This window comes from Thalassophryne amazonica, chromosome 4 (assembly GCF_902500255.1).
Source record: "Thalassophryne amazonica chromosome 4, fThaAma1.1, whole genome shotgun sequence".
Lineage (NCBI taxonomy): Eukaryota > Metazoa > Chordata > Actinopteri > Batrachoidiformes > Batrachoididae > Thalassophryne > Thalassophryne amazonica.
Window position 1 is genome coordinate 55378946 of NC_047106.1, and position 72089 is coordinate 55451034.

Below are 72089 nucleotides of genomic sequence, written 5' to 3' on the forward strand. Positions count from 1 at the left end.
GATCAGCCTCAGGTAATCAGGGTGAGGTCCTGAAAACTCAGCCACACAGCCACTCAGTCCTAAACGCGTACCACCTGGAAGGAAAAACAAAAGACAGCACAGAAGACAGAAACAAAAGGCAGCCAGGCCCCCCAGCCTCACAACAGATCTGATGCAGAAGCAAACCGGAAGTGATGTTCCATGACCAGGTCCTCATGGCGGATGAAACAGATGGCGTGGTACATGTGACCATTCAAAATGCCAGTGCCCAAGGTTGTAGGGGTTCTCATGGAGGATGATACAGACAGCCAAGTTGTATTTATTTATTTATATATTTTATCATACCTTCAACCTCACTCGATGTTCGGTAGTATTTAACACGTAGCATTCCATCATAAATTCTGATATTTAGTAACTTTTCATTTTGCTATTTGAATTCTTATTTTAGCCATTTGTATTTATACATTGTCAAGATCAGAAGTTATTTCCATGATCAATTTTATCAAAAACATCTAAGATAGCCACCAACATGGCCACAAACTGTTCCTATGTGATAATATTTTGCAATGTAATGTCACAATTTCTTTACTACTCACTTTCAGGAACACATTGAGGTAGGATAGAATGATACAGTTTGGGACACCGACAAGTGCAGTCGAATCTCCTCCACTCTCCCTTATCTCTGTTCTTTTGCCTTTGACCTTCAAGTCCCTACTTCACCAGACTGTGAATTCCTCTGCGAGAAAAGAAACCGACAGGTTTATTTTTTTTAAAAACTATATGGATTTGAATCACGTGTGATTACATCAGCCAAGCTTGAACCCTCGTGCGCATGTGTGAGTTTTTTCACGCCTGTCGGTGACGTCATTTGCCTGTGAGCACGCCTTGTGGAAGGAGTGGTCCAGCCCTCTCGTCGGAATTCCTTTGTCTGAGAAGTTGCTGAGAGACTGGCGCTGTGCTTGATCAAAATTTTTTCAAAAACTGTGAGGCACATCCGAGTGGACACCATTCGAGAAATTCAGCTGGTTTTCGGTGAAAATTTTAACGGCAGATGAGAGATTTTGGATTGTTTCTATCGCTTTAAGGACTTCCCATGGAGCGGGACGTCACGCAGCGCTCCGAGGCGATGTCGTCATCCTGTTTCAAGCTGAAAACCTCCAAATTTAAGCCTCTGTTGACCCAGGATGTCGTGAGAGAACAGAGAACTTTCAGAAGAGGTCGGAATCAGCAGTTTATCCAGACATTCCACTGTTAAAGGAGATTTTTTAATGAAAGACATGTGGACGGATTGGCGCGTCGGCTCGCAGCCGGCGCGGCGTGCCCGCCACAGGAAAAACACCTCTGTGTTGATAACCATTTGTAAAATCCAGGCGGCTTTTAGTGGCTTTCAGTTGAGTGAGTATCTGAGAAATTGTTTAACAGCAGGGCATGTTCCAACTTGTCCTTAAGGCTTCCAACAGAGGTGTGTTTCCTGTGGCGGGCGCGCTGCGCCGGCTGCGAGCCGACGTGCCAATCCGTCCGCACGTCTTTCATTAAAAAAATCTCCTTTAACAGAGGAATGTCCGGATAAACTGCTGATTCCGACCTCTTCTGAAAGTTCTCTGTTCTCTCACGATGTCCTTGTTCAACAGAGGCTTAAATTTGGAGGTTTTCAGCTTGAAACAGGATGACGACATTGCCTCGGAGCGCTGCGCGATGTCCCACTCAGTGGGAAGTCCTTAAAGCGATAGAAACAATCCAAAATCTCTCATCAGCCGTTAAAATTTTCACCGAAAACCAGCTGAATTTCTCGAATGGTGTCCACTCGGATGTGCCTCACAGTTTTTGAAAAAATTTTGATCAAGCACAGCGCCAGTCTCTCAGCAACTTCTCAGACAAAGGAATTCCGACGAGGGGGCTGGACCACTCCTTCCACAAGGCGTGCTCACAGGTGAATGACATCACCAACAGGCGTGAAAAAACTCTCGCATGCCCACGAGGGTTCAAGCTAGGCTGATGTAATCACACGTGATTCAAATCCATATGGTTTTTAAAAAAAATAATAAGGTCGGATACTTTTCTCACAGACCTCGTATATTGGATTCTGGATCTATTGGACTACTACTGGATTAACCATGGAATTGATCAGCTGGTCTCTGAACGCTATTGACACCATTTTTTCTACAAGAAGGTCAGGACCAGGGGATCCTACCTGTCCAGATGGAATGTATCCTGCGGGCTATGTTTTCGACTCCTGGAGGTCCTGGCGTATGGCATGCTTGGCGCATTTCTCCATTGAGGACGTTGAGGATTTATTCATTTTTGGTCTCATGGTAGCAGGGATGGTACTTTGTGGCTTATGTGCTGCCCTGATCTACAGGAAAATTGGCAAGATGGCGGCATCAAGAACCACGGCCCCTCGCTTGTCCGTCATGATTAACGAGGTTGGAAAGGCAGTGCATTCTCAGACTGCGATGACTCTTGAACTGAGACGCAAATTGAATGACATCTTGGAGCAGATGCGTGTCTTGCAGTTGAAGTTGAAGATTTCAGAGGCCGGTGAATATTCTTAATTCATAATTAGGAATATTCTTAAAACATAATTGGGATTTGGTTGTGCAAGTGGAACTGTTAAAAAGTGTTTTTCACTGCTCAACCATAACATTACAGGCTTATCAAGCCTGAAGGTCAAATTGCCTGATTGTTTTTCCTCCAGAGGGATTTTTTTTGGCCTGGGGAACATTGGCTGTGTCTTATCTCATCTCACAAAGACAATAAACTGCTTTTCACAGGACTGAAGCATGCTCCATTCATTCCCCCCACCCCTTCTTTCCCCCATCCCCCCCCCCCCCCCCTTTTCCGGCACCTGCTAAACATCACTCCTTCCCCCTTCGGCGGGGGCGGTGCAGTTTTTGCTGCAGCCCCTGTTACTCCCCCCAAGCTGACGGTGGCGCATCTCAGGGTTGCTGCATGACCTTCACCCACTTGCCTCAATTTGGATAATGGACTTCTTCAAACGTAGTGCTCATAAACAATGTCAAATGTGTATGTGTTGTCTTTAATTCTGATGTGTGCCATTATTACGGTAAACAAGTAATAATTGTGGACTAATTGCTGTCTGAGGTAACTGGAGTGTAAACAGAATTTCTCTGCTGTGAGATCAAAACAGTATATCTAATCTAATCTAATCTAATCTAATATCTTGCAGGCTCTTGTGGAACCCATCTTCCTACTAGGTTATGTGATTCTTTTATGTGATTTGAGTCTTTTTAATAGGTTTTCAGTAGCAGTGTGCAGCTCTGCTGTTTGGGGATGTGGTGGTCTGGACGTTAGACAGGCAGGCTTGTAACTAGAGGATTTGCTGTACAATTCCATGACCAGACAGGGGAATAAATCACTGCAAATGCCATCAAGCAAGGTCCTTAATGCCCAATTTGAGTGCCTTATGTAAATAGGCATGAATCACTGTGAAGAGCTGTGAGTGCCGAAAAGTGCTGTAGACATGCAGTCTATTTAATATTCAAACTACAGCTCTAAGTAATACCTTAATACAGAACCAGCTGAAGCATAAGGAAGCAGCTAAGTCTAGTTGTTGATCCATGTCAAGTATTTTCTCAGTACAGGTCAGGGACCAGTCCATACCTCCACTCCTGCCAATCCAAAGTGGCATTCCTATTGTGTCGCCAGTCAGTCAAGTCAAAGGTCAGTCAGGAAGCTTATGCAGTAAGAGTTTAATACTTACTCTAAAGCATTCATATAATGTGTGTATAAGAAGTGCAACACAAAACACACAAAATGATGCAGGACACCCAACTCCAACAATGACCACTTTCCCAAATAAAATATGTCATTTGTATAATTTTGCATTGCCAAATTAAATGAAATAAAGTTTGGAAAATAATCACAGTTCAGCTTTTCTACTAATCTTTCCACATGCATTGTTACATACAAATTGAAGCTGATCACCTCAAAAGCTCTGAATGAGACCCTGCGGGATTCAAGGCCAAAAAGTTTTTTTCATTTTGTCTGACAATACAGCATTATTGAAGAGTGTGAGTATAATTTAAAGGCTCCAAGATAACATTTGAGAAGTAGCCATTATTCACATGATGGCTATGAAGCAGTAATACATACAATGTATGTATAAGATAAATACATCCACACATGAAATCATTATTCATGAAATACAGTGCAGCTCCTTGCACAGCTTTGCATTTGTGTCCAAAGGTATAGAGTAAACATTACATTGTTAATCGAATTGGCTCCATAGTTAAAAGGTTAAACAGTCAGCATGTAATCATCCCGTCAACTGGTGGTACAGTTCCATAAACATTACACTTTCCATTTCATATTTTGGATTGGATTAATTGTTTTCTTCTGAATCCATCACAAGTCTGTTTGTGCAGGTAGTGTGTAGTGGTGAAGGGAATACAGCAAGGTTTTAGATTTGCAAAACATATTGCCACATTTTTGCATCATGTATTTTGTGCCATGGTGACACTTATAGGTAGCTAGTTAATTATCTATAACAGAATTTTAATGGAATTTCACAATTTTCTCCAAAAGTTACCTCTTTCCTGAAGTGACACGTCAAGAAAAGTAGCTGCTATGCATTGGTATTACCATGTTTCATTTTGTTTGTGTGCCACAAAATGGACATTTCCAGTCTTCCAGCCACATATAATGTGGAGGTTTCCCATGACGTTATTGAGGATTTCCGTAATGTTTTCATATTCTCGCAAAGGTAACAATTGAGACAAGAATTAATACAGATACAGCACTAAGGATGGTATTGATAAGATTTTATTGATATCAATATCATTATCGATTCCGCTTATCGATCCAATTGCTTATCGATTCCCTTATCGATACCTCCTGTGAATTTTCTGTGTACTAAAAGTAGGCTTTACAGGTTTTCTATGTCAACAACATTTTATTGAGTCTTAAAGTAAATAAATATGAAATTGGTCACTGGATCCTTGATCTCTGGACTTTAATAAACTCTACATGGTGGATCCTTGATCTCTGGACATAAATAGAACTAAATAAAATCTGTAGTTTTTGTCAAAAGCACTTCCTTTCAGACATTAATGACATGAAAGTCTCTCCATACATCTGAGCTGAACTCAGACAGCTGCTGGAGTCTGCAGGTCCAGGCACATCAGTGCAGGACGTCTCATTTTGGGAGGAAAAAAGCTGTTTAATAGTCTCCTTTTCCGCCAGAGGAGGAGATGGGAACACGCCAGCGCAATGGTGAAAATCAAAATCTGACATATTTCATGACTGAAACAACATAATTGAATGATCATAGTTTCTATTTGTATGTTTTTAGCATTCTGAAATACATTTCACATTAAAATATTCTTATGTGTCTATTAACTAGTCTGTGATTGAACAGGAGAATTGTCCAAATGGCATCAGCTGAAGTTTCCAGCCACTGTGAAACTCCCAGTTTCACAGTTTTCCCTGTTTGTGCATCCGAAAGTGTGTAGGCAGAATAAGCTTTAGGATTAAAAAAGCTCATCGGGAAAAATTGAGGAGTCCCTCAATGTGAATGTCTATGCCAATTAATTTTGTCTCATTTAAGTGGTTTTTCCATTTTTGTTCACCCACAACTCCATCTGTGGGACTTCTGCTACCACAGGTCAGTGGTGCCATTTCTACAGACACAAATGGAGGCAACCGTGAGTGCACTTCACTGAAACATGGAAAAAGAGTGCTGTGACTCAACATGGAAGCTCGGCTCTGTAAATGAAACTGGCGATCAAACACACAGTGAGGAAGGAATGAGACCATCGTAAACTAGCAGACATGTCAAATGGAAAAGAGTTGCAACAGGTAATCAAGCAGTGGCAATGCCAAAGCCAAAGGTGCCATCTTTCCACCATTCTATTTATTCTCATTTTAGATACACGCATCCTTCATTTTGCAGGTGACGTGTAATTCTGCACATGCATAAGAAACACCATCAAAATAAAACAAGATGAATTTTTGCTTTGCACTATCATTACTATTGGGGTCAATTAGGTGCAAAATTGTGCCTGAACCACAGTAAGATGGATGGAGTGATTTAAAATCAATCAAGTGCTGCCATCAAGCTCAGTTTTTTTTTTCTTTTTTTCAATTCTGATGAAACCCATGACTGCTTACCAATAAAATAACCAATAACAGCACCTAATCTGGGTGTATTGAATGAATTTTTGATATTTATAATAGAAACAAGTATTTTGATTCATGTGTGTTTCTGTCAGGGACATTCAGCAAAACCTTTTGAAATACTCCAGGAAACAGGCTGATCATTTCTGCAGATGTATCAAACATATGATTACGCTATAAGTAGGCACAAATTAGTTTTATGTTTGATTTGTTCAAAGTAATCCCCAGTCCTATGAGGGCCGGTAATATCAACATAAATCTGCTGTTCAGCTTTCAGGCAGGCAAGGAAATGAAAGGCAACAAACAAACAAACAAAAAAATAGTATGAGAATACTGCAATCTGTCAACTGAGAATTCATGAAAACAATGATACAATGAAATATTTATTCATCCACTGGACAATTTAAAGCATCTGGCATCATGTCTTAGTGATGACAAAAGCAGTCATTCATTTTATGCGGCCGCCCGACTTAAAAGACTCAATTCATCTGGCTCTCTGTTCTTTCTCATTTCTGAGTTATTTATATACTCCAGGAAATACTCTCAAGTCAGCCCCTTCACCACTTCTTCCTCAATGAACAACATGCATTTTTTGGGTCATTTGGCTTAATTTTGATTCTTTCCATTCACTGTTCGGTATGACTTCTGGTTCACTGGAAGAACCAGAAGTAAATGACCATTTGTCATTTACCCCCATTTCCATAAAGAGCTGCATAATTCATCAGTAACAGAACAGGGAGTCAACCAATTCATTTTATAAAGCATCCCAACAGCTAAATTGAAGATTCATGAAAGACACATTACCAGAACATTATGCTGCATCATTTCCACAAAATGCCTCATAACCACCAAACATAACCCAAAGAGGCTGCCACAGACACTGTTGTTATCACTTAGCTGTGGTGGCTGGCATAAGCTTCTCAACACCTACATACACACATCTTCTGATATTGGTTCATCACAATCTAAATTTTCTTCAAGGATATAATAAGGTATCATAGCAATCAGGATCTTTGGGTACTGCTGGAAAGACGCTCTGTCAAGCGAGCAATTACTGAAGGCATCTAAATGAGGCATATGACTTGCATTGTCAGGGAGCGTCAGCTTTAACACTTTGGTGCGTTTCTCTGTGCTTGATCCAGCCCACAGGTGTCTGACTGTTGAGGACCCCAGTAGCTGGAGAAGGCCAATGGCCAGTGCCACATTTCACCTGGCTGCAGTAGATAGACTGTTATTTTAGAGATGTGGGAATCGATCAGTTGTCTGGATGGTTTCCATCTGGGACCCAATGCAGTTCCACGGTGTTATGGATATGCAGCACCAGCACATGTTCCCAGACCTGACTTAACTATAAATATGGATATGACTCCTTTCCTGGTAGTGACACTAGAATCCCCCAGAATTGGATAAAAGTGTAGTAATTTGCCCTGTCTATTTTGCTCAATAAAATGTGACATAACACAAGTGTTCCTACTTTTTAAATGTGCTGTCTCCTTTATAAAATGTCGTGTTCCAGCAGTTTATTTAAATGCAGAATGCTCAGGATGGAGCTTAGTGTAAATCGGCCATATGTGCATAAAAATAGGACACAGACTGTGATCTTTTGACTTCTTAAAATAGGTCAAGATTAGCCATCTTTGAACTTGTCCAAGGTCTGTGCCCCACAATGTTCCCTGTGAATTTGAAGACCCTGGCAGTAATAGGACTGGACTTATGTTGAGCACAGACAGACGGATACAATGTCTTCACAATACCTGATGGCCATATTTTGGCCTCGGGTAATGGACAGACAATGGGTCAAAACTCTGCTAACCTGCCCTGTCCCTTTTTGATTTACCTTATTTTGAGAGTGACAGAGCAATCTTTGCCAGGCCAACAGGGATTTGTGCCAAGGATTCTCTGGTCACAAACTCACTGCTTTAACCCCTTGACCACAATGTAGTCCTTTGTCCGCTACTTCCTGGTTAGTGTTCGATCAACTTTATCTCTGTTTTATTCCGTTTTATCATGGATTTGGAATTGAGTAAGGAGTATTTTGAACATGACCAAAACACTTGTTACACCCTGGCTGGTGGCAGCAATCATGTGTTGCTGTGTGACATGTTAGTGTAGAATAGTGGCATGTTTGTACAGGATAATGCTAAGTGCTACACCTCTAAATGCCACAAACACAGAACCTGTGTGAGAGGGGCTTAAGAATCACTAAGGTGGGATGCAAATCCATTGCAGGTTACTCCTCAGCCGAAGCTAGTACCCATTTACTTCTGGATGGACTAGGAAAGTGAAGATGAAGCAGTTTGTCCAAGAAAACAGACACGTGGCCGCACATGGACACACCAAGAATCAAATTCCAGTCATCTGAACTGATAATACCATGGCATTGCATGGTCCCATTCCACCTGGGTGCAAATTCGATGGATTGTCCTCCCATCCAGGTGAAGTCTGAGACACTCATCATTTTAATGCTTTATATAACGGCTGAGTGGATCCTTGTCATTTGATTGGTGCTTTGTATGTCACATGACATGGATGATTTGTTCTATTTACCATGCATTTTCGTTCCATACGTTTTGTACCATTGCACACTGTGAACGCCGCCCATGCACACACTAGTGGGGGTAGCGTTTAGCTAAATAAGGCAGAGTTTGTTTTGCCGACGGACGACAATGTGAATGAGCTAACTGATGGTGCTAATTCTTCTAACACACACTCACACACACACACACAAAAAACAAATCCACAACGCCGAAAGCCGTCTGGAGGCATGAAGACCTGTTAAGAGGATGAAGTTAGGATGAAAAGCTGGACAAATTTCAGACGGGATTTTTCGCTGGAGTGAGGAAGTATAGTAAGTCCCTTCGGCCGGTCCCTTGTTTGCACTCAGAGTCGCCACAGCAGATCCAAGGTGGAGCTGCATGTTGAATTGGCACAGGTTTTATGCCGGATGCCCTTCCTGACGCAACTCCACATTACATGGAGAAATGTGGCAGGGGTTGGATTTGAACTGGGAACCTTCCGCACTGGAAAAAAAAAAAAAAAAACGCACTAACCACTTGGCCACCACACCTGCTGGAGTGAGAAAGTATATGAAGTCCTTTTTTGTTGGGGGGGGGGGGGTTGTAAGTACACAAAGAGACACAGACTACACCATCAGAATTATTTTTGGACTCCTACTGAAAGTTCGTTTTGGATGACTAATGTCAAAGCAGCAGCAACACTGTCCCTTTTCTGTTGTTGATAAATTCATATAATATCAAATGACAAGGATCTATTTTAGCCATTATATAAAACAAATAATGAATGTTTTTATATTCTTTCAATGGAATGAATATTTAATTTGGTGAATGCTGGAACGTTCCATTCAACGATTGAATGGTATGTTCCAGCTTTCACCTCATGAAATATTCGTACCATTGAACTCATAAACATTCATTATTTTATAATGGTACATGGGCCTAAACACCAGTCTAATGGGTCTCACGGTGTGTTGGACTTGTAATTCATGAATAGAGGCAGAGTCCATTGCTCCAGGTGGACATGGCAGATGCTTTGTTGAAGAGGTCACAATTACTACAACACTTTAGATATTAAAAAGTGTGACTTAATTACTAAACCTTGCTGAAAATTGACTGTAGTGACAAGTCTGCAGTTAAGCTCTACAAAGATAAATTTGCCTGCACTTCAGTAGCTTCAAAGGCTTTACTTCAGTCTGCTATCAGCTCAGTCAAGATCAAGTTAAATGCATTTTATTTACAACAAGCCAAATACTTTGAAAAATGAATGATCACAGCTGTCAACTAAGTTGTGAATTTCAATAAGGTTGACAGTCTAAACCTTTGGAGATGTCTGATGCCAGTCATGATTCCCTAAGGTGTCAATATTTAGACTAATCAACATCAGAACAAAAATGAATAATGCTTGTTGAAGTTCAGGTTTGGTGCCAGTGAAGAGTTGTATACTGTTACTATACAAGAAACAGTTGCTGTTGCACAAACAAGAACTGAGCAGTGTAAGTCATGGCAAAAGTGAGCCTGTCAAATATATTTATGGCAAGGTGGATATTGAGTCATATGCTGCATGCTTAATGTTGTCAAACTGTACAGGAAAATCTTCTGCTTGAAGATAAGTTACTGAAGATATCACTGCTCTTGTTTCTTATAAATCTGCCTCCTACAATGATCACATACAGTGCATCCAGAAAGTATTCACAGCACTTCACTTTTTGCACATTTTGTTATGTTACAGCCTTATTCCAAAATTGAGTATATTCATTTTTTCTCTCAAAATTCTCTCAACACCCCATAATGACAACATGAAAAAAATGTTTTTGTTTAATTTTTTGCAACTTTATTTAAAAAAAAAGACATCATGCACACAAATATTCACACACATTTGCCTCAAACGTCTACTCACCCATAATGACAACAGGAAAAAAAAGTTTTTTTTGGTTTTTTTTTTAATTTTCACAAATTTATTAAAAATAATTAAAAACAAAAACCCTAAGAAATCATATCTACACAGGTATTCATGCACTTTGCTCAGTAGTTTGGTGATGCACTTTTGGAAGCAATGACAGCCTCAGGTTTTCTTGAATATGATGCCACAAGCTTGGTGCACCTATCTTTGGGCAGTTTTGCCCATTCCTCTTTGCAACACCTCTCAAGCTCCATCAAGTTGGATGGAGAGTATCGGTGCACAGCTATTTTCAAATCTCTCCAAGGATGTTATATTTTATTCAGGTCTGGGCTCTGGCTGGGCCACTCAAGGACATTCACAGAGTTGTCCTGAAACCACTTCTTTTAATATTTTGTCTGTGTGCTTAGGGTCATTGTTCTGCTTTAAGATGAACCGTCACCCCAGTCAGAGGTCAAGAGCGCTCTGGAGTGGTTTTCATCTAGGATGTCTCTGTACATTACTGCTTTCATCTTTCCCTCAATCCTGTCTAATCAAAGTATGATGCTGCCACCACCATGTTGCACTGCAGGGATGGTGCAGAGTTTCCTGCAAACATTATGTTAAATATTTGTCTCATCACACCAGAGAATTCTGTTTCTTACAGTATGAGAGCCCTTCCGGTGCCTTTTGGCAAACTCCAGGTGGGCTGCCATGTGCTTTTAATAAAGAGTGGCTTCTGTCTGGCCAATCTAACATACAGGCCTGATTGATGGATTGCTGCAGAGATGGGTGTCCTTTTGGAATGTTCTCCTCTCTCCACAGAGGAATGATAGAGCTCTGACAGAGTGACCATAGGATTTTTAGTCACCTGCATGACTAAGGCCCTTCTCCCCTAATTGATCAGTAGAGATAGGTTACCCAGCTCTAGGAAGTGTCCTGTTGAAACTGAACTTCTTCCATTTACAGATGAAAAAGGCAGCAGATATGTTTCTGTACCCTTCCCCAGTTTTGTCCCTCCAGACAATCCTGTCTCAGAGGTCTTCAGACAATTCCTTTAACTTCATGCTTGATTTGTACTCTGACATGCTCTGTCAACTGTGGGACCTTATATGTGGACAGGTGTGTGCCTTTCCAAATAATGTCCAATCACTGGAATTTATCCCAGGTGGTCTCCAATTAAGCTGTAGAAACATCTCAAGAATGACCAGTGGAAACACGATGCACCTGAGCTCAATTTTAGCTTCATGGCAAAGGTTGTGAATACTTATGCACATGTGAATTCTTAGTTTGATTATTTATTTATTTTTAATTAAATTTGCAAAAATCTACAAAAAAATAAATAAAAAAATCACATTGTCGTTAAGAGGTATTCCGATAAGCTTCAGTCTGATAACATTTGTTTTGCTGGCAAAGTTTAACGATCAAAAACCTTTGTAAACCCTAAAATCAAACATTTTAGTCCGTCTGTTGTGTATTTGTGGCAGACTGGCTGCCTGTCACATGCTGATGATGTCATCATTAAGCGCAAGGCATGATTAGGGAGCACAATGCAGGGAGCATTGTGGGTAGTGTAGGTCAGGTTCACTTTGGACATTACACTGTTACCGCCCACCCAACACAAACAAAATTGACTAATTTTAACATTATTTTATTTTATTTTTTTGTGGCTTTGTGGAATACTATAATCTCCAAGACTGGGTGGGGGAGAGGAGCTGTTATGGCGCAGCTGTGTGTACAGAGGGACTTTTCATCACCAGTTCGACACTGTTTTGGAAAAGAAAAAGGACACTTTATTTCTTCAGATGAATCCCACTGAAACTAACAGGTAAGAATTTATATTTACTAATGTGTTTTTTAAAGTAGACCTGCATTAAAATAAATGTGGTCAGATTTCAGAAAGAAATAGCTGATATGTATTTATAAGACCCTTGTGAATGCAGTAAAGTAAATCTGTAAGCCCAAATTTGTAATTCAGCGGAGAAATCTTCGTTTAAAAATGACAAATTTGCAGCTAAAATTTAGCCCTCTGTGAAAACAGTTTGTACAGCCGTATCATTTCCATGACGTCAGGGACAAGACGACGCGCTCCCGCCTTCAGGCCGATCCCGCATTGAAACTGATTTTATCTGTTAGTAATGTTGCTTATACGAGTCCTGGTTTCAACATCCAAAAGTAAGCTGCAATGAATGTGAGATACAGATCTGTGTGCTCAGATCAGCAACGACATCGACAGCGGGCGCCGTTCTTCCTCTCCCGCTCTCTGCCTCCGCTGCGCTTATTAAGTCTGCGGGCTTGTTAACGAGCTTGTTAACCGCCGACGCGGGCCACTCACACCGCCCGTGTCTGCTTTGCAGCCGGTGTTGTGCTAGATTCAGCGCACAACACCGGCATCACGTCTCTGTCTACTGAATGGAGCTGCAGCACACTTGGCACAAGTCCTGAGATTACGCTCGCTGTTTTAATGTGAAGTGGCTGGTACACCTGTTGCTGCAAGGACAGACTTCTTGCGGCAAAATCCACAGCACCGCACGTCTCGGCAAGTGGAGCCCCAGAGCTCCATGGACGCTGAGAGAGGTTTATATATTTTTAATGACTGGGATTCTTTGCGGGTCTCGCCTCCATATCCCGCGATGGTACCGGAGGCGAAAGACAGTAGATTTTCATTGCGACACCACTCAATCAAACAGGCGTATGAAAAAGTCCCCCAAAATAATTTTCAAGCACAAATAAAAGAAATGTGTACTCACCAAACGTGCTGCAAGACAATATGAAGTTTTAAAAAAAGTAGATCCTTCCTTATAAGACAAGAAAAAGGTGCAGATGCAAACTGACATAAATCCACAAATTACAATTGGTGCAATGCATGCTGGCAGAGGGTCTTGTCCGTGAGGTCTCGGCAGAGTCCATGATGAGAGGGACAATTTGCGGAGGGCTAAATGTTAGCTGTAAATTTGTCATTTTCAAATGAAGATTTCTCCGTTGAATGACAGATCTGGGCTTGCAGATTTACTTTACTACATTCAGAAGGATCTCATGTGTAAATGTAAGTCATTTTTTGTTCAAAAAATCTGACTGCATTTTTTTCAATGCAGGTCTCCTTTAACTCTGCCAATCAGTGCATTAATGGACATATTTCGGTTGTTTAAGCCGCAGGGTTCAAAGCGTGTGAAAAAAGCAGCAGTTTTTTAGTTTGTTTATATAATACCAAGATAACGTCTACTACTGAGTTTTACTGCTTTTGAAAGATGATGACAGTGTTTGACTTTTTATTTTTTATTCATTCATTTTTCATGTGTTATGTGTTTATGATCCTTGAATTTACCCAGCAGCGAAAAGTGAAAGTGAAACTGGTTTATCAGAAGCCGACAGTGTAATCGTTATCGGTTATATGTAATAAAGATACTTTTTTTTTTTTTTAGCAATTTATCGGTTTAGCGCCATAAATCAAAATCAAATCAAATCAAGTTTATTTATATAGCGCCAAATCACAACACGACCAAGCACTGCATGAAATAACACCATACGTATATTAATTTTAAGTAATCATGGCATTACGGTGGTACTACTTGTCGGGTAGTATTTTAACTTGATTCAAGGAGATATCAAATCAAATCAAATCAATTTCATTTATATAGCGCCAAATCACAACAAACAGTTGCCCCAAGGCGCTTTATATTGTAAGGCAAGGCCATACAATAATTACGGAAAAACCCCAACGGTCAAAACGACCCCGTGAGCAAGCACTTGGCAACAGTGGGAAGGAAAAACTCCCTTTTAACAGGAAGAAACCTCCAGCAGAGCCAGGCTCAGGGAGGGGCAGTCTTCTGCTGGGACTGGTTGGGGCTGAGGGAGAGAACCAGGAAAAAGACATGCTGTGGAGGGGAGCAGAGATCAATCACTAATGATTAAATGCAGAGTGGTGCATAGAGAGCAAAAAGAGAAAGAAACACTCTTTCACTCTCTGCTCTCTCCTTCTAGTCCCTGTCAGTACTCTAGCTGCAGCATTTTGAATTAACTGAAGGCTTTTCAGGGAACTTTTAGGACAACCTGATAATAATGAATTACAATGGTCCAGCCTAGAGGAAATAAATGCATGAATTAGTTTTTCAGCATCACTCTGAGACAAGACCTTTCTAATTTTAGAGATATTGCGCAAATGCAAAAAAGCAGTCCTACATATTTCTTTAATATGCGCATTGAATGACATATCCTGATCAAAAATGACTCCAAGATTTCTCACAGTATTACTAGAGGTCAGGGTAATGCCATCCAGAGTAAGGATCTGGTTAGACACCATGTTTCTAAGATTTGTGGGGCCAAGTACAATAACTTCAGTTTTATCTGAGTTTAAAAGCAGGAAATTAGAGGTCATCATAACCTTCACTAATGCTGTTTCTGTACTATGATGAATTCTAAAACCTGACTGAAACTCTTCAAATAGACCATTCCTCTGCAGATGATCAGTTAGCTGTTTTACAACTACCCTTTCAAGAATTTTTGAGAGAAAAGGAAGTGGTTGGAGATTGGCCTATAATTAGCTAAGATAGCTGGGTCAAGTGATGGCTTTTTAAGTAATGGTTTAATTACTGCCACCTTAAAAGCCTGTGGTACATAGCCAACTAATAAAGATAGATTGATCATATTTAAGATCGAAGCATTAATTAATGGTAGGGCTTCCTTGAGCAGCCTGGTAGGAATGAGGTCTAATAGACATGTTGATGGTTTGGAGGAAGTAACTAATGAAAATAACTCAGAATAGAATAATCGGAGAGAAAGAGTCTAACCAAATACCGGCATCACTGAAAGCAGCCAAAGATAACGATACGTCTTTGGGATGGTTATGAGTAATTTTTTCTCTAATAGTTAAAATTTTATTAGCAAAGAAAGTCATGAAGTCATTACTAGTTAAAGTTAAAGGAATACTCAGCTCAATAGAGCTCTGACTCTTTGTCAGCCTGGCTACAGTGCTGAAAAGAAACCTGGGGTTGTTCTTATTTTCTTCAATTAGTGATGAGTAGTAAGATGTCCTAGCTTTACGGAGGGCTTTTTTATAGAGCTCTTTTTCCAGGCTAAGTGAAGATCTTCTAAATTAGTGAGATGCCATTTCCTCTCCAACTTACAGGTTATCTGCTTTAAGCTGTGAGTTTGTGAGTTATACCACAGAGTCAGGCACTTCTGATTTAAAGCTCTCTTTTTCAGAGGAGCTACAGCATCCAAAGTTGTCTTCAATGAGGATGTAAAACTATTGATGAGATACTCTATCTCACTTACAGAGCTTAGGTAGCTACTCTGCACTGTGTTGGTATATGGCATTAGAGAACATAAAGAAGGAATCATATCCTTAAACCTAGTTACAGCGCTTTCTGAAAGACTTCTAGTGTAATGAAACTTATTCCCCACTGCTGGGTAGTCCATCAGAGTAAATGTAAATGGTATTAAGAAATGATCAGACAGAAGGGAGTTTTCAGGGAATACTGTTAAGTCTTCAATTTCCATACCATAAGTCAGAACAAGATCTAAGATATGATTAAAGTGGTGGGTGGACTCATTTACATTTTGAGCAAAGCCAATTGAGTCTAATAATAGATTAAATGCAGTGTTGAGGCTGTCATTCTCAGCATCTGTGTGGATGTTAAAATCGCCCACTATAATTATCTGAGCTAAGCACTAAGTCAGACAAAAGGTCTGAAAATTCACAGAGAAACTCACAGTAATGACCAGGTGGACGATAGATACACTCAACAAAAATATAAACGCAACACTTTTGGTTTTGCTCCCATTTTGTATGTGATGAACTCAAAGATCTAAAACTTTTTCCACATACACAATATCACCATTTCCCTCAAATATTGTTCACAAACCAGTCTAAATCTGTGATAGTGAGCACTTCTCCTTTGCTGAGATAATCCATCCTACCTCACAGGTGTGCCATATCAAGATGCTGATTAGACACCATGATTAGTGCACAGGTGTGCCTTAGACTGTCCACAATAAAAGGCCACTCTGAAAGGTGCACTTTTGTTTTATTGGGGGGGGGAATACTAGTCAGTATCTGGTGTGACCACCATTTGCCTCATGCAGTGCAACACATCTCCTTCGCATAGAGTTGATCAGGTTGTCAATTGTGGCCTGTGGAATGTTGGTCCACTCCTCTTCAATGGCTGTGCGAAGTTGCTGGATATTGGCAGGAACTGGTACACGCTGTCGTATACGCCGGTCCAGAACATCACAAACGTGCTCAATGGGTGACATGTCCGGTGAGTATGCCGGCCATGCAAGAACTGGGACATTTTCAGCTTCCAAGAATTGTGTACAGATCCTTGCGACATGGGGCCGTGCATTATCCTGCTGCAACATGAGGTGATGTTCTTGGATGTATGGCACAACAATGGGCCTCAGGATCTCGTCACGGTATCTCTGTGCATTCAAAATGCCATCAATAAAATGCACCTGTGTTCTTCATCCATAACAGATGCCTGCTCATACCATAACCCCACCGCCACCATGGGCCACTCGATCCACAACATTGACATCAGAAAACCGCTCACCCACATGACGCCACACACGTTGTCTGCCATCTGCCCTAAACAGTGTGAACCAGGATTCATCCGTGAAGAGAACACCTCTCCAACGTGCCAAACGCCAGCGAATGTGAGCATTTGCCCACTCAAGTCGGTTACGACGACGAACTGGAGTCAGGTCGAGACCCCGATGAGGACGACGAGCATGCAGATGAGCTTCCCTGAGACGGTTTCTGACAGTTTGTGCAGAAATTCTTTGGTTATGCAAACTGATTGTTTCAGCAGCTGTCCGAGTGGCTGGTCTCAGACGATCTTGGAGGTGAACATGCTGGATGTGGAGGTCCTGGGCTGGTGTGGTTACACGTGGTCTGCGGTTGTGACGCTGGTTGGATGTACTGCCAAATTCTCTGAAACGCCTTTGGAGACGGCTTATGGTAGAGAAATGAACATTCAATACACGAGCAACAGCTCTGGTTGACATTCCTGCTGTCAGCATGTCAATTGCACGCTCCCTCAAATCTTGCGACATCTGTGGCATTGTGCTGTGTGATAAAACTGCACCTTTCTGAGTGGCCTTTTATTGTGGACAGTCTAAGGCACACCTGTGCACTAATCATGGTGTCTAATCAGCATCTTGATATGGCACACCTGTGAGGTGGGATGGATTATCTCAGCAAAGGAGAAGTGCTCACTATCACAGATTTAGACTGGTTTGTGAACAATATTTGAGGGAAATGGTGATATTGTGTATGTGGAAAAAGTTTTAGATCTTTGAGTTCATCTCATACAAAATGGAAGCAAAACCAAAAGTGTTGCGTTTATATTTTTGTTGAGTGTAATAACAAATAAAACTGGTTTTTGGGACTTACAATTTGGATGGACAAGACTAAGAGTCAAGCTTTCAAATGAATTAAAGATCTGTCTGGGTTTTGGATTAATTAATAAGCTGGAATGGAAGATTGCTGCTAATCCTCCGCCTCGGCCCGTGCTACGAGCGTTCTGGCAGTTAGTGTGACTCGGGGGTGTTGACTCATTTAAACTAACATATTCATCCTGCTGTAACCAGGTTTCTGTAAGGCAGAATAAATCAATATGTTGATCAATTATTATATCATTTACTAACAGGGACTTAGAAGAGAGAGACCTAATGTTTAATAGACCACATTTAACTGTTGTAGTCTGTGGTGCAGTTGAAGGTGCTATATTATTTTTTCTTTTTGAATTTTTATGCTTAAATAGATTTTTACTGGTTGTTGGTGGTCTGGGAGCAGGCACCGTCTCTACGGGGATGGGGTAATGAGGGGATGGCAGGGGGAGAGAAGCTGCAGAGAGGTGTGTAAGACTACAACTCTGCTTCCTGGTCCCAACCCTGGATAGTCACGGTTTGGAGGATTTAAGAAAATATGCCAGATTTCTAGAAATGAGAGCTGCTCCATCCAAAGTGGGATGGATGCCGTCTCTCCTAACAAGACCAGGTTTTCCCCAGAAGCTTTGCCAATTATCTATGAAGCCCACCTCATTTTTTGGACACCACTCAGACAGCCAGCAATTCAGGGAGAACATGCGGCTAAACATGTCACTCCCAGTCCGATTGGGGAGGGGCCCAGAGAAAACTACAGAGTCCGACATTGTTTTTGCAAAGTTACACACCGATTCAATGTTAATTTTAGTGACCTCCGATTGGCGTAACCGGGTGTCATTACTGCCGACGTGAATTACAATCTTACCAAATTTACGCTTAGCCTTAGCCAGCATTTTCAAATTTCCTTCAATGTCGCCTGCTCTGGCCCCTGGAAGACAATTGACTATGGTTGCTGGTGTCGCTAACTTCACATTTCTCAAAACAGAGTCGCCAATAACCAGAGTATGATCCTTGGCGGGTGTGTTGCTGAGTGGGGAAAAACGGTTAGAAATGTGAACGGGTTGGCGGTGTACACGGGGCTTCTGTTTAGGGCTACGCTTCCTCCTCACAGTCACCCAGTCGGCCTGCTTTCCCGGCTGCTCGGGATCTGCTGGAAGGGAACTAACGGCGGCTAAGCTACCTTACAGGGGCCTGGCTAGCTGTAGAATTTTCCACGGTGCGGAGCCGAGTCTCCAATTCGCCCAGGCTGGCCTCCAAAGCTACGAATAAGCTACACTTATCACAAGTACCATTACTGCTAAAGGAGGCCGAGGAATAACTAAACATTTCACACCCAGAGCAGAAAAGTGCGGGAGAAACAGGAGAAGCCGCCATGCTAAACCGGCCAAGAGCTAGTAGCTGCGCTAAGCTAGCGGATTCCTAAAAACACACAAAGTGAATAATGTGTAAATAATTTAGAGGTGATTCAGCAGAGGGAGTGCTTTAGTTAATGCACGTGAAGATTACACTGTGAAACAAATCGTTATCTAGATCAATCTAACTGCGCAGATTAAACAGTTAACAGATACAGCAAAACACTGCTGTGCTCCGGAACAGGAAGTGATACAATACCGCAGTGAGAGCCAACCAAACATATAAGCTGGACATGTCCCCATGATAAATGGAAGAGATGTTGAACTGCAGATTTTTCTCATGAAATGCTGCTTCGCTGATTGCACAGTCTAAGGTGCTATTGAAACTAATGTAAAACTGAGCATTGTGGCTGCAAGTTTTTCAAAGCTGCATGAGCATAATCGTTAAATGGTAAATATAAACTGCATTTATATTGCCCTTTTCCATCTGAATCAGATGCTCAAAGCACTTTACAATAATTCCTCACATTCACCCGATGTGAGGGTGCTGCCATACAAGGTACTCACTACACACTGGGAGCAACTAGGAGATTAAGGACCTTGCCCAAGGGCCCTTTGTGTTTTCAGAAATCCAGAAAGGCTGGGATTTGAACTGAGGATCCTCTGGTCTCAAGCCCAATGCTTAACCACAATTTCTTCATCTTGAGGACAGAACTGAAATGAAAAAATGTAAAGAAAAAAGGTCTGATGTTTGAATATGGACTGCTATATGGTTTTGTGATGAGAAATGGGCAGCGGCTCATGAAATCAAAGTGAAAAATGTAAATGTGTAAACCAGGGCTGCCCAGCTTAGGCCCCATGGGCCACATTTGATTGCACCCCCTTTGTTTTCAACAGTGTCATCAGGGGTGTCATAGTTAAATTTTTAAGAAAAATTGAGGTTCAGAGACCCTGAGATCTGCCAGTGATCACTGGCAATGTACAACCCCAATTGCAATGAAGTTGGGACATTGTGTAAAATGTAAATAAAAAGAGAATACAATGATTTTCAAATCCTCTTCAACCTATATTCAATTGAATACACCACAAAGACAATATATTTAATGTTCAAACTGATAAACTTTATTGATTTTGTGCAAATATTTGCTCATTTTGAAATGGATGCCTGCAACACGTTTCAAAAAAGCTGGGACAGTGGTATGTTTACCACTGTGTTACATTACCTTTCCTTCCAACAACACTCAGTAAGTGTTTGGGAACTGAGGATACTAATTGTTGAAGCTTTGTAGGTGGAATTCTTTCCCATTCTTGCTTGATGTACAACTTCAGTTGTTCAACAGTCCAGGGTCTCCGTTGTCGTATTTTGTGCTTCATAATGCGCCAAACATTTTCAATGAGCGACAGGTCTGGACTGCAGGCAGGCCAGTGTAGTACCTGTACTCTTTTACTACGAAGGCACACTGTTGGAACATGTGCAGAATGTGGCTTAGAATTGTCTTGCTGAAATAAGCAGAGGTGTCCCTGAAAAAAACGTTGCTTGGATGGCAGCATGTGTTGCTCCAAAACCTTTCAGCATTGATGGTGCCATCACAGATGTATAAGTTGTCCATGCCATGGGCACTAACACACCCCCATACCATCACAGCTGCTGGCTTTTGAACTTTGCTTTGGTAATAATCTGGATGGTCTTTTTCCTCTTTTGTCCAGAGGATACAACGTCCATGATTTCCAAAAATAATTTGAAATGTGGACTCATCAGACAACAACACACTTTTCCACTTTGTGTCTGTCCATTTCACAGGATCTCGGGCCCAGAGAAGGTGACGGTGTTTCTGGATGTTGTTGACATGGATTTTGCTTTGCATGGTAGAGTTTTAACTTGCACTTGTAGCTGTAGCGACAAACTGTGTTAACTGACAATGATGGTTTTTGGCCTTGCCGCTTACATGTAGAAAGTTCTCCAGATTCTTTGAATTTTCTGATTATATTATGGACTGTAGATGATGGAATCCCTAAATTCCTTGCAACTGAACATTGAGAAACATTGTTCTTAAACAGTTTAACTATTTTTTTTCATGTAGTTGTTCACAAAGTGGCGATCCTCGCCCCATCTTTGCCTGTGAATGGCTGAGACTGTTGGGGATGCTCCTTTTATACCCAATCATGATTGTCCTCAGTTCCCAAACACGTATTGAGTGTTGTTAGAATGAAAGGTGATGTAACACAGTGGTAAACATACCACTGTCCCAGCTGTTGTCTTCTACCAAGCTCCTTGCCTGTTGTCCTGTAGTCCATCCCAGCCTTGTGCAGGTTTACAGTTTTGTCCCTGGTGTCCCTAGAGAGCTCTTTGGTCTTGGCTATGGTGGACATGTTGGAGTGTGATTGATTGAGTGTGTGAACAGGTGTCTTTTATACAGGTATCAAGTTCAAACAGGTGCAATTAATACAGGTAAAGAGTGCAGAATAAGAGGGCTTCTTAAAGAAAAATTGACAGGTCTGTGAGAGCCAGAATTCTTGATGGGTGGTAGGGGGTCAAATACTTATTTTATGCAATAAAATGCAAATTAATTATTTATATATGTATATCATACAATGTGATTTTCTGTATTATTTTTTATTTTTTTAGATTCTGTCTCTCACAGTTGAAGTGTACCTACGATAAAAATTATAGACCTCTCCATTCTTTGTAGGTGGGAAAACCTGCAAACTGACAGGGGGTCAAATACTTATTTTCCCCACTGTAGGTTGAAGAGGATTTACAAATCATTGTATTCTGTTTTTAATTTAGATTTTACACAACGTCCCAAGTTCATTGGAATTGGGGTTGTAAAAATGAATAAAATAAAAGCATAATAAAAAAATAATCAATGTCAATAATCAAGCTAAAAGTTGTTGAAATGATTATTTCCACAACATTTCCATAATGCCTTAATGTGAGACTTGACCCATTGCGTACTCTGTTACATACATTTATCATTGCCTGGACATGGTCATGTGTATTCCAAAATCCTATCTGTTTCACCAAACAGTTTTGTGTATTCTGAGATTTATGTAGATTGCAAAACTGAATCGGGAATAAGGATCAGTTTGAAATAATATGTGGTATGATGTGGCAATATCAGTCAGGCAGGAGAGAAACATCAGAGAGGAATGTTTGCAGTTCAAACACAGTAAATTAAGATAGCATGGAGCAAGTGTGTTTGCATGTTAAAGGTACAAGGTGCCACTGGAATCCCAGCATTATGTCTTCAAATAGCTGTCACCAGGCCAATTAAGAGCTAATTAATGTGAGATTAAAGTGTGGCTCTTTCGTGATCTCATAAAAAAAGTGTTGAGTAAATAAATTCCATCTGCTTCACAGATGGCATTCGAAGATTTGATTGATGGGGCAAATAAAGAGACGAAATTAGTTAGACTTTTGAAATAAATTGTAATATACAGTGTGTTAAAGTAAAAATGATAAAGAATTGTGGGCTACATATTTTGACAAAGAAACATCGAAACATTGTTTAATCAAGTTAAACATATCAAAGCACAAGTTTTCCAAAAAACAAATCAAGTCTAAAGGCATGACAAGAAAATAGAAACTAATTCCATTTGAGTAGATAATTTATTACGTGGGTACAACCCATTCTAGGTGGCCTTGCAGAGACCTGAAACTGGCTCACAAAGGAAGAATGAAGCTAGCTCAAAAATTAGCCTGTTGAGTTTGTGTTCTCATTCTCTTATTGTCACAAGTAAATGTTATGTTTCTACCATTTTTAAGATTTTATTCATTATAAAAAAAATGTAAACTTGCAGTTATGTTGTTATGCAGTATAATTTTGTCTGAAAATGAGCACTACATTTTATTTTTTTTTCCCCAGCTTGCACTCGGCCGAGACGGACGCATTTTTCTCTTCTCCCTCCCTCCTTATCTTTCCTGCTTCTGTGGTGTGTTGTCTGTGAGGCTGCAGCTTTGCTCTTCTGCAAAACGACAAAAATGGATCTGTTACAGTGGTCTCTGAATGCAATTGACACTATTTTTTCTACAAGACATTCGGGGGCGGAGGACCCGACCTGTCCTGCCGGGACGCATGTGATGGTTTACGTGATGGACTCGTGGAGGAGATGGCAGGTCATGTGCCTTTACACGCTGTCTGTGGAGGACGTCGAAGATGTGTATATATTTGGCTCAGTGGTGACCGGCTTTCTGCTGTGTGGAGTGGGCATAGCGCTGGTTTACCGGAAACTCAAGAAGGTTGAAGCAGCTATAATTGGCCCGTCCAGGCTGCCCCACATGATTGATTCGATTGGAAGGGCAGTGTCCGCTCAATCTGCGGGTGTTAACCGCGCATTGGATACCATCTCCGGTAAGATAGCGGCGCTGGAAAACCGCTTTGACCATCAGTAAGACCGCATCCTTTCTACATTCAGATGTATTGAGAGCCACTCTGTTCTCAGACTGTGGAATCTTTCAGGCGTCTGCTAATCTGGATATTCATTTGGCTTCCCAAAAACACAGCTGCACTTCAAGGCCGCTGCGATAAAAACCTCCTGAAGGAAGGACAACACTTAAGCCTCGCTCCCCAGTCTCTCCCTCCCTCAGCTTCTCCAGCTCTGACGTTGACTGTGGACAGTGAACTGTTCAGGGCTGAGCCCCTCCTCCTTCCAGATGGATGAACAAGGCCGTTGACGGCGCCTAAAGGCTGCCTCCGGGTGTTCTGATAAACTGGACTTTCAAATCTCGGTTGTCGTCTTTCGTCTCCTGTCTGTGTGTGTGATCATTGTTTTTTGTGCTGATGGGTTTTTTTTTTTCCCCCTGCATTGCTGCTGTGTAATGCAGCAGCTATGAAGGGTTTTTCTATCCCACATTTTTACCTTGTGTGTGCTTTTATATGTGTTCATGTACCGGGCTGGCTCATGTGTGTTGTGTGTGTTGTCTGTAAAGAGCCGGTCATGGTTTGCTCAGCCCTGCTGTTGACCTAGGCAGGGAAGTACATCTGGAGCTGGTCCCCGGGCACCTAAAGGCGACTTCTGCTCCTAACTGGCAATTAGGATGGGTTAAATGCAGTAGACACATTTCATTGTGCAAGGAACATGTTCCTATGTGCATATGACAATAAAATTCTTTTGAATCCTTTGAATCCTACATGGACAACACAATAGCCAAAGCACAGACCAGTCATAATCATAGCAATGAAAAAAAGAACAAAAACCAAAACAAAAACAAACGAGAGCCGAAATCAAGCTTGTTTCTGTAATATTTTCAACCTCAATCTTGTGTATAAGGAATTACCTTGGTGAAAATTGATAATTGTAAATTAGCTCCAGTAGAATTCTCTTTATATAACTCCAAATTAGCTATGATTTCAAGTGATTGTGTTCTTGTTCATTGCAATTTAATATTTATTGCTATGATCGCTTCAAACTTTCAGTTCCCTCTCTTATCACCCAGACATTAGCTGTGATTCTTAACCTGAAGCATTTTCTATGAGGATTACCTGAAAACGTCTGCCTCCTACAAGACTACTTCAATCACAAGCAAGATAGCCACATGAATCATGCATCTGCTTAAAGCTTGGAATGTTCTCTATTAGGCAGTGGCATCACTTTTATACACTCACCTTCCCTTTCCATACACTCAGGCCAATGGTGGACAACCTGTTGTGAAGAAATTGTGTGTCTTCCCTCGGCACCAGCAATGCACCGTTATTTGCACTGCTGCATTGTCAGTGTAAGAGTGTCTCCTCAGGTGTTCTTTCAGCTTCAGAAAAGGAAAAAGTCAAAGGGCACATGACAAGCCAGTGGATGAAAATATCATTTGTGCATGTTGAGTAAGAAGTTCCTGACAAACCTGTGTCAGTTCCATTTCATTTTGAGAATTGGCATCCGTGGGACCCATTGTGTGCAAACTTTTCAATGGCTGATTAAAAAAGGCCAAAGTGATGAATCTGCCCTTTTGAAATTGCAGCCATTTTGGAAATCCCGTCTTTCTGCTCAATACGGCAATTGGCACAGATCAGCTGGTCCACCCACACTTGATGCTGTGCTTCTGTGGCTGTTATGGAGTGTCTGCTATGGGCCAGGTCATGCAGACCCATCATGGCTGGATTTTTGCTTTTGTTATCATGCTTGTTGTTGAAATAATCGAGTATGAGGCAGAGGTTTTCAATTGACCTTCATTCTTAGCCAGTTCAGTGGATGACCGGTTGTCTACCCCCCAACGATTATGGTGGCAAAAGCAGTAAGCAGTAAACTTTTTTTTGCAATGTGTACCTTTAACGAAATGCAGACGCAAGGATTTTGTTACAGGCCGGTTCACCCATTCACAATGTCATCTCTAGTCTTTTTTCATCTCAATGATCCTTATCTTATTCAACTTTGCCTCACCCATTTCACAACATCAAACTGCCATTTCACTAATTGAAAAACAGGTCCCATTGCCTTCGCATCCTGAGTACATTGTTTCTCACTTGCAAGGACCACATCCCCAGTAGGTAATTCAGAACGTTGGTAGCATTGGATGGAATAAATTAAATGAGTACAGAATTTGTTTGCAGCTGTTTGAACAAGTGATGATCTTCAGGCATAGATGAGACTTGGTGTGGGGAATCCATCTCATGCAGGTCATCTGTACCTTTTTAAGTAAAGAATTTGTCTTTTTTGCTGTCATGGAAGAGGGGGTATCAGGAGATAGACAAGAGAGGATGAAGGGGAGGGAGGGTGGGATCAAAAAGATGGAGCAAACTGAGCAACAGGTCTCCATCTGGTTATATAATGAGTGTTGGCTGATTGGGTCATGCTTGTGATGTGACTTAGAGTCATAAAAATATTCATGAGACCTGGGTTAACAACAACTGCCACTGGTGCCATTGCCCAACAGGGTGCCAGTGGAAATTGGGATACTGCTGGGTGAAGAAGAAGAAGATGAGGAAAACATGTCCACAGACAGCTGGAGAAGAGGAAAACTAGAAGGGTGGAAGTGAGAGCTGGGACTTTGAATGTTGGTAGTATGACTGGTAAAGGGAGAGCATTGGCTGATATGATAGAGAGGAGAAAGGTAGACATATTGTCTGTGCATAAACCAAGTGGAAGGGAAGTAAAGCCAGGAGCATGGGCGGGGGGTTCAAGTTGCTGTATCATGGTGAGGATAGGAAGAGAAATGGTGTTGGAGTGATTTTAAAGGAAGAGTATATTAAGAGTGTGTTGGAGGTGAAGTGTCTGACAGATTGATGAGTGTAAAGTTGGAAAATAAAGGGCTGATGATAAATATCATCAGTGCATATGCCTCACAGGTAGGCTGTGAGATGAAGGAGAAAGAAGATTTCTGGAGTGAGTTATATGAGGTGGTGGAGAGTATTCCCAAGCATGAAAGAGTGGTGATCGGAGTGGACTTCAGTGGGCATGTTGGCAAAAGGAACAGAAGTGATGAGGAAGTAATGGGTAGATATGATATCAAGGACATGGTTGTGGTGAACACCTACTTTAAGAAAAAGGAGGAGCACAGGGTGACATAAGAGTGGAAAAAGGTACACCCAGGTGGGTGTATCTCCTACACAGAATGAACTACATTCTGTGCAGGAGATGCAAGCTAACAGAAATTGGAGACTGTAAGGTGGTGGCAGGAGAGAGTGTAGCTCGATAACAGAGGATGGTGGTTTGTAGGATGTCTTTAGAGGTAAAGAAGAAGAAGAGAGTGAAAACTCAACAAAGGATCAGATGGTGGAAGCTGAAGGAGGAAGACTGCTGTGTAAAATTCAGTGAGCAGGTGAGACAGGCAGTGAATGGAGGGGAAGCAGTTTTGGACAACTGGAAAAGTACTGCAGATGTGGTGAGGGATGGTGGTGCAATGAATATGTCCAGGAAAGCATAAGGAGAAAGAGGTTGGCAAAAAAGAATTGGGATAGTCGGAGAGACGGAGGAAGTGGACAACAGAACAAGGAAATGTGGTGTAAGGCAAAAGGAGAAGTGACAAAACCTAAGGAAAAGATATTTAGTGACCTGTACAAGAAGTTGAATAGTAAGAAAGGAGAAAAGGACTTGTACTGATTGGCCAGACAAAGGGACATAGCTGGAAAGGATGTGTAGCAGGTTAGGGTGTTAAAAGATGAAGATGATAATGTACTGACCAGCAGGGTGAATGTGTTGAGAACGTGGAGGGAATATTTTGAAGAACTGATAAATGAAGAAAATGGGAGAAAGAAAAGGCTGGATGATGTGGAGAGTGCAAATCATGAAATGCAAGGGATTAGTAAGGATGAAGTGAGTGCAGATATGAAGAGGATGAACAGTGGAAAGGCTGGTGGTCCAGATGACATGCCAGTGTAGATATGGAAATGTATTGGAGAGATGACCGTGGAGTTCATAACCAGATTGTTTAAGAAAATCTTGGAAAGTGAGAGGATGCCTGATGAGTGGAGAAAAAGTGTGCTCATTCTTATTTTTAAGAATGGGGTGATGTGCAGAGCTGCAGTAACTACAGAGACATAAAGTTGATCAGCCACAGCATGAAGTTATGGGAAAGAGTAGTAGAAGTTAGGCTTAGAAAACATGTGAAGATCTGTGAGCAGCAACATGGTTTCATGCTGTGAAAGAGCACTCCAGATGCAATCCTTGCTATGAAAATACTGATGGAAAAGTATAGAGAAGACCAAAAGGATTACACTGTGTTTTTTGTGGATTTAGAGAAAGCTTATGACAGGGTGCCAGAAAGAGGAGTTCTGGTATTGTATGAGGAAGTCTGGAGTAGCAGAGAAGTATGTGAGGGTAGTGCCGGACATGTACAAGGACAGTGAGATAGCAATGAGATGCATAGTAGGAATGACAGACTCATTCAAGGTGGAGGTTGGATTACACCACGGATCAAGTCTGAGTTCTTTATGCAATGGTGATGGACAGGTTGACTGAGATTAGACAGGGGTCTTCATGGACTATGATGTTTGCAGATGACATTGTGATCTGTAGTGAGAGTAGAGAGCAGGTTGAGTCTAGCCTGGAAAGGTGGTGATATGCTCTGTTACAAGGAGTATAGGTCGTGAAAGTAGATGAGTTTAAATACTTGCGGTCAACTGTTCAAATTAATGGAGAGTGTGGCAGAGAGGTGAAGAAGAGAGTGTAGGCAGGGTGGAGTGGGTGGAGAAAGGTGGCAGGAGTGATTTGTGATCGAAGAATATGTGCAAGACTGAAGGGGAAGTCTACAAGACAGTAGTGAGACCAGTTAGAAAGGCAGGGTACACCCTGGACAGGCGGCCAGTGTATCCCAGGGCTGACACTTGCAGTTACAAATTCACCTCACCTGCATGTCACAGGAAAAACATGCAAACTTGCTGTGAAGCAACAGTGCTTATCACTGCGCTACCATGGTACTCTGTTTTCTAAATTTCTGTCAAGAACAATAAAATTTAGATTAGAACATTACCATTAGGTCTTTAGGTAATGGGACAAGCCGTACATAAGCCGTAAGCTGTTTTTGCTTCACAATGTCAGTGTTGTTGCATCATAACAGTTGCTAATGACGTGTCTGGTGATCTGTAAATTAATGTTCAGTTGGTCACAAACTGTTTGTCAAACCTGACTTTGCAAATGGTCAATTGCTCATGCAACTGCCCACACAAAGTTTGCAATTCTCCAGTAGAATCAGCTTAGTTGGTTTTTGTATCAACAGTGAACCCCAATACCACATGTTATTTCATGTTCCGTTGAGCAACACATCATTGAAGTAATGATGATTGTAAGTCTATCAGCACACATGCCTTAATAATTAATGGTCTCTGATGTATTTTAGTGCTAATTATCCCTCTCTCTGAGCGAGCATTTCCGGAAAATGTCTCACTCAGTAATTCTCTGTATTTCTCAGCGTGTGCTGTACATATTAGCAAAACAGAAACATCCCAATGGCCGGCAGTCAGAGTGAAACGAATGCGGTTATGTCCGACAACGAAGCTTCTGAGCTTTAATTTGAAAGTGATTGCTCGGATTTACCAGATATGGTTGGGAATGTTGCCCTGACATCGAGCAGTGAATTTGATGATGATGATTATGATGATGTTGAGGGCGCTGTCTTGACTTAAAAATGTCCACGGACTCTGACTGTCTCACATTCGCAGGAAGACCGTTCCACAGAGCAGGTGCATGATAAGAAAAAGCTCTTTGACCTGTAAAACCTACTTTTAGTACACAAAAAATTCACAAGAGGTATCAATAAGGGAATCGATAAGGAATCAGATCGATAAGCGGAATCGATAATGGTATCACTATCGATAAAATCTTATTGATACCCATCCCCAGTAAACACAGGGGTGAAGTCAAGGATCATCGACATGCCAGTCTGTAACATCGGCACTGGCGAGGCAATTTTCGATACACAAGTTCTGAGGTATGATTTTTTGTTGTTGTTCATTATATTCGATTTATTTTTCATTTTATTAATGTATTTCCACTAGTGACACACAGTTCTTGTTTCTGTAAAAAAATAACTAAATTTGACACATTCAGTTGTATAAAATTCAGCTTGACGCATAAATACTAGATATATTGTTTGAAATTCAACTGTGGAGGAAATACTAATGATCCTAACTTTAATGTCATTGTGGCAACTCATAATATGTGGACAAAAACCCAATTATGTGATACTGCTATGCGGCTGTGTGTACTGTAATAAAACTGAATTTAGTGCGATTTGGAGGTTATAAGGATTTTGTGTCGATTTTATGGATTTTCTCATTTGGTTATACAGGTGGACCCTCAAAACTGTTTGCACTTTCTCCAGGCGCTATATTCTCCCTCCGAGCGTTGAGTCCTGGAACGCAGGGATGCAGACACACACTGCTCCAGCTGTGGCTCCAGGTGCATTTCGTTTAAAGAGTCAAGGTCAGCGTTAGCTTCGGTTTTGTTTAGTTCCTCTCTCGTCCCTTTTGCGCTCTTGCTTAGCAGGCTATTCAGTGATAAAGCTCTTTCCTCCACCTTTTCTCAATGAATTATGACTTTTTTACTTTTTTTCCCTTTGTTCAGCAATCGTCATATGCCTTGTGACTGGGTCATAAGGCCACCACTGTGTGTGCAAATATGCATTTTCAAGGTGATATTATGTGAATTTACACATTCAACACACAAAACAAAGATAAAAAATTGTTTTATTGTTTTAAAACTACTGCAATGACCCTTCTTTAAAATGTAAATTTTGAACATTATGTTCAAAATTTACATTTGAAAGAAGGGTGACTGCAGTAGTTAACCTGCAGGCAAAACAATGGACAATTTTCAAGTTGCACAGCCAAGACTTCTGGTTAGTGAGCCTCTCGCTCTCGTGTTTGGCGTCATTAGGAACAACAGCTTGTTATGACATGTCGTGGCTAAAGCCCCTTTCACACTGGCATATTCATAGAGCTACGTATTGTGGCATATCGTCTACGCCGAGTTGAGCAGCTCTACGCCCACTTTTTGCAGCTCTCCATCGAGTTTTTCTCCCTACGCAGCAGTATGTTGAGGGCTACATGCGTAGGACGGAAGAAATTAAACATGTTTAATCGTTGGACACAGACAATATGCAGTTTTAAGCAGGTCTGTGCAGCACAACATTACTGCATGCAAGTCTGTGCAACACGGTGCTCCTGTACACATCCAAAAACTGAGTGCATGCATCCAGAGTGAAGCTGGAGAACAGGATCATGCAGCCGCAGCACCTCTGTGTGATCACAGCAGCTGATGTAACTGATGGACATGTGTGTGCTTAGAACAGGGAATAGAACCTCAACTCATAAATCCAGAAACACAACAGAAACAGCACGTTGGTCTCTCTCCCTCTCTCTCTCTCTCTCTCTGTCTGATCAAACCTGAATAAGTGCTGTGACTGTTTAACCCTCTGGGGTCTGAGGGCATTTTTTGGACAGTTCACTTGCCTGGCATAAATGTTTTATTATTGCCGTTAACAGGTCTGCTTCATCCCACAATCAAATTTTATGTCTCTTTTTTCAGGACAACCTGTACTTTCAGAATATATATGCTATAGTGATGTTTTATAAGTGTAATAATAGTTTACAATCAGAAATAAGAAAGGAAAAAGTAAAGCGGTAAATAATTTTCGACACACATTTATTCAAAACACACAGTAAACTATAATAAACAACTGTTTTGACACTTTATAAAGGTAATTTGGGCTCTTATGAAAGACTGTACAACAAAAAGGTTCAAACAATAAACACAAATGCACATTTTGAACAATATATACAAAATGGTCTATGCGTTTTATTTGTCTTCAGAAGAAGAAGAAGATTACAATTTGTTCATGTAATTGGGGAATCTTCTTCACAGACTAAAGTTAATTATGGAGTTCCACAAGGTTCTGTGCTAGGACCAATTTTATTCACTTTATACATGCTTCCCTTAGGCAGTATTATTAGACGGTATTGCTTAAATTTTCATTGTTACGCAGATGATACCCAGCTTTATCTATCCATGAAGCCAGAGGACACACACCAATTAGCTAAACTGCAGGATTGTCTTACAGACATAAAGACATGGATGACCTCTAATTTCCTGCTTTTAAACTCAGATAAAACTGAAGTTATTGTACTTGGCCCCACAAATCTTAGAAACATGGTGTCTAACCAGATCCTTACTCTGGATGGCATTACCCTGACCTCTAGTAATACTGTGAGAAATCTTGGAGTCATTTTTGATCAGGATATGTCATTCAAAGCGCATATTAAACAAATATGTAGGACTGCTTTTTTGCATTTACGCAATATCTCTAAAATCAGAAAGGTCTTGTCTCAGAGTGATGCTGAAAAACTAATTCATGCATTTATTTCCTCTAGGCTGGACTATTGTAATTCATTATTATCAGGTTGTCCTAAAAGTTCCCTAAAAAGCCTTCAGTTAATTCAAAATGCTGCAGCTAGAGTACTGACGGGGACTAGAAGGAGAGAGCATATCTCACCCATATTGGCCTCTCTTCATTGGCTTCCTGTTAATTCTAGAATAGAATTTAAAAATTCTTTTTCTTACTTATAAGGTTTTGAATAATCAGGTCCCATCTTATCTTAGGGACCTCGTAGTACCATATCACCCCAATAGAGCGCTTCGCTCTCAGACTGCAGGCTTACTTGTAGTTCCTAGGGTTTGTAAGAGTAGAATGGGAGGCAGAGCCTTCAGCTTTCAGGCTCCTCTCCTGTGGAACCAGCTCCCAATTCAGATCAGGGAGACAGACACCCTCTCTACTTTTAAGATTAGGCTTAAAACTTTCCTTTTGCTAAAGCTTATAGTTAGGGCTGGATCAGGTGACCCTGAACCATCCCTTAGTTATGCTGCTATAGACGTAGACTGCTGGGGGTTCCCATGATGCACTGTTTCTTTCTCTTTTTGCTCTGTATGCACCACTCTGCATTTAATCATTAGTGATCGATCTCTGCTCCCCTCCACAGCATGTCTTTTTCCTGGTTCTCTCCCTCAGCCCCAACCAGTCCCAGCAGAAGACTGCCCCTCCCTGAGCCTGGTTCTGCTGGAGGTTTCTTCCTGTTAAAAGGGAGTTTTTCCTTCCCACTGTAGCCAAGTGCTTGCTCACAGGGGGTCGTTTTGACCGTTGGGGTTTTACATAATTATTGTATGGCCTTGCCTTACAATATAAAGCGCCTTGGGGCAACTGTTTGTTGTGATTTGGCGCTATATAAAAAAATTGATTGATTGATTGAAAGCAATTTCTGTCTGCTATTACACAAAGGTCACATCACAAACGTCTCCTTCTACTGTGTTTTGGAGTGTTCTGTCCTGCTCTGGAAGCAGCTTTGACACTTTGACCCATTTACACTCTGAGGAGCGGCCTCTCCCCCCTCGCTCCATTGATATAGTAAACCGTGCTTTACGCCGGAGCGAGAGAGCTTGCCACAGGCTTATTCAATACTATTCACAGGTAATGAGGAGTGGAGCATCTCTAAAACTCACACACTCTGTGTTTGAGCACATGAGATTGTCATCAGAGGCCCTCTGCCTGCTTCGTCTGCTCACTTTCACTGATCGCTGTGCATAATGGCACACGGCGCATTGGAGCATGCAGCCAGATGGCTATTCAAATGGGCCAACTAGTAACACATCACTACTAAAAACGATCTTGGTTTATCACGTGAGGTAAATCTGCCCTGCGATTGGATTTTGGAAAACCATGTGACAGTGAACCAATTCTGATTGAACACTCAAATTGCGCACGTCATCAGTCATCATCACTGTGAGGAGTACAAATATGGCCAATGGCTGGCTCGAAAGTCTGCTGAGTTAATTTTTCAGCAAAAAAGTAAGTTTCTATCTCATATCATTAAAACGTTATTTATAATTTAATAAAGCTTGGTCTCAGCCATCGTATACGACGGCATCGGCCCCAGAGGGTTAAAATAAAAGCGCCGTCACTGCATGTTGGTGCTATCATCAGACGCTCTGATCGATCAGGTCTGATCAAATCAGCGGACCTGGTTGGAGCAACCAGAGCTTTAAAAGTTTAGAGTCACAGTGCTTCAATCACAGCAGCCTTTACCACAGCCAGACTCAGCAGCATCTGTATGCAATAAAAATGATCCACCAAGACAAAGAAATGAATAATAATAATAATAATAATATTAAATGACTCTGTTTCTGAGCTGCACCACACCATGCAGTAGAGAACAGAGCACTTCCACAGAATCAGAAAATAGCAGCTATGGCCTCATATGGGGCAGTTATGCAACTGTAAAACCCTCATGATACAGTCCATTGCTTTCCAAGCTCAATGATGCGTTCTGCACAGCCGGCAGAAGTGAACTGGTTTTAAATAGCGGCAAGGGCTACACACGACTGTGTGTACACATTAAAAAGTGAACACACGCAGCTGCAAGCAGATCTATGAACATGGAAAAAGGTTGAGTACGTGCGCATTTCGGGCGTATTTAAATGAAAAACAAGACCGCAATACGCAGCTCTATGAATATGCCAGTGTGAAAGGGGCTTAACCGATCGGTTGTTATGGGTCAGTTACAGTGTTTGTGAAGCATTGTGTGTTCTCCAAAAAAGCGAAAATTAAAAAACGAAACACGTATTCTGCAAGTCTGAGCTAAAAATAGAAGAGTGACGGACATATGCTGAGGACCTTCTTTCAGAGACTGTTCATCAGTGTGGTCTCAGTGTTAGGGGAGTGCTGAAGAGAGATACAGCAGCCGGGTGAATAGCAAACTTTGACTGTGGATGCCGGCCCGCCAGGTCAATGGTCACTCCAGGTTGTTATGACGCCTCACGGAGCTGCTAACCCATCTGTTGTTATGACGCCTCACAAAGCGGCTAACCAATCAATTGTTATAATGCATCATGGAGTTGCTAACCAATCTGTTGTTATGACGCCTCATAGAGTGGCTTACTGATCCGTTGTTATGACGCCTCACGGAGCGGGTGACCGGTCAGACGTTATGACGCCTCACAGAGCGGGTGACCGGTCGGATGTTATGACGCCTCACGGAGCGGCTGACAGATTCGTTGTTATGACACCTCACAGAGCGGCTAACCAATCCGTTGCTATGACACCTCACGGAACGGCTGACTGATCCGTTGTTATGATGCCTCACAGAGCGGCTGACTGACCTGTTGTTATGAATCTCTCACGGAGCAGCTGACTGATGCAAGCTGGATGCCGATTAAACAATATCTCCAAAAGTCAACGTAAGTCCAGATTTCTTGTTTCGTTTTGCCTTTGGTGTCCTTCGTTAGTGCCGTGTGACCGGGGCTTTACATTCGTTGCTAAGAAAATTCAACAACCAAAATACCAACATTCTGGGTGCAAAGAATATGTTTTCACTATTATTTGACTTCTTTGAGCTCAAAATTGAGCTCAGGTGCATCCTGTTTCAACTGGTTATCCTTGAGATGTTTCTACAGCATAATTAGAGTACACCTGAGGTAAAGTCAATCGATTAAACATGAACAAACCAAGCATGACTTCATGCTTGGTTTGTGCTCTGACATGCTCTATCAACTGTGGGACCTTATATGTTGACAGGTGTGTGCCTTTTCAAATCATGTCCAGTCAACTGAATTTACCCCAGGTGCACTCCAGTTATGCTGTAGAAACATCACAAGGTAGATCAGGTTGCACCTGATCTCAATTTTTAACTTCATGGCAAAGGCTGTGAATACTAATGTACACGTGATTTTTGTAGATCTGTAGATCTTTGTCAATGCCAATATCTTTGTAGGTAATAGAAGGTCCACAGTTTTATGGTCCCTGTGCTTCCTGTCTTAGGTTAGTATGACATTCGGAATCCGAGAGGAAATTCGTGCAGTTCGGCACAAGTTTTGTAGCTTTTCACGTCCCCTCACCTCAGTCACGGAATGGCGCCCACACATCACTTGATTTTTTTAACAAACCAAAAAAAACAACAAAAAAAAACTGTTGTAATGAACTCCCTCACCAAATCATCAGGCGGGCACCTGGTACCCCTCACCACATAGTCTCTGCGACTCAGAACTTGCACAACATGCGAGACAACTTGTGCTGGGTTGACACACACTTTCCCTTTTATTTTATCGGAGAGGAGCTTCTGGAAGCATCTGAACACTGCAGCATCCTCCAGCCACCCTGCTCTGCAGCCAGCCAGCACCAAACCCAACATGCACGCACATGCAGGGCTGGATGCAGAAGCTGCAGGAACTGGATTCATTGTGGTTATTGATTTATTTATGATTTTTTTTCTGAGAAAAGAGGTGGAAATGATGTATAATGCTCCTGGTTGGTGCACACTCGATGTGCATGCATGCTTGGCTGGACGCAAGAGCCACACAAACCAGAATCTTTGTCTATTAATTATTCTGAAGAGAGAAGTGGATTTAAGTTTAATGCTCCTGGTTGGCACACACCCCACATGCAAACACAGGCTGGACACATCCTGTCAAGCCATGGACGACCTGCGCAAACCAGATTTATTGTTTAGATTTATTTATTTGTTATTCTAAGGACAGAGGTGGATTTAAGGGCCCGGTTAAAAAGTTAAGTTGAAGTCACAAATCTTTGAGAAAAGGTGGACAAAAGATCCTGCACCTTTCCCATCACTGAAAAGCCTGTGAATCAACAACAAAACTGAAACTAACGAAAGAAAAACAAAGCCAATGTCGACCTCAACACTGTCAACAAAATCAAAACGAAACATTCACGATGACGACAGCGGGTATGAGACCGAGCACAGCCAGCACTGTCCCTCATGTCTACAGCACTTGCAGGGGTGGGATTTGGTTGTCTTGACAACTGGTGAGAGATGTTGTTTGTCTTCACAACAACAACATGTGTGCACACGCAGGCCAGCCACAAACGGTTGGAACATGCGTAAACAGTTCAAGTAGTTGATAAAACGTTCTTGCCGCTATTGTTTCTGTATTACAGCATTGTTTATCATCCCACACATGGACGAGTCATCAGCGATACCAGGATGTTATGTTCAGCTCGTCTGAGCTTAATTACTGATCTATTCAGATACTGTCAACGTTCCTGCATTATGTCGGACTTGGGAGGTTGGACGAAGTCGGACGACAGTCAACGGAACGCTGACATTACAGAAACTATGTAAACAATAAGGAACCATCAAGACAGAAAGCAAAACAGAATAAGGATGAATTGAGGTTGATTCTAATGAAGCCTCAGCTGCAGGAACGAAGCTGGATGACAGGTAAACAATGCCTCTGAAAGTCAATGTAAGTCCAGATTCCTTATTTCATTTGGACTTTGTTGGCCTTCGTTAGTGCCGTGTGACCATGGCTTAAGTTTAATGCTCCCGGTCGGCGGCAACCAGCTGTGCATTTGTACATGCCATGCTGGACAGAAAATGTCAGCACTCTGGCTTCATTCTTTAATTTCATTTTTATCGAGCTCTTCCAAAGCATCACAGTGCCCATGCATCCTGTCCTGCCACAGAGGAGCCATGCCAACTTATAGAACTCAATTTTATGCATGGCCCGGCTGTGCACGCAGGATGTCCGGCCACAGAGGAGCACACAAACCGGATATTTTTTTTTCCCTTTTATTTATTTATTTTATTGAGTACCACAGTCTAATGCTCCACACAGGGACAGCGGACTTCTCCTGTGTGGAGAATGTGTACGCGGCAATCCGGATGTGTTGTTTTTAGTTTCATCGTCTGTGAGGAACTTGAGAGACTTAGCTCAGTGGACATCATTCTGTAAGTCTGTGAGTGGCTGTTCATGCTTTTCTTCTTTTTTGGTCATATATTTCATTACTTTGTCTGACGTTGGGGTAATTTTCACAGACTGTTTCACATAATAACAATAAAATAGTCCCCATCCATCCTGACCACTGTGTGTGCAAATGTGAGGTCATGATATGATTCCTTCTTTATGTTCTCTAATGCCATATACCAACACAGTACAGAGTAGCTACCTAAACTCTGTAAGTGAGATAGAGTATCTCGTCAATAGTTTTACATCCTCATTGAAGACAACTTTGGATGCTGTAGCTCCTCTGAAAAGAGAGCTTTAAATTAGAAGTGCCTGACTCCATGGTATAACTCACAAACTCGCAGCTTAAAGCAGATAACCCGTAAGTTGGAGAGGAAATGGCGTCTCACTAATTTAGAAGATCTTCACTTAGCCTGGAAAAAGAGTCTGTTGCTCTATAAAAAAGCCCTCCGTAAAGCTAGGACATCTTACTACTCATCACTAATTGAAGAAAATAAGAACAACCCCAGGTTTCTTTTCAGCACTGTAGCCAGGCTGACAAAGAGTCAGAGCTCTATTGAGCTGAGTATTCCTTTAACTTTAACTAGTAATGACTTCATGACTTTCTTTGCTAATAAAATTTTAACTATTAGAGAAAAAATTACTCATAACCATCCCAAAGACGTATCGTTATCTTTGGCTGCTTTCAGTGATGCCGGTATTTGGTTAGACTCTTTCTCTCCGATTATTCTATTCTGAGTTATTTTCATTAGTTACTTCCTCCAAACCATCAACATGTCTATTAGACCTCATTCCTACCAGGCTGCTCAAGGAAGCCCTACCATTAATTAATGCTTCGATCTTAAATATGATCAATCTATCTTTATTAGTTGGCTATGTACCACAGGCTTTTAAGGTGGCAGTAATTAAACCATTACTTAAAAAGCCATCACTTGACCCAGCTATCTTAGCTAATTATAGGCCAATCTCCAACCACTTCCTTTTCTCTCAAAAATTCTTGAAAGGGTAGTTGTAAAACAGCTAACTGATCATCTGCAGAGGAATGGTCTATTTGAAGAGTTTCAGTCAGGTTTTAGAATTCATCATAGTACAGAAACAGCATTAGTAAAGGTTACAAATGATCTTCTTATGGCCTCAGACAGTGGACACATCTCTGTGCTTGTTCTGTTAGACCTCAGTGCTGCTTTTGATACTGTTGACCATAAAATTTTATTACAGAGATTAGAGCATGCCATAGGTATTAAAGGCACTGCGCTGCAGTGGTTTGAATCATATTTATCTAATAGATTACAATTTGTTCATGTAAATGGGGAATCTTCTTCACAGACTAAGGTTAATTATGGAGTTCCACAAGGTTCTGTGCTAGTACCAATTTTATTCACTTTTACATGCTTCCCTTAGGCAGTATTATTAGACGGCATTGCTTAATGATACCCAGCTTTATCTATCCATGAAGCCAGTGGACACACACCAATTAGCTAAACTGCAGGATTGTCTTACAGACATAAAGACATGGATGACCTCTAATTTCCTGCTTTTAAACTCAGATAAAACTGAAGTTATTGTACTTGGCCCCACAAATCTTAGAAACATGGTGTCTAACCAGATCCTTACTCTGGATGGCATTACCCTGACCTCTAGTAATACTGTGAGAAATCTTGGAGTCATTTTTGATCAGGATATGTCATTCAAAGCGCATATTAAACAAATATGTAGGACTGCTTTTTTGCATTTACGCAATATCTCTAAAATTAGAAAGGTCTTGTCTCAGAGTGATGCTGAAAAACTAATTCATGCATTTATTTCCTCTAGGCTGGACTATTGTAATTCATTATTATCAGGTTGTCCTAAAAGTTCCCTGAAAAGCCTTCAGTTAATTCAAAATGCTGCAGCTAGAGTACTAACGGGGACTAGAAGGAGAGAGCATATCTCACCCATATTGGCCTCTCTTCATTGGCTTCCTGTTAATTCTTCTTCTTTTCCTAAAATTCTTCTTCTTACTTATAAGGTTTTGAATAATCAGGTCCCATCTTATCTTAGGGACCTCATAGTACCATATCACCCCAATAGAGCGCTTCGCTCTCAGACTGCAGGCTTACTTGTAGTTCCTAGGGTTTGTAAGAGTAGAATGGGAGGCAGAGCCTTCAGCTTTCAGGCTCCTCTCCTCTGGAACCAGCTCCCAATTCGGATCAGGGAGACAGACACCCTCTCTACTTTTAAGATTAGGCTTAAAACTTTCCTTTTTACTAAAGCTTATAGTTAGGGCTGGATCAGGTGACCCTGAACCATCCCTTAGTTATGCTGCTATAGACTTAGACTGCTGGGGGGTTCCCATGATGCACTGAGTGTTTCTTTCTCTTTTTGCTCTGTATGCACCACTCTGCATTTAATCATTAGTGATTGATCTCTGCTCCCCTCCACAGCATGTCTTTTTCCTGGTTCTCTCCCTCAGCCCCAACCAGTCCCAGCAGAAGACTGCCCCTCCCTGAGCCTGGTTCTGCTGGAGGTTTCTTCCTGTTAAAAGGGAGTTTTTCCTTCCCACTGTCGCCAAGTGCTTGCTCACAGGGGGTCGTTTTGACCGTTGGGGTTTTTACGTAATTATTGTATGGCCTTGCCTTACAATATAAAGCGCCTTGGGGCAACTGTTTGTTGTGATTTGGCGCTATATAAATAAAATTGATTGATTGATTGATTTCAGATACGCCAGTGGCACTGAACAGCCTTGAGAATGCCACGTGATATTCATGTGCAAATCCTTGCACCTATAGCGCCAGTGCTGCTTGACTTTCAAGTGTGTGCTGTGTGCCATGTTAGTGGTTCTCACATGGTATGTGTGTGGACTGCTCAAGATTTGTCTCCATAATTCTCATCCCCACTCCAGCTGGCATTCAGCAGACAGTCAGCCATTATGCACACACGTGTTGGGGAGGACCAATTCAGTGAGATTCCACATGAGAAAGTTATTGCCTTTTGGCCTGTTTTCACATGATTTTGTGTCTCCACCTCCTCTCCACCAGTTGTGCATGAGTGAGATATTATCCTGACTGTATGGTTGCTTGACTTGTACACTAACCAGTAACCCACAGTGATGGCAAGATGTCTGTGGTACTTCATAACTTCAGAGAATTCTTGGTTGTGGCTGGAATGATTTTGTGTCAATCAAACAGCTACTTTAAGAGAGTCAGATAAAGATTTTCAGTTGCATTTTGAGGAAATGTTAGCTGTGACATCCTCGGCATGTGGCGTGTTCCTATGGGCATGATCCAGCAGGGAGGTGCCTCGGTGTTGAAGACCATATCATGTGAAGAAGACCAAGAGGATGTGCATGTTTCACCTGGTTGTGACAGATAGAAGGCTACTATCAAGAGGTTTGAATGGACTGGTTGTCTGTCTGTGTGGTTGCTATCCATGACCCAAGGGGGTTCTGTAGCGTGGGGGATGCACACAGCACCCATGCACCCAGACCAGATCTGACCTGATGTTTTGGAAACTCAGGTGTTACAGGACACAATCTGTCTGTGAATGGTGACAATGGTGAAAAACTGAGGTTTAAAACAGGAATTTGAATGACATCAGTCAGTTTCTGATGGGTTTATGTTTCTTGGGGGACAGGCTTCCAGCCCCATTAATCCTACCCTACAGTCTCCTATATTTCCAGGTCAGACAGTGTATGTTTTGAATCTAATTCAGCATCTTGTGGACAGGAAAGCACTCATGGGTTGCGGTTTAATAAGTGCTGCGGTGCAGGGGTGAAGTAAATTCTGCATTTCAGTTGGAGCTCTCCTTCCTCCTTTCTACATTGCTCGATTGTTATTCATTCCACATCCTATAAGTTAATTTGTGATAATCAAGTCACAGCCCAGAATGCAGTTGAGTGACCAGTCTTTTAAGCCTGTTGATTAAATGAGTGATTACTACCAAACTCCTGATGTCATCAGATGCAATTAACAACCTCTATAATTAAATAATTACATCATGTGTTGCGTGTGTGTGTGTTACACTATGACAATGTTTATGAATTTACTTCTTTGAAGGGGTTTGCTTAGTATGATGTGGATTTACTTGAAGAGGAGGCTGGCATTAAAAGTATTTTTCACCCCATCGCTTCTCTGCAGGATCGTGCAACACCACCACAAACTGATGTCTGAAATGAATCTACAGCGCTCTCACACAGTCAACAGCACAAGCTGATTTTTTGCAAAGTGCATAAAGCTTGATGGAAAACCGAATATTCAACGTCTTCTATATCTCAATGTTAAAAGAAGAAAAAAGGAAAATAAATATATCTGAATGTGCACATGCAACATTACTGTGTAATGATCTCCCTGCAGCAAAGTGATCAATTACACACCATTTTATCTTTAATGTGTCCACTTCCTGCGGCGGTTTTAGTGTGCTCAAACAGGACATTAACAATTGAAATCTGAGATGAAAAGCAGAAGTAAGTTTTACATAACTTCTTATAGTGCCTCAGCGATGACAGATGTCTTATTTTTTTCTATGAAAAGTCTCAAAGCAAAACAGAAAAAGAAAGAAAAACCAAGTAAGAAACTCTCAGGTCTGATTCATTAAACATGCACAAAACTCTAATTTGTTCGTAACCACATGCAATTCTATGGATTATAAATGTTCCTAAATGGATGATTCTCTCAGTAATCTGTTGCACCAGGTGCAAACATCTACATACATTTGAATGGGCTATTTGAGGATTGCTGCTACACCACCGCCACTGCCATTTTCTTTTGACTACTTCCATCAGGGGTTGACACAGCAGATATTCTGTCCCCATCTCATGTTGTACTTTGCATCTGCCTGTATTACACCAACCACTTGGATGTCCTCCTTAACCACATCCATAAATCTCCTCTTTTCCTCCTGTCTGGTGGCTCCATCCTCAGTAAATGTTTAATGGACTGCACAGCATTTTTCCATCTAGTGCAGATGCTCAATGTGTTTTACAATGATGTCTGTCATATGCACCCATTTACAAACACCCAGATACTACTATGCTGCCATGTATGGTGCTTACCAGCAAATCAGGAGCAATGTCGGGATTGGCAACCTTGCCAGTGAGACTTTCATGAATTTAATGTTGTGTAGGCTGCCAGAAGAGGAGGTACTGCTGGCCCACCACCAGAGGGTGCCCTGCCTGAAGTGCGGGCTTCAGGCACGAGAGGGCGCTGCCGCCATGGACACAGCCGGGGGTGACAGCTGTCGCTCATTACCTCTTGACAGCTGTCACCCATCTACTCAACATCATCTCACTCCATAAAGACCAGACGTCATCTCCACCTCGTTACCGAGATATCATACTTCATTGGAGGTAATATCCTCAGCAATTTGTGTTTCTAATAAGCTGTATATTGTGAGTGTTTGCAGGAGTACTGGTCCCTCTTCTTGTGGAGGCTGAGTGAGTGCAGGACGGCACTCTTTTCCTCTGAGGGATCACTGTAAATACCTCAGCATTCTGAGTGAGAGGTGGAGGTGGCATTCCCACCGTTGTTGTTACTGGGTGTACACACACCCACACTTGACTGTCTTTGTTCTTCGCCAGCAGTACCAGATCCGACAGTCGGGGACGGTGATCACCTGGGAATTCGGGACTTGGCGGCTCCAGTATTCACCAGGTTCTGGGGCGGCGGAAATCGTGTGGTTCCGGCTCTTCTTAGGACAGACGTCTTCTATCCTCGAGCCTGCCCACACGTCACCTTTGTGTATTGACTGTTATGATATTCTGAGATTGTCTGTATGTTCGTTGTGCACATTCACAACATTAAATTGTTATATTTTGGCTCATCTATTGGCCGTTCATTTGCGCCCCCTGTTGTGGGTCCGTGTCACTACACTTTCCCAACAGGATATCTCGGCCAGCGTCATGGACTCCGAGGGGCGTCACCCGGCTGTTGAACGACCAATGGGAGAGCAGGGAGCGCAGGCGTCTGCAGGAGACGTGATTGGTGAGCTGCAGCTCATTCTCACCGCCTTTACGGCTCGGTTGGATCAAATGACTGAGCAAAACATCCTCCTGAACCGCAGGGTGGAGGCTCTCTCCGCACAGATGGCGGCGAGCGCTCAGGGCGCTGCTGCAGCTCGTCCTCCTGCCGACCCTGTGCAGGATATAAACGTTCCAGTGGTGGTTCAACAACCCCTCCCACCATCCCCTGAAGCATACATAAGCCCTCCTGAGCCGTACGGAGGTTGTGCGGAGACGTGCGCGGATTTTCTTATGCAGTGTTAGCTCGTCTTCGCACAACGTCCCGTCATGTACGCGTCAGATGCTAGTAAAATAGCTTATGTGATTGCTCTGCTTCGGGGTAAAGCACGCGCCTGGGCTACGGCGCTCTGGGAACAGAACTCACGGTTGTAATCAGCATACACTGGGTTTGTGGGGGAGTTCAGAACAGTGTTTGATCACCCTAACAGAGGAGAGACCGCTTCAACCGTGCTGCTGTCAATGAGACAGGGACGCGAGAGCGCAGCCGCTTATGCAGTCAACTTCCGCATCACGGCTGCGAGGTCCGGCTGGAATAACGTTGCGCTCCGCGCCGCCTTCATAAACGGACTGTCGTTGGTTCTGAAGGAGCAGCTGGTAGCTAAGGAGGAACCGCGGGATTTAGATGGGCTTATCGATCTTGTTATACGGTTAGACAATCGGTTGGAGGAACGCCGTCGGGAGCGAGGCGAAGGACGTGACCGGATACGCGCCGCCCCTCTCCCTTCCGGGTTCGAAAAGGGGCCGCCCTCCCCACGCTCCACAGCCGCAGCGCTTTGTGGGGCAACAGCTCCCCCTGCTGACGTTGTTAGGGAAACGCACAGGGCCAAAATGGGGAGGCTGATCCGTGGAGAGTGTTTTCTCTGCAGCTCAACTGAGCACACACAGAGAAACTGCCCCAAACGGCCAAAACGACAACACTCGCCCTTAGAGACTGGGCTAAGGGGGGGTCAAAACATTCAAGTGAGACACACACAAATTGCCACACGACTCCCAGTCACAATCCTGAGCGGGGATTTAACCCTTCAAGCCCGAGCACTGGTGGACACGGGGTCAGAAGGGAATCTGCTAGACAGCAGATGGGCAAGGGAGGTAGGGCTCCCTCTGGTGGTGCTTCCTTCGCCATTGCAGGTGCGGGCACTAGATGGCACCCTCCTCCCTTTACTCACACACAAGACACAACCAGTAACTCTGGTGGTGTCTGGAAACCACCGGGAGGAGATTGAGTTTTTTGTAACTCCTTCTACCTCCCGCGTGATTTTGGGCATCCCATGGATGTTGAAGCACAATCCCCAGATTGATTGGCCGTCTGGGGTGGTGGTTCAGTGGAGCGAAACCTGCCATCGGGTGTGTTTAGGATCCTCGGTTCCTCCCGGTTCACAGGCTAAGGAGGAGGTCAAAGTCCCTCCCAATCTGACGGCAGTGCCGGTTGAGTACCACGATCTTGCTGACGTCTTCAGTAAGGATCTGGCACTCACCCTTCCCCTGCACCGTCCGTACGATTGTGCCATTGATTTGGTTCCAGGCGCTGAGTTCCCGTCCAGCAGGCTGTACAACCTCTCACGACCTGAGCGCGAATCAATGGAGACCTACATCCGGGACTCATTAGCTGCCGGGGTGATCCGGAACTCCACCTCCCCGATGGGGGCAGGTTTCTTTTTTGTGGGCAAGAAAGATGGCGGACTTCGTCCATGTATTGATTACAGGGGGCTGAATGAGATTACGGTTCGCAACCGATACCCGTTGCCATTGTTAGATTCCGTGTTCACCCCCCTGCATGGAGCCAAAATCTTTACTAAGCTGGATCTTAGAAATGCGTATCACCTGGTTCGGATCCGGAAGGGAGACGAATGGAAGACGGCATTTAACACCCCATTAGGTCACTTTGAGTACCTGGTCATGCCGTTCGGCCTCACCAACGCCCCCGCGACGTTCCAAGCCTTGGTTAACGACGTCTTGCGGGACTTCCTGCACCGATTCGTCTTCGTATATCTGGACGATATTCTCATCTTTTCTCCGGATCCTGAGACCCATGTCCAGCATGTACGTCAGGTCCTGCAGCGGTTGTTAGAGAACCGACTGTTTGTGAAGGGCGAGAAGTGCGAGTTTCACCGCACGTCTTTGTCCTTCCTGGGGTTTATCATCTCCTCTAACTCCGTCGCCCCTGATCCGGCCAAGGTTGCGGCGGTGAGAGATTGGCCCCAACCAACAAGCCGTAGGAAGCTGCAACAGTTCCTCGGCTTCGCTAATTTCTATAGGAGGTTCATTAAGGGCTACAGTCAGGTAGTTAGCCCCCTGACAGCCCTGACCTCTCCAAAAGTCCCCTTCACCTGGTCGGATCAGTGCGAAGCCGCGTTCAAGGAGTTGAAACGACGGTTCTCTACTGCGCCAGTTTTGGTGCAGCCCGACCCTAGCCGCCAGTTCATGGTTGAAGTGGACGCCTCTGACTCAGGGATAGGAGCCGTGCTGTCCCAGAGCGGAGAGACCGATAAGGTACTTCACCCGTGTGCCTACTTTTCACGCAGGTTGACCCCGGCTGAACGGAACTATGACGTCGGCAATCGAGAACTCCTTGCGGTGAAAGAGGCTCTTGAGGAGTGGAGACACCTCTTGGAGGGAGCGTCTGTGCCATTCACGGTTTTCACTGACCATCGGAACCTGGAGTATATCAGGACCGCCAAGCGGCTGAACAGCAGGCAAGCCCGCTGGTCACTGTTCTTCGGGCGTTTTGACTTCCGGATCACCTATCGCCCCGGGACCAAGAACCAGAGGTCGGATGCCTTGTCCCTGGTACACGAAGAGGAGGTCAAAACTGCACTGTCGGATCCACCGGAGCCCATCCTGCCTGAGTCCACTATCGTGGCCACCCTCACCTGGGACGTGGAGAAGACCGTCCGGGAGGCCCTGGCACGGAGCCCGGACCCAGGAACAGGTCCGAAGAACCGTCTGTACATCCCACCAGAGGCCAGAGCTGCAGTCTTGGACTTCTGTCACGGTTCCAAGCTCTCCTGTCATCCAGGGGTGCGAAGGACCGTGGCAGTTGTCCGGCAGCACTTCTGGTGGGTGTCTATGGAGGCAGACGTCCGGGAATATATCCAGGCCTGCACCACCTGTGCCAGGGGCAAGGCAGTACACACAAAGGCCCAAGGACTCCTCCAGCCGCTGCCGGTGCCTCATCGCCCCTGGTCCCACATCGGCCTGGATTTCGTCACGGGCCTCCCGCCGTCCCAGGGCAACACCACCATCTTCACGATAGTGGACCGTTTCTCCAAGGCAGCCCACTTCGTGGCCCTCCCGAAGCTCCCAACAGCCCAGGAGACAGCAGACCTCCTGGTCCACCACGTTGTCCGTCTGCATGGGATACCCTCCGACATCGTCTCAGATCGTGGTCCCCAGTTCTCCTCACACGTCTGGAGGAGCTTCTGCAGGGAACTGGGGGCCACCGTGAGCCTCTCGTCCGGGTACCATCCACAGACGAACGGACAGGCAGAGCGGGTCAACCAGGAACTGGAACAGACCCTCCGCTGCGTCACATCCGCGCACCCGACGGCCTGGAATAACCATCTGGCCTGGATCGAGTATGCGCATAACAGCCAGGTGTCTTCGGCCACCAGCCTCTCCCCATTTGAGGTGTGTTTGGGGTATCAGCCCCCGTTGTTTCCCGTGGTGGAGGGAGAGGTCAGTGTGCCCTCGGTCCAGGCCCACCTGCGGAAGTGCCGTCAGGTGTGGCGCTCCGCCCGCTCTGCCTTGTTGAAGGCCCGGACGAGGGCGAAGACCCATGCAGACCGCCGGCGATCCCCGGCCCCTGCTTACCAGCCCGGGCAGGAGGTGTGGCTTTCCACGAAGGACATCCCCCTCCAGGTGGGCTCCCCGAAACTCCAGGACAGGTACATTGGCCCCTTCAAGATCCTCAAAGTCCTCAGTCCTGCCGCAGTGAAGCTCCAACTCCCGGCTTCACTGCGGATCCATCCGGTTTTCCACGTGTCGCGTCTCAAACCTCATCACACCTCACCCCTCTGTGCTCCCGGACCGGCGCCCCCTCCTGCTCGGATCATCGACGGGGGGCCGGCTTGGACGGTGCGCCGGCTCCTGGACGTCCGTCGGATGGGTCGGGGGTTCCAGTACTTGGTAGACTGGGAGGGGTATGGACCCGAGGAACGCTCCTGGGTGAAGAGGAGCTTCATCCTGGATCCGGCCCTCCTGGCCGACTTCTACCGCCGACACCCCGACAAACCTGGTCGGGCGCCAGGAGGCGCCCGTTGAGGGGGGGGTCCTGTTGTGTGGGCCGCCAGAAGAGGAGGTACTGCTGGCCCACCACCAGAGGGCGCCCTGCCTGAAGTGCGGGATTCAGGCACGAGAGGGCGCTGCCGCCATGGACACAGCCGGGGGTGACAGCTGTCGCTCATTACCTCTTGACAGCTGTCACCCATCTACTCAACATCATCTCACTCCATAAAGACCAGATGTCATCTCCACCTCGTTGCCGAGATATCATACTTCATTGGAGGTAATATCCTCAGCCATTTGTGTTTCTAATAAGCTGTATATTGTGAGTGTTTGCAGGAGTACTGGTCCCTCTTCTTGTGGAGGCTGAGTGAGTGCAGGACGGCACTCTTTTCCTCTGAGGGATCACTGTAAATACCTCAGCATTCTGAGTGAGAGGTGGAGGTGGCATTCCCACCGTTGTTGTTACTGGGTGTACACACACCCACACTTGACTGTGTTTGTTCTTCGCCAGCAGTACCAGATCCGACAGTCGGGGACGGTGATCACCTGGGAATTCGGGACTTGGCGGCTCCAGTATTCACCAGGTTCTGGGGCGGCGGAAATCATGTGGTTCTGGCTCTTCTTAGGACAGACGTCTTCTATCCTCGAGCCTGCCCACACGTCACTTTTGTGTATTGACTGTTATGATATTCTGAGATTGTCTGTATGTTCGTTGTGCACATTCACAACATTAAATTGTTATATTTTGGCTCATCTATTGACCGTTCATTTGCGCCCCCTGTTGTGGGTCCGTGTCACTACACTTTCCCAACATTTAATATCTGATGGGGAATCAAACTGAAGATATTTTGATCTTGAGCCCAGCACTGGCTCGAAGCACAACGTACCACAGTTACCCTTTGACATAGTCCTACTCTACAAATACAATATTCCCATATGATCCAGATGGGAATATTTTTAGGATGACAGCCACCTGCTGATTTTGCACTATTAACTACGATTTCCGACACCTTTTGTGCTTGATTACATGCACCACTGTGCAATTTATCCTGTGCAATAATACCATATCAATACATACCTATACATATATGTACTCACTTATATTCTATTTTTAATCTGTTCACATTGGTATTTATGCACCCACCAGCAAACATTGCAATATACTTTAGTCACCCTTCTTTAATGGAAATATTTTTCTTTTCTTTACAACTGTGTGACTCTTGCTGCTGCAACAAGTGATTTTCCTCTTATCTTTTCTTATCTTAGAGAACAATATGGAATCACTGTCCCTTTCAAAAGTCTTCTTTGTGAAGCCCTGTTACCATCAAAGGAATAACAACAAAATGTACTGTACATCTAAAGTCGTATGTTGGGGTTATTACTAAAAAACAGCAATAACAACAACAACAAAAAAATATTACTCACCAATTTAAAAAAGAAGGTAGTACATTACTTCTTTACTCTCTATGGAAAGCAACTTGTTCTATAACTTATCACTTTTGCAAGCACCTGTCGCTGAACCTTAAAGCTGTATGACCTTTAAAATTTCAAAAACTGACAAAATTCCCCATGGGAATAATAAAGTATTCTGATTGTGATTCTGATTGAGTTTTTCCAGAAATGTAAGCATTATAATGCAGGTTTATTTTTGTAACATGTTGCAAAATTACCACTCATTTTAATGAAAAGAACATACTTATATGGGGGAATTCCATAGTGAATACTGTGTATTACTTCTTAGGCTATCATGTAGATGAACTGCAGGAGGAAGAGTATGTGTGCATATGTGAGGTTTTAGATTACTTGTGTCCTGGCCCACTTGTTTGATGCACATTTCCAGGATGTGCCTGTGTAACATGTCATGTAAATCACTTCAGAGGCAGTATCAGGTTTCAAAAACAGCATTTTTAGATTTAGAAGTGTTTATTACTCACTACCATTTACAAAATATAAGAGAAAGATATTACATTTATACAGAAACAAACTCTTTGAGTGTTTTCCACCATTGGTTTATTTTGTTTGCACAAACAGCCAGCTAATGTCACACTACCTTTCTTTACTCCAACCGGGAAGCCCCACATGATCTAAATGACCACATGTAGATCATGGTGTCTGAACGCTTGAAATTCTCCCCTTCATGGGTAGAAATTCTAATTTATTTCCAGACAGTGTGAATTTTGAACATATCTGCAATATCAATTTGTGAATCCCTTGTTTAAATTTTAATGAATAAAAATATAGTGGCACCAAAGAAAATTATTTTTGGATGTAAAATTTAAAAAAACCCAGAGCCTGTAAAAATTTTAACTTATGTGCAATGCACACAAACAATTCATTCATTCATTTTCTACATAAACTCCCAAAACAGAAAAAAATAAGTGAAACAAGGTCCCCTTGCTTAAGGTCACCATCTGGATGAGAAATACAAAAATGACAGGGAACCACAGTCTCATTTGAACCCCTGCATGATATTACAGAATTTGACCACTTCCGAGGACAACCTGTACAAACACAGCATCACTTCGAACAGAAAAATGGTGTACTGTTTTGTTTTCGACTGCAATCACCGAAGCAGTCGTGAAAAGTGCAGTTTGTTTTGGTTCCCAGTGGAGAAGGGAAGACAAGGCAAATGCGAGAGGTTGTGTTGGTAGGTTTTAACCTACACACCTTGATAGAGTAGCTGCAGTCTCTGGCCTGCACGGCCGCCTCAACATGTTTGATCTCCCGGTCCTACACACACTGCAACACATGTCCACGTTCCACTGCATCGTCATTTTTTCTTTGCATTTTAACTTTGATTGCTGTGTAATTTGCCCAAAAACTCAGAGAAAGTGCCATGTTTCTGATGGGGACAGACAAGGGCTCTCCCTGGAAGTAGGATTATGCTCTTTCAATTAACCTCTTTAGCGCCCACCCTTAAACAAGACTACGGTACCCAATTCTGCTTCCTTTTTGTTTATCAAAACTACCCATCTGGCTGAAACTGCACCAATTTTCACAACAAGAAAAAAAATCGGTTTATTGATATGTGTTTCAAATTCATATCAAGAATATCATATCACATTGTATGATTTATCGTGGTGGTTCAAAAAGAGTCAGACATTCAAGTGTTAGACTGAAACATTAATGACTGTGTGTGAATAAGCAAAATCAGTCGTGGAGATGTAAAATTACCTAAAAGGTGTCAGACTAAATGTCAAAATTACAGGAACAGGACATCAAGACTTAAAATGCCCTAAAAGCATTGGCAAACACAACCAACCAACTTGGAACTCAAAAACATTTCCTCAAAAGTTCATATTTTATTGACAAAATTTGGAAGGAGAAATAAGCAAATATTTAATAAATGAGAGTTTATGCCCTCAGCATGCATACCTCGCAGCACTCCATATTCCACATAAAAATAATGTAATGCCTAGAATATCTATCTATGGTGCAGTACTTTTGATGTAATTCTTCTAACAGACAGACAGACAAATAAATAAATGCTGATGATTTTGTTATGTCCTTGGCGGACATAATCAGTTCATGCTGCTGGGCCGGCTCTGACCCACTGTGCACACAGGGGGGCATTGGCCTGGAGGACACCTGTGTGGAGGATGATGATGCCCATCCGTCACAGTTATTTATTTTTTAAGGAGCCCGATAGAAATAACTTTAATGCCTTATTGTGTTATCCTCTGCAATTTTATACACTGTGTTGTTCATTTTACATGCATGTATGTTCTTGCTGAATAAATCAAATCAAATTAAAGGACACACCCCCGAAATGCTGGTGGACATCGCTGCATCACGGAGAAGTGGCCGTACCAGCGCATGAAGTAACGCTTTGCACAAATCTCGGAGCCTGAGTAAATGACAGTGGATCCTGTTTGGACAATAATATTTTTGAGACGTAGCTCCTGGACATCAATCAGCAAGCTGTCCACACTATTCTTCCTGTTTTAATTTTTTTAATTCTCCGTATAGCCATACCAGGCTTTTTGAATGATCAGTTATTTTTATTTAATTGTTTTATTATTTATTTTATTTCCTTATTATTTAAAGAGCTCTGCCTTACCTGACCACAGTCAAGGGTATTTCCACAGCCTATTTTCACGTAATATCAGCACAATAGCAGGCCACAGCCATCCTGAGCACTTTGTTTGCAAACATGTCATCATTTCAGCCACGTGTGGTGTTTGACATTCGTGAGAGTGGTGCGTGGCATTCGAGTGGTACTCATGCGATATGTATCCATTTTTTTGGCCACAAACACATCATTTTTGCCTGAGATTCAGGAGACAGTGCTAATGTGTCATCAGTTCAGTAAGATATGTGAATTTGTTGCTCATTCCCGTGTTTTCTCGCAATATTTTGTCTCCAACTACTCTCCAGCAGTCACAGCCCAGTGAGATCGTACCCTTAGGCTGCTGTACTCAAGCACTACTCTTGACACCCAGTCCAGGCAAGCACTGAACAGCATAGGAGCCAGAACACAGCCCTCAAAAATGACAGCAATCACTGGGAAATGCACTCTGTACTCACAAGATTTCAACTACAAACATTAAATATTTATTTTTACAATTTTATCATATTTGCTGTATGAAGAAGTGGTCTGTAAAGTGTTTTAACATATTAACAAGTTTTGATAAACCATTATAAATGTAGAATTCAAGTTGTTTGTGAAGTATTGCCTTTAACTTGACTTTTCTCTATTCCTTCACTTGCACATAGCCTGGTTTGGCCCATCACAGAGAGTGATCATTATGTCGCTGAATATTTCCAATTTACCCATGCAAGCAGCCATAAGCAAATTTATTATTTCCCAAGTGGCATGAAAATAATGATGGCTCTTTTATAGCACAAAATCAATCACTTCATTCAGCTGTTCAGTGGACTTTACAGCTTGAAGAAAGAAAAAAATATATATATATTTCATAGTTTTAGGCTTGGAGTTTTGTTTATATTTAAACTTTGAGTAAGTTATGACTGAACAACCAAGAACACACTCTGGTACAAGTCCTTATCCAACACACTAGCACATGGGACATGATCAACATTAAGCCCTTTAGTGAATGAGCAGCCATTGTGACCACAGCCTGGATATTATTTTTGTAAATTGGAGCTCATTGATGAATTTTGAACACTTTTTTTTTGGTATATGTCATCATGGGTGTGTCTATGTGTGTATATGTATAAATGTATGCATGTATATGTCTATCCATATATATGTGTGTGTGTGTGTGTGTGTGCGCGCAGATATGTATTAATTAAATTGTGTTTATTTGTGCATGTATATATTTATCATTTTTATAGTATAAGGGGTGGGTATTTATAAGCTTTGCTTCTGCCCACACCCTTTCGGTCACACTGGTTCATTGTAGAGTTTTCTTGTGAGGTTTTTTTTTTTAATTGGGTGCTGAATAAACTCAATTAATTAATTAATTAATTCATGATATATCATGAATTAATTAATTAATTAATTGAGTTAATTAATCCTCTTCAGCCCAGGCAAAATTATAATTTTTTTTTTACACATTTTACAAACTTCATGTCTTGACAGTAGCAAGGCTCCCATTTTGACTTAAATGGGAATTGGTTGGTAATTCATGCAGTTAGAGTTTGTCCACAGTAGGTTCTGTGATGAATGATATGTGCACAACTTAATCATCGGTCTTATCAGATGGTTTCACCGTGCAGCAAAGTACAGAAGAGTTGGGAGGGAGAGGATTAACTGAGCAAAGCAAAGTTGCTTTTTGATTGATCGAGTGCATTAATATCCACCCATTAATGTCCACCCATTTAATACACTTTATTGAATTACAAGGTAACAGAACTTATTGGATTTAAGCTATTCTGTTAGAAAAAGGGGTAAATAAATCCATTTGTCCATCTATTCCCTCACTGCTTTTTAAAGGCTACATGCCAAGGAAAATATTTGGAGCACTATCAAAGAGGCTGCCAAGCTCAAGATACAATTGACTGGATTCACAATACAGTGTTGCTTGCTGGAGGCACTTCCATTGTCGACAATAGCGTAGGTTGCATAGATGGCGGAATAAATGAGACAAACCTTGAGGCAATTCAGTCATGCAGTACTTATCCAAAAGGTTTGAAAATTCTCAAAATAATTTACTGTTATAACAGATGTGAGTTGTGTACACAGTAAACACATGACAACATGGTGGATTGCCCACTTCCGGGTTTCCAGTATTGGTAATTATTGGCCAGTATTGGTATTTTGACTACCAATTGTTGAGCTATTGGTTGAGTGAATAGAATTAATAAATGGAATAGTTTTGACTGTGCCCAATGCTTGGTCTCTAAAGTAAAGGTCAAACAAAGTTGTCGTCACTGTAACGTGATAACGAAGCATAACAGATGGTGCAAACTATTCATTTTAAATACCCTATTAACTCAACCAATAATTTGGATGACTTTCTACCAAAATTGGAGCAACTTTAACTTTTGAGCCCTGTACAAACTGAAATTAATCTTTCATCTGTCATCATTTTTTGTTGTTTTTACCCCATGAATCCAAAATATTCACTCGCAGTCCAAACTATATCTTTTTGGAATCTTTATGATGAGACAAATAATGTGGTATATTTTTAAATTTTCATTTTATAAAATGCCAGCCACGGTTGACATGTTGGAAATTCATGATGGTCCAATCAGTGGTGGGCACAGTTCAGCTAATCCGATAGCAGCTAATGTTTTTGCTATCGGATTAGTTTTTCAGATAAGTTTTAAAACCATCACTGGACCAATAAATTTATTTCCAATAACTTTGAGTCCGATAACATTTTTCTTGCTGGTAAAGTGAGCAAAGTTTAATGGTTAAAAATGTCTGTAAACCCTAAAATCAAACATTTTAGTCCATCTGTTGTGTGTTTGTGGCAGCCTGACTGGCTGCCTGTCACTTGCTGATGATGTCATCATTAAGCGCAAAACGCGATTGGCCGGTTGACACACGGAGCATCGTGGGTAGTGTAGTTCAGGTTCACTTTGGACATTACAGTGAGTCGTCCACTCGACACAAAAACAAAGCAGACAAATTTTAACATTATTTAATTTCATTTCTTTGTGGCTGTAATTTAATCAAAAAGATTCGGTGGGGGGAGAGGAGCTCTCACAGTGCAACTATGCGTACAGAGGGAGGGACTTTTCTTCACATTTAGTCACTGTTTTGGATTTTTAAAAAGGACACTTTATGTGGATTTATTAAGATGAATCCCACTGAAACTTACAGGTTATAATTTATATTTACTATGTATATTTTACTCTGCCAATCAATGCATTAATGGATGCATTTTGGTTGTTTAAGCCAAGGGTTCAAAGCATGTGAAAAAAGCAGCAGGTTTTAGCTCATAAACGACGGTGTATCTAATACCGAGATAAACTGTGACTTCTAATACTGTGTTTTACTGCTTTTGAAAGATGATGACAGTGTTTGGGGTTTTACTTGTTTATTTATTACATTTTTGTGTGTTCTTTGTGTTTCTGATCCTTGAATTTACCCAGCAGCCCCTGCGCCGCTTAAAGTAAAACTGGTTTATCAGAAGCCGACAGTGTATTCTGATGTGGCCGCATCCGAATCAATACTAATACGTATGGGTTATATATATATATATATATATATATATATTTTTTTTTTATTTTTTTTTTTTTGCAGTTTATCGGTTTATCATCATAAAAGATAACTTTTCAGTTATCTAATGAATGGTTATCAAAGATAACTTTTTGGTTAGCTGTACCCACCACTGAGCCCAATATAGACTTTTATTTGGAATACCTTTTGATATATGTGCACCAAATTATATGCTTTTATCACAAAATGCAGAACTATTATGGAAATTTATGCTAATCTAAAATCCATTTTCAAATGGATGCAGGCATCCATTTGAAAATGAGCAGATATTTGCAGAAAAACAAAAAGTCTATCAGTTTGAACATTAAATATCTTGTCTTTGTGGTGTATTCAATTGAATATAGGTTGAAGAGGATTTGCATGTCATTGTGTTCTGTTTTTATTTACATTTCACAAAACGTCCCAGCTTCATTGGAATTTGGGTTGTGTGTATATATATATATATATATATATATATATATATATATATATATATATATATATATATATATATATATATATATACGAGGTCTATTAGAAAAGTATCCGACCTTATTATTTTGTTCAAAAACCATATGGATTTGAATCACGTGTGATTGCGTCAGCCAAGCTTGAACCTTCTTGTGCATGCGTGAGTTTTTTCACGCCTGTAGGTTGCGTCATTCGCCTGTGAGCAGGCTTTGAGTGAGGAGTGGTCTACCCCTCTCGTCGTTTTTTTCATTGTTTAGGAATGGCTCAGAGACTGCCGCTTTGCTTGATCAAAATTTTTCAGAAACTGTGAGGGGCATCAAAGTGGACACCATTCGAGAAATTCAGATGATTTTTGGTGAAAATTTTATGGGCTTCAAAGAGATTACGGAGTGTTACTGTTGCTTTAAGGATGGCCCAGAGCGACTGGTGGTGCGCCGCGCTCCAAAGCCGCCATCGACAGGCTGAGCAACCATTTCATTTCTAAACATTTCTGGCTGTATGGATCTGTGACCATCGTGTGCAATTTCTCTGGTTATCACAAGAGCTGGACATCAACCATTTTCCGGCAGATTTCACTTTTAACAAGAGATTTTGTCATGGAAAGCCGAGCGGAGGCTTCGCGTGTCACGATGGATTCGCTACTTGAGCGAGACAAAACCACCTCCGTTTTGATCTCACAGGACGGCTTTGAGATGGCGTTCAGACAGCTGTCAGTGGTTTTTCCATCGAGTGATTATCCGAGAAATTGTGGATGTGCCTGGACATACCAGAACATGTCCTATGAGGCTTCATCACGGCGTTGCTTTGCGCCATGCGGCACCGCTGCGACGCGCGAAGCCTCCGCTCCTCTGTCCATGACAAAAACTCCTGTAACAGTGGAATGTGCTGTTCATTTCCAAACTGGACGCTGTGTTTTATCCGGGATGTCATCTGGCTAGCACAGGAATTGTGAAAAGACGTGAGCATCAGCACTTTTTCGGCACATTGAGACAGACGTGTGGAGGAATTCCGCGTGTCGCCTGGACAGCTGTTTGCAGAGGGACTTTTCTTCACTGTTTAGACACTGTTTTGGATTAAAAAAAGATGCTTTATGTGGATTATTTCTTCAGATGAATCCCACTGAAACTAACAGGTAAGAATTTATATTTACTACGTGTCTTCTACTTTGCCAATCAATGCATTAATTATAGATGTATTTCAGTTGTTTAAGCCGCAGGGTTCAAAGCGTATAACAAAGCAGCACCTTTTTGGTTTGTACTTCTAATACTGTGTTTTATTGCTTTTGAAAGATGTTGACAGCGTTTGAGGTTTTATTTTTTTTATTCATTCATTCATCGTTGATTTTACCTAGCAGCGAAAAGTGAAATTGAAACTGGTTTATCAGAAGCCAACAGTGTAATCTTTCATGGTTGCGTCCAAATCAATACTAAAAGTTATTATCTCTAATAAAGATATTTTTTAGCAGTTCATAAAAGATAATTTTCAGTTATCAGATTAATGGTTATCAAAGTTAACTTTTTGGTTTGCTGTGCCTACCACTGCACATGACCACTGCAGATAAGCGGTGGAAAGTGAATGAATGAATGAATGAATGAATGAGTCATGGGTTTGCCCATTTCAACCATCTTGTATAAGTAATAACTCAAAAACAATAAAGCTCCTGTCAAGTAACTCGGCAAAATACAAAATAGTGCTTAACTTTGATGCATCAGATCAACTTTTTTTTTGCTTATGTAAAAAAAACATAGAACAATCTGCCATATTCTTATTACTCCCACCTGCTGGATGGTTCAGGAATGTACACCCATTTCAAATTGTTACTGTATTTTCTCATTTTAAGGTGAAAATCAGTGCAGGGTCTGCATGTGCACTTTGCTTGTGTACACTAGTTTTAGTTAAAAATAAATAAATAAATAAGTGCAACTGTAAAGGAGTAAAAATGAATATCTAAAAACTAATCAATGCCCACATCATAAATAAACTTCACTTATTCCTTGTTATGTAGTAAACTACCACCAGGCTTCTGATGAATTTTTTAATTGTGCACAAACATAACCTTCCTGTCAGCGGTAATAATGTTTGAAAAGCTAATTCTAAAGAAAAAAAAAGAAAAAAAAACTTGTGCTGGTGCTTTGCGTTGTGCTTGCTGTGCAGTGTTGGATAAATCTAGACTAAATACGTAATTATATTCATCAAAGTGAAAGCGTAGGTGAAGGTCTCATTTGTCTGGAATAGCTCAGAGCTCTACTGCATCTATACAAGAAGGATTTGTGTCCCATTTTGCTCCAGCACAGCAGTCAAAACATCTCATTAGCGCTGTGGGACTGCACGATTCATTAAAGCAAGATGTGACTAGATTTTAGATGGGAGGAAAACAGAGTGTACTGACAATCACTCTTCCCCTTGCCTCCTCACTGTTTCTTTCTCCGTCACTGGGAACTCAAGAAGCAAACAAATTACTCGTTAAAATTACAAAGTGAAATTTGTCTTAATTAATTAGATGAATCTTCTATGACAGACAGCCAGGCATCCTTGTTACCTCGGTGACCAGGGGAATACAAGGCTGCATGCGTCAGTCAGGTTTGTTCGGCAAAGGACGTGCAGCCTCACTTTGGTATCAGCTGTGGCGCAGCCTTTATAATTACACTGCATACTTCAGGGGATCAAATGAGCTACGACGTAATTCGTCACAATACTCAGGCAGAGTACACATCTGTTACTTTGGGCAAATGCACAGACAGTGTGGCTCAAGAGAAAAAAAGGCCATTGTCTCATTCATTGGTTCTAAAAGACAGATTGGACACCAAGCACACCAGCTACAAAATGTAGTGGAACCAGATGTGCTTGAGTTCATTTTTAAAAAGTGATCTTTAACAACAACAAAAAACAGTAAGTTTTGGATGATTGAACAAAAAACTGAAATACACCTAAGATACACCTTGCCTTTAGAGCTGGCAAAAACTGGTCAACTGTATGGCAACTAGAAGTCAATCAATCAATCAATCAATTTTTTTTATATAGCGCCAAATCACAACAAACAGTTGCCCCAAGGCGCTTTATATTGTAAGGCAAGGCCATACAATAATTATGTAAAACCCCAACGGTCAAAACGACCCCCTGTGAGCAAGCACTTGGCTACAGTGGGAAGGAAAAACTCCCTTTTAACAGGAAGAAACCTCCAGCAGAACCAGGCCCAGGGAGGGGCAGTCTTCTGCTGGGACTGGTTGGGGCTGAGGGAGAGAACCAGGAAAAAGACATGCTGTGGAGGGGAGCAGAGATCGATCACTAATGATTAAATGCAGAGTGGTGCATACAGAGCAAAAAGAAAAAGAAACAGTGCATCATGGGAACCCCCCAGCAGTCTACGTCTATAGCAGCATAACTAAGGGATGGTTCAGGGTCACCTGATCCAGCCCTAACTATAAGCTTTAGCAAAAAGGAAAGTTTTAAGCCTAATCTTAAAAGTAGAGAGGGTGTCTGTCTCCCTGATCTGAACTGGGAGCTGGTTCCACAGGAGAGGAGCCTGAAAGCTGAAGGCTCTGCCTCCCATTCTACTCTTACAAACCCTAGGAACTACAAGTAAGCCTGCAGTCTGAGAGCGAAGCGCTCTATTGGGGTAATATGGTACTACGAGGTCCCTAAGATAAGATGGGACCTGATTATTCAAAACCTTATAAGTAAGAAGAAGAATTTTAAATTCTATTCTAGAATTAACAGGAAGCCAATGAAGCGAGGCCAATATGGGTGAGATATGCTCTCTCCTTCTAGTCCCCGTCAGTACTCTAGCTGCAGCATTTTGAATTAACTGAAGGCTTTTTAGGGAACTTTTAGGACAACCTGATAATAATGAATTACAATAGTCCAGCCTAGAGGAAATAAATGCATGAATTAGTTTTTCAGCATCACTCTGAGACAAGACCTTTCTGATTTTAGAGATATTGCGTAAATGCAAAAAAGCAGTCCTACATATTTGTTTAATATGCACTTTGAATGACATATCCTGATCAAAATGACTCCAAGATTTCTCACAGTATTACTAGAGGTCAGGGTAATGCCATCCAGAGTAAGGATCTGGTTAGACACCATGTTTCTAAGATTTGTGGGGCCAAGTACAATAACTTCAGTTTTATCTGAGTTTAAAAGCAGGAAATTAGAGGTCATCCATGTCTTTATGTCTGTAAGACAATCCTGCAGTTTAGCTAATTGGTGTGTGTCCTCTGGCTTCATGGATAGATAAAGCTGGGTATCATCTGCGTAACAATGAAAATTTAAGCAATACCGTCTAATAATACTGCCTAAGGGAAGCATGTATAAAGTGAATAAAATTGGTCCTAGCACAGAACCTTGTGGAACTCCATAATTAACTTTAGTCTGTGAAGAAGATTCCCCATTTACATGAACAAATTGTAATCTATTAGACAAATATGATTCAAACCACCGCAGCGCAGTGCCTTTAATACCTATGGCATGCTCTAATCTCTGTAATAAAATTTTATGGTCAACAGTATCAAAAGCAGCACTGAGATCTAACAGAACAAGCACAGAGATGAGTCCACTGTCCGAGGCCATAAGAAGATCATTTGTAACCTTCACTAATGCTGTTTCTGTACTATGATGAATTCTAAAACCTGACTGAAACTCTTCAAATAGACCATTCCTCTGCAGATGATCAGTTAGCTGTTTTACAACTACCCTTTCAAGAATTTTTGAGAGAAAAGGAAGGTTGGAGATTGGCCTATAATTAGCTAAGATAGCTGGGTCAAGTGATGGCTTTTTAAGTAATGGTTTAATTACTGCCACCTTAAAAGCCTGTGGTACATAGCCAACTAACAAAGATAGATTGATCATATTTAAGATCGAAGCATTAAATAATGGTAGGGCTTCCTTGAGCAGCCTGGTAGGAATGGGGTCTAATAAACATGTTGATGGTTTGGATGAAGTAACTAATGAGAATAACTCAGACAGAACAATCGGAGAGAAAGAGTCTAACCAAATACCGGCATCACTGAAAGCAGCCAAAGATAACGATACGTCTTTGGGATGGTTATGAGTAATTTTTTCTCTAATAGTTAAAATTTTGTTAGCAAAGAAAGTCATGAAGTCATTACTAGTTAAAGTTAATGGAATACTCAGCTCAATAGAGCTCTGACTCTTTGTCAGCCTGGCTACAGTGCTGAAAAGAAACCTGGGGTTGTTCTTATTTTCTTCAATTAGTGATGAGTAGAAAGATGTCCTAGCTTTACGAAGGGCTTTTTTATAGAGCAACAGACTCTTTTTCCAGGCTAAGTGAAGATCTTCTAAATTAGTGAGACGCCATTTCCTCTCCAACTTACGGGTTATCTGCTTTAAGCTACGAGTTTGTGAGTTATACCACGGAGTCAGACACTTCTGATTTAAAGCTCTCTTTTTCAGAGGAGCTACAGCATCCAAAGTTGTCTTCAATGAGGATGTAAAACTATTGACGAGATACTCTATCTCCCTTACAGAGTTTAGGTAGCTACTCTGCACTGTGTTGGTATATGGCATTAGAGAACATAAAGAAGGAATCATATCCTTAAACCTAGTTACAGCGCTTTCTGAAAGACTTCTAGTGTAATGAAACTTATTCCCCACTGCTGGGTAGTCCATCAGAGTAAATGTAAATGTTATTAAGAAATGATCAGACAGAAGGGAGTTATCAGGGAATACTGTTAAGTCTTCTATTTCCATACCATAAGTCAGAACAAGATCTAAGATATGATTAAAGTGGTGGGTGGACTCATTTACTTTTTGAGCAAAGCCAATAGAGTCTAATAATAGATTAAATGCAGTGTTGAGGCTGTCATTCTCAGCATCTGTGTGGATGTTAAAATCGCCCACTATAATTATCTTATCTGAGCTAAGCACTAAGTCAGACAAAAGGTCTGAAAATTCACAGAGAAACTCACAGTAACGACCAGGTGGACGATAGATAATAACAAATAAAACTGGTTTTTGGGACTTCCAATTTGGATGGACAAGACTAAGAGACAAGCTTTCAAATGAATTAAAGCTCTGTCTGGGTTTTGGATTAATTAATAAGCTGGAATGGAAGATTGCTGCTAATCCTCCACCCCGGCCCGTGCTACGAGCATTCTGACAGTTAGTGTGACTCGGGGGTGTTGACTCATTTAAACTAACATATTCATCCTGCTGTAACCAGGTTTCTGTTAGGCAGAATAAATCAATATGTTGATCAATTATTATATCATTTACCAACAGGGACTTAGAAGAGAGAGACCTAATGTTTAATAGACCACATTTAACTGTTTTAGTCTGTGGTGCAGTTGAAGGTGCTATATTATTTTTTCTTTTTGAATTTTTATGCTTAAATAGATTTTTGCTGGTTATTGGTAGTCTGGGAGCAGGCACCGTCTCTACGGGGATGGGGTAATGAGGGGATGGCAGGGGGAGAGAAGCTGCAGAGAGGTGTGTAAGACTACAACTCTGCTTCCTGGTCCCAACCCTGGATAGTCACGGTTTGGAGGATTTAAGAAAATTGGCCAGATTTCTAGAAATGAGAGCTGCTCCATCCAAAGTGGGATGGCTGCCGTCTCTCCTAACAAGACCAGGTTTTCCCCAGAAGCTTTGCCAATTATCTATGAAGCCCACCTCATTTTTTGGACACCACTCAGACAGCCAGCAATTCAAGGAGAACATGCGGCTAAACATGTCACTCCCGGTCTGATTGGGGAGGGGCCCAGAGAAAACTACAGAGTCCGACATTGTTTTTGCAAAGTTACACACCGATTCAATGTTAATTTTAGTGACCTCCGATTGGCGTAACCGGGTGTCATTACTGCCGACGTGAATTACAATCTTACCAAATTTACGCTTAGCCTTAGCCAGCAGTTTCAAATTTCCTTCAATGTCGCCTGCTCTGGCCCCCGGAAGACAATTGACTATGGTTGCTGGTGTCGCTAACTTCACATTTCTCAAAACAGAGTCGCCAATAACCAGAGTTTGATCCTCGGCGGGTGTATCGTCGAGTGGGGAAAAACGGTTAAAGATGTGAACGGGTTGGCGGTGTACACGGGGCTTCTGTTTAGGGCTACGCTTCCTCCTCACAGTCACCCAGTCGGCCTGCTTTCCCGGCTGCTCGGGATCTGCCAGGGGGGAACTAACGGCGGCTAAGCTACCTTGGTCCGCACCGACTACAGGGGCCTTGCTAGCTGTAGAATTTTCCACGGTGCGGAGCCGAGTCTCCAATTCGCCCAGCCTGGCCTCCAAAGCTACGAATAAGCTACACTTATTACAAGTACCATTACTGCTAAAGGAGGCCGAGGAATAACTAAACATTTCACACCCAGAGCAGAAAAGTGCGGGAGAGACAGGAGAAGCCGCCATGCTAAATCGGCTAAGAGCTAGTAGCTACGCTAAGCTAGCGGATTCCTAAAAACACGCAAAGCGAATAATGTGTAAATAATTTAGAGGTGATTCAGCAGAAGGAGTGCTTTAGTTAAGGCACGTAAAGATTACACTGGGAAACAAATCGTAATCTAGATAACTAGATCAATCTAACTGCGCAGATCAAACAGCTAACAGATACAGAAAAACACCGCTGTGCTCCGGAACAAGAAGTGATACAATACCGCAGTGAGAGCCGACCACCAGTAGAGTCAAGTAAAAAAGTAAAAAAAAAAAAAAAAAAAAAAAAAAAAAAAAAAATAAAAAGGTAAAAAAGTAAAAAAGTCTTGAAAAAGACTATTAGTTCAAAGTCCAAAGCAGCAGGTAGCAGTCTCTGTGTAAACAGTCCCAACAGAGAGCCAAAATTAACAGATACAGCAAAACACCGCTGTGCTCCGGAACAGGAAGTGAGAGAAGGGATCATTGTGATGATTTATCTGAAAACCTTAAAGCTAGTGTTGGATTTAGAAGTGTTTCTTAGTCAAAATGGAATATAGAATTCATAACTATATGTCATTACTGTATAAATTACCTGTAACAATGACTGTTATCACAAATTTAGTAAGAGCTGTTCATATCTACGTGGGAGTGATCCTCCTTATGGAGGCTGCCAAGCGGCAATGTCATATAAGACCCAGTAGCCCAAAAGCAGTATCTGGCACAGTGAATCTAAAAGGCAGAAACCAGCTATCTGCTGAAAGTGAGAAGTTAACTGTGGCTGTGTCCCAATTCAGCGGCTGCAAGTGTCTACTGTTTACGTGATAAGTGGCACGACTACACTGTCCCATTTCGATGGCTGCTTGTGAATGATTGCAGCCTTCTTTATCCTGAAAACGAAGGACACAACAGATGTATCCATCACAGCCCAAACAATCCTATAAATCATTGCATGATTACACCCCCCACCAAAAAAAATCAAAAAAGGTTGTTTAAAAAAAAGACAAATGGGCTCTCTGGACTCCATATGTACAATTGTAAGAAAAAAGTAATGTCTGAAAGCAAAGTATAAATAACTACTTTTTTTTTTTTTTTTTTTTTACTAAAGTATGGGTTACACGTACTACGCTAGCTTGGCACATGCAGCTCGCTGTCAAGGTTGCCAGGTGATTGGGGGTAGGGGTAGTGATGCTAATGATCACCACCTCATTCTCTTTTGTGTGTCACTGGTGGGAGACCTGCAGTATAATTTATGATCTGTATATTGATTTGGCACAGGTTTTATTGACATGCTGCAATTCGAGAAACTGTATGTTTTAAGATAATATAAGATTTTTCTTTAATAGTCCCATGATGGGGAAATTTCTGTTGTTACAGCAGCACGGGGACAGTCACAGTGCAACAGTGTAAGTATGCAAAAATAAGGTAAAAAGTTCTGTGCAGAATCATTGTATATACAGTAGAATAGATTAAATTCAAAATTCAAATGTATTAATTTATATAGTGCTAAATTGCGACAAGTCGCCTCAAGGCACTTCACAGGAAACATTTAAAAAGCAGAATAAAATGAAGTAAAGATTAAAAACACAATAAAATAATAAAAACATGAATTTAAAAAAAAGAATAAAAGAAGACACGCAGTTGTATAAAATGCTAGTTGTAGTGAAATTCTAAATCGCCTCACACAGGCGCACCAAAATAAACTGTAAGGAAATTACATTTAACTTACTTATTTGGAATGAATGACACCTCACATGAGCACCAATTTAATGTAGTTAATAAGTAGTTAAGCCTCACAATGTGTTATTGACCTTATGGAGAGCACCAAAAATAGTGAAAGTATTAAACTCTAAAATTTAATTAGAATGGCCTAGACCTCATTTAATGGGTCACCAAAATAATTATCAATTTTAGGGTTTAATAATTATTATGTAATTAGAATAATATCTAATCACCTCAGGGTACCACCTATTTAAAGCATTGGTACTTTAATTTAAACATTCATTAATTTATCAGTCTCAAATTAATCAGTCTCAATTTAATTAATCAGTCTCGGGTCTGAAAGTCTGAATTCTTAGGATACGATTGACCAAGGGTTTCCATCTGAACACAAAATGAACCACAGCAGAAATATTTAAATTTAATTTACAAATTATACAAGAAATGAACAGTTTACTGGCATTTTAAGTGGACAGTGATTAAATAAGTTCATTTATGGAAACAATTTGCTTACTCATGAGACGTTGAAAGAAAGTAGAGAGATGAAGCTTAAAGACTTTAAGTAAATAAATCTGATTAGAATTTAGTGATGAAATTTGAAGCCAGTTATTTTTAAGAAAATTATTAAACAAACATATGAATATGTTTAAAAACAAGCCACTTTGCATCCATTGACAACAAAACCCTTTTTCTGGAACCTTTAACTAGGTCACTTAGCTGATCCATTGAAGAGATGGATCAGATGAACCGTCCGTCGTTGATGTGTTAGGCTGTTTGAAGCATGAGCTCACTTTGGTCAGGGGTAACACCAGCGGTCTCCTCGAGGATCCCAAAGGCTTCGCGTCGGCTGGTTTTACCGACAGGATGGCTGCTTGCAGTTTGTTGTCAGGTGGCTGGACCCCAGAGGTGGAAGGCATTTGTTGAAAATGGGTTCTGGTAGCTTTTAAAAAGTTTGTTGGAGCCAGATTAAAAGTCTTTGTGAATTTAGAACAAAACATAAAACTTTAAGAGCAGCATTGTAAAGTACAGAAAAGGAAAGTCGATTTTCTGTAAATTTGCTATTATTTTGAAAAGTTCAGATAGGAAGTTCTATTAAAAATTTGAAAGATTTGACAAACCTTAAAAATGTCAGACTATTAATTTGTTAAATTATCAAAGAATGAAATAATGAATGACACCACATGCTAGCAGGGGCCCTTGTTGACCCAAAAATAAAGTTAAGCTTAAAGAAAGGAAGCGAGAGGGTTGCAGAGCACAGTGAGAAGGATGCAGGAGAGTCATTTCTGAAACTTTTAAAAAGGGCTTATGTCATTAAACTCCGCCCATTTAGGGTGTGCAATTTCACAGAAAAATGATTCAACTATTTAAGCACATTAACTATTTTGGCATACTGTTTGTTCTAAGATATTTTTGGGATGAATATAATGTTATTAAAGACTTAAACACATCCTACACACACCCCTTGGTTAACCGAATATTCCATTATCAAAACATGGATAAGTCAGAAACATCACATTTAAGCACAACAGCAGTTAAAAAGAACACGTCAATTAAATTGAATACATATAAAGCATTTGCTTGAATAAGAAACACAGACAACATTAGAAGTTTTTATATATGCAGAAAATAAAATGCTGTTCTCCTGCATTTAAACAAAAGGTCTTTTTCTTCACTTAGTCCTAGAGATAATAGCTATTTGTCAAGGCTCAATGTTTATGGCCTCATCTTTATCATGGAAGAGATCTTCCTGCAGTGTCTGCGACACTCGGGGACTCGGATGTGGCACTGGCAGAGGAACTGAACAGCTTCTATGCTCGCTTTGAGTCCCAGGCACAGCACTCAGCCACACCACCTCAACCCCCACCACAATCCACTCCATTCTCCAGTTTCCCTCCATTCACTCTTGCGGCTGAGGACATGAGATGGGTGCTCCAGGCTGTTAACCCCAGGAAGGCTACAGGCCCGGATGGAGTACCAGGGAAGGTGCTCAAGGCATGTGCTGACCAGCTAGCACAGGTCTTCACTGACATTTTCAACCTGTCACTTAAACAAGCCGTCATCCCAGCCTGCTTAAATCTGCCATTATCAACCCAGTCCCCAAAAAATCACCCACAACCAGCCTCAGTGATTTCCGCCTGGTAGCACTCACCCCAGTCATCACCAAGTGCTTTGAGAAACTGGTTCTGAAACACATTAAAGCCTGTCTCCTCCCTACCCTGGACCCACATCAGTTTGCATACTGGACTAACAGATCCACAGAAGACGCAATAACCACCGCCCTCCACTCAGCGCTGTGTCACTTGGAGAAACAGGGGAGCTACGTCAGGATGCTTTTCACTGATTACAGCTCAGCTTTCAATACAATAATACCGGACATTCTGATCCCCTAGCTCGTCAACCTGGGGCTCCCACTATCCACCTGCTCCTGGATTAAAGACTGTCTGGTTAACCGGCCCCAGCAGGTGTAATTGGGTCCTTACTTCTCCTCCATCTGTACTCTCAGTACTGGCTTCCCCCAGGGATGTGTGCTGAGCCCACTTCTCTACTCGCTCTACACATCCGACTGCATTCCTGCCCACCCAGAAAACATCATTGTGAAATTTGCTGATGACACAACAGTGGTGGGGCAGATAACAGGGGGAAATTAAGTGACTTACAGAGATAAGGTCCTGAAACGTTGTGAGTGGAGTGCATCTAACAACCTGGCACTGAATATCGCCAAGACTAAGGAACTCATCTTGGACTTCCGGCGGAATAGTGCCGCCCTTGCCCCCTGTACATTAACGGTGAATGTGTGGAGCGAGTGGAGTCTTTCAAATTCCTTGGGGTTCACATCTCTGCAGACTTCTCCTGGTCAGTCAACACCTCAGCACTGGTCAAGAAGGCCCAGCAGCGGCTACACTTCCTGAGGGTGCTCAGGAAGGAGCAACTACACACACGCCTGTTGGTGACTTTCTATCGTTCCACCATCGAAAGCCTGCTGACCTATGCTGTGTCAGTGTGGCACTCCAGATGCACAGAGGCTGACAGGAAGAGGCTGCAGAAGGTGGTTGTCCTTTACCTTCCATATCCACCATTTACAACTCTTGCTGTCTCAGCAGGGCTACGAACACTATAAAGGACAATACTCACCCCAGCTTCCACCTCTTTAATCTGTTGCCTTCTGGCAGGCGCTACAGGTCCATACTGGCCAGAACAAACAGACTTAGGGACAGTTTCTTTCCCAACGCTATCACCATGTTAAATTCAAATTTACACTGAATTGACATATTGCACCATTTTCATCTGTTTATCTGTCTGTCTGTCTGTCTGTCTTTGTGTCTTATTTATAATTTTTTTTTTGGTCTTTTATTTACAAATTGTGCTGAGTGCACTTTTCAAGGAGTAGCTTTTTAATTTCGTTGTACTGTGTATACTATGTATGCCATGTATAATGACAATAAAGGCTTTCTATTCTATTCTATTCTGGAGAGGTTCTGGCCTTGGTGTGAAGCCGTAAAAGGTGAATTTTCCTGGCCTGGGGAAGTTCAGATTCTGTTGTGAAGCAAAAATAATGTCATGTAATTCATAGTGACCAAAATTTAACCAATAAACAAGCAAGGGCTCCTTTGAAGAACTCTGAGTTACAGTTCTGTTGTGATGTGGAGCAAGAGTTGGGGCCCATGGGGATGTCTCCCAAAGCTTATCTCCAGATGGGACCAGGAATTTCCCAGTTGGGAGTGAAACACACAACAGTATCTGTCCTCAGTTCAAAAACCTCAGGTTTTTGTTGAGAAAACAATTAATTTATTTAATTATGGCGAAGTGAGGTCATGCACTACATAGTGTTAAAATGGGAAAAAATGAAACAGAAATAAAAACATGAATCAAAGTCTCAGCATCAGCCATAGAGAGGATGGGCTGAATCTTCGCAATATTTTGCAAATGGAAGAAAGCAGTCCTCGTAATGTCTCTAATATGGAGGTCAAAGGACAGCACAGGATCAAAAATTACCCTGAGGTTCCTCACTGTGTCAGCATAATGTCTAACACACGAAACTTGGCTAAACACAAGCTGATCAAATTGATGCCAATGTCAAGAACCATCATTTCAGTCTTATCAGAATTTAAGAATAAAAAAGTTACTAGACATGCAACTTCTCACTGCTGCAAGGCAGTCTTCTAAAGATTTTATGTGGACAAGATTTCCAGCAGTTATCTGCTTGTACAATTGAGTATCATCAGCATACCAATGAAAAGTAACCCCAAAACGACGCAATATGTTCCCAAGGGGTGCTATATAGAGGGGAAAAAAGCAGGGGGCCCAAAACAGATCCCTGTGGAACCCCAAACTTCATGCCCCTAAGACCAGAGGTAGTGCCACTGCACAAACATAGTGGGAACGACCAGACAGACAAGATGTTAACCATGCCGAGGCAGTTCCAGTAATCCCAAAACAATTTTCCAGCCTATCAAATAGGATATGCTGATCAACAGTGTCGAACGCAGCACTGAGATCCAACAACACCAAGACTGTAGTGGTATCCAAGTCCACTGTTCACAGAAGATCATTCACTACTTTAATAAGTGCTGTCTCTGTGGAGTGATATTTTCTAAAAGCAGAATGCAGTGACTCAAAAAAGATCATTCTCAGTAAGGTGATCCATGAGCTGCAGTGAAACCACCTTGTCCAGGATTTTAGAGCAGAATGATAGATTTGATATCGGGCTATAATTTTTCAATACACCATCCATCCATTTTCTTCCGCTTTATCCGGAGTCAGGTCGCGGGGGCAGCAGCTCAAGCAAAGCCGCCCAGACCTCCCGATCCACACACACCTCCCCCAGGTCCTCCGAGGGAACCCCAAGGCGTTCCCAAGCCAGCCGAGAGATGTAATCCTTCCAGCATGTCCTGGGTCTTCCCCGGGGCCTCCTCCCAATGGGACGTGCCTGGAACACCTCTCCAGTGAGGCGTCCAGGGGGCATCCGGAAAAGATGCCCGAGCCACCTCAACTGACTCCTTTCGACATGGAGGAGCAGCGGCTCGACTCTGAGCTCCTCCCGAGTGACCGAGCTCCTCACCCTATCTCTAAGGGAGCGCCCAGCCACCCTGCGGAGGAAACTTATCTTGCACGCTTGTACCCGCGATCTCGTTCTTTCGGTCATGAGCCAAATCTCATGACCATAGGTGAGGAACGGAACATAGATCGATCGGTAAATCGAGAGCTTTGCCCCCCTACTCAGCTCTCTCTTCACCACAACGGTCCGATACAGCGACCGCATCACTGCAGACGCTGCACCGATCCGTCTATCGATCTCACGCTCCATCCGTCCCTCACTCGTGAATAAGACCCTGAGATACTTAAACTCCTCCACTTGAGGCAAGGACACTCCACCGACCTGAAGAGGGCAAAGCACCTTTTTCCGGTCGAGAACCATGGCCTCGGATTTGGAGGTGCTGATTTTCATCCCGGACGCATCATACTCGGCTGCAAACTGCCCCAGTGCACGCTGAAGGTCCTGATTTGACGAAGCCAACAGAACCACATCGTCCGCAAACAGCAGAGATGAGATTCTGTGGTTCTGTGGTGTATTTTTCAATACACCAGGATCAAAATTGGGTTTCTTGAGTTATGGTTTAACCACTGCACATTTAAAACAATTTGGAACAGATCCAGAAGTTAGTGAAAGGTTAACAATTTCCAGGACAGTCAGCCCGAGTGGGCCATAGGTCCAATTTTGTTGGTATGGGATCAAGTAAACAGGTTGTGCTTTTTGTAGACATCATAAGTTTCGTCAGCACGCCGAGTGAAATACTGTTTAATTCCATGAATCTAGGTGGGACCTCAGTAGTAGCCAACCACCTCAATAACTGAGTGCAGTGCCTGGACCAATGTATACTGAGATGTGGTCGACCTAATATCTTCTATTTTTTCTCAAAATCATCCAGGAAGTCCTGTGCTAAAAAAGGAGAACGACTAACAGGTGGCTGTCCATGAATAAGAAATGCTACCATATTAAACAAAAACTTTAAGTTATGCTTGTTTTTATTAAACAACTCAGAGTAATAGGCCCACTTCTTAGCCAATAGCGCATGCTTATAACCTAAAAAAGCTTCATACCACGAAAGGTGGAACACCTCTAGTTTGGAACTGCGCCATTTCTGGTCCAAACCTCTAACCTTCTGCTTAAGGTCACGCAAGCAACCATTGAAGCAAGGCGACTGTGCCTTGGGAAGGTATTGCCTTAGTAGAGGATGCGCAATCTTATCACGTGTGGTTTTAGCACTAAATTCAGGGTATCCGCAAGACTGTCCACCGACTGAAAATTCACCAAACTTGAAGTTATAATTTCCGGCAGTTGAGCCTTGAGTTTGGTCACAGTTGAAGGTTGAATATGTCGCCATACTAACAGAAAGGTTGTTGCCCCACTAAACACGGCAGCATGATTGTTAACTTAAAATGAGTTTTGTCAGCACGTCTAGTGAGATACTATCAAATTCTGTAAATGTAGGTAATGCCTCAGTAATGGCAGAGTGTAGTGGCTGGGTTAAGACATGCGGGGATATGCTCAACCTAATGTCTTCTATTTTCTTCTCGAAGTAATCCAGGAAATCTTGTGTTGTAAAAGGAGAGTGAATGACAGGTGGTTGTCCATGTATGTGTTGCCACCGTGTCGAACAAGAACTTTGAGTTATGCTTGTTTTTGTTGATCAAATCAGAGTAATAGGTCTGCTTTGTAACCAGTAGTGCATGCTTATAGTGTAAGATAGCATAACCCCACGCAAGGTGGAATACGTCTAATTTTGAACTATGCCATTTCCGTTCTAGACCTTATGCTTGAGGTCACGCAAGTACTCATTGATCTAAGGTGACTGTGTTTTGGGGGAGCATGGTTTTAACAAAGGTGGCGCAATCATGTCAAGTGCAGTTTTGAGCACTGAGTTTAAACTGTCCACAAGACTATCTACTGATTGGACGTTTTCCAAAAGTGAAGCTAAGATATCAGGCAGTCTAGCTTCGAGTTCAATCATACAGTAGTGTTCAGAATAATAGTAGTGCTGTGTGACTAAAAAGATTAATCCAGGTTTTGAGTATATTTCTTATTGTTACATGGGAAATAAGGTACCAGTAGATTCAGTAAATTCTCACAAATCGAACAAGACCAAGCATTCATGATATGCACACTCTTAAGGCTATGAAATTGGGCTATTATTAAAAAAAAAAAATAGAAAAGGGGGTGTTCACAATAATAGTAGCATCTGCTGCTACAAACTCAAAACTATCATATTCAAACTGCTTTTTTAGC